Genomic DNA, 69,705 nt, shown 5'->3' on the forward strand with positions numbered 1-69,705 from the left:
GAGGCTTTAACCCACTGAGCCACCCAGGCACACCGATTCTTCCCGTATCTTAAAAGGCTTAGGAATGATAGTCAAGTAAAGTATTTGAGTATTACCCACTTGATACATTGAGGTCATTAAGAAAAACTCATATGAAATAGTAACTTGAGTAAATACTCTTTGATCTGAAGGAGCTTGTCCTGCGATTTGCTGTGATTTTGGGACACACTCTTCCCTTCTTGGGTAGTTGCCCTTAGTAGTTAGTGACAGGTTCTTTTATTTTTTATTTATTTATTTTTTTTTGACGGCTTAGGTTCAGCAGACTGTACAGGATCTCTTTGGCCGAGCCCCAAGCAAAGCTGTAAACCCTGATGAGGCTGTGGCCATCGGAGCTGCCATTCAGGGAGGTGTGTTAGCTGGTGATGTCACAGATGTGCTGCTCCTGGATGTCACTCCCCTGTCTCTGGGTATTGAGACTCTGGGAGGTGTTTTTACCAAACTTATCAACAGAAACACCACTATCCCAACCAAGAAAAGCCAGGTAAGGATCACCTACTCCTCCATTGTCCCAGAGATATGAGGGTCTGTGAGGGACGTGACTGCACCCCCCTTTTGTGAGCTTTTCCTAGAAAACTTCTTTTTGTCTTGGGAGTCCATACTAGTTGAATGTGGGTGCTAAGAATCTTGTGTTCTGTTCTCTTTTGTTGTTGTTCCTGAAAAAATTTTCTTTACGTGTCAGCCAGCACTGATTAGAGGGAGGGTATCAATCTTCTCCTTCAGGGGATTAAAGGACCTTTGCAAAAAGGAGCCTCATCATTTGGGACTAAATTCCCTGTACTCATCTGTTCTGAAAGGCAGTAAAAAGGAGGACATGGCCAAGATTAAGAGAATGTACTTGTTTTGTAGGTGAATGATGGGGTTCCTTAGATAGCAAGCAGGGCTACTTGGACAGTGCTCGCTCAATCTTAGATTAAGAATTATTTCCCGCCTTTCCCAGTTTTGATGTTTTTCTGAAAAGCTGTTAATACTAAATGGATATTGCTCTTTGTTCAGTGATGTATTGCCAACACATCACTGAAGAGAACTGTGGTGACATTGCGTGACTGAGCATAAATAAAATGTTTGTTACCTGTTTCTTCAGATGAGCATGTTTCAGCATCTCACTTGATTAGCTCCTTTTTAGGCCGTTTACTAATGCATCTTTGTATAGTGTATTTGCTTAGCTGAAACAATAGCTGTTGTACACTCTTTGTGCTACTCCTACTCCAGTTCCCTGCAAGACATAAGTCTTTATTCTGAACATTGTGTGGATTGGGATTCTGAAGTGTTGAGATGTGAATCTCTTTCTTTGGTTTGCACTTTATATAAGGGAAGCAACCCAATCAGATTGCCAACCCAGGGAGTTTCTTTCTTCCTAGGTGTTTTCTACAGCTGCTGATGGTCAGACTCAAGTGGAGATTAAAGTGTGTCAGGGTGAGAGAGAGATGGCTGGAGACAACAAACTTCTTGGACAGTTTACTTTGGTAGGTATCAGGAATCCTGGATACTGTACTCGTCATTCTTTTTCCATACAGTTAGACTACATTTTAATCCTTAATGATATCACAAAAAACGGCTAAAAACACATGGGGACCTAGTCTGTGTTACTTTGACTTCGATTTTTACCTGAAAGCCTTGCTTATCTGATGTCTTAGGAACTTCATTAAGAAATTGATGAACACAAGAGCCAGGAAAATATAACAAAGTTAGGAAAAATCTCCAATTACGATTTAAAGACCTTTGATATTGGCTCCGATTCAGCATTGTTATTGGTTCTTGGTGAGATGACCAGTGATGGAGATTTTTCCTCTCATTCACTGGTCCTCGGGTACATAAAGCCATGATGGCTACTTGCTGTCACGAAGCTATTTCAGGTAGCAATGAAATTACCACCCTTATTATAAATTTGTGTTTTTTATACATTATATTTGTTCTTCCTAGGAACAAGTTTACTTGTTTACCCAGAAGACTATATAGATTTGGAAATAGAACACTGGACTTCTCATGAAAGGAGCTTAACTCCGTATATTTATTTATTTTAGATTGGAATTCCCCCAGCCCCTCGTGGAGTCCCTCAGATTGAAGTTACATTTGACATTGATGCCAATGGGATTGTACATGTTTCAGCAAAAGATAAGGGTACAGGACGTGAGCAGCAGAGTAAGTGTTTTTATTTATCCAACTGTAAGAGTAAGGCAAGGGACCTTGAAGTTCCTTTGTTTGAGAAACAGATCTTCTACGTTGTACATAGCTTTACCCCCACCCTTAGTGGAGGATGAATCCTCTTTCTTCCTTTTCTCCTTGGTTGGCAGATTCACATTAAACAGGGGCGCCTGTTTAAAAGTAGGGGCGCCTGGGTGGCTCAGTAGGTTAAACAGGTATGGCGTTTATTACCCCAAATGGGCAAGCACTGGGCTTCTGGATCAGTGAAGTGTTGGGAGGCAGGCACGTCGGTTAATCTATGTATTTCCTTTTTTTTTTTTTTAAGATTTTATTTATTTATTTGACAGACAGAGATCACAAGTAGGCAGAGAGGCAGGCAGGCGGAGGGAGAAGCAGGCTCCCTGCTGAGCAGAGAGCCCAATGTGGGGGCTCGATCCCAGGACCCTGGGATCATGACCTGAGCCAAAGGCAGAGGCTTACCCCACTGAGCTACCCAGGTGCCCCTCCTTTTTATATTATAAGGACAGGTGTATTCTTTTTCTTAATAGAATAAGCAGCAGATATTTGTACCTAAATAATAGTAATAAGATGCCTTTTTTTCTCACTATAGTTGTGATCCAGTCTTCCGGTGGGTTAAGCAAAGATGATATTGAAAATATGGTTAAAAATGCAGAAAAGTATGCAGAAGAAGACCGGCGAAAGAAGGTAACTACTTTCTGCTCTTGCAGTTGGGAAGTGAAAGTGGGAATATGGATACATGAATCTATTTTTCCTCTCTCTTTGCTCATAACTTTTGTATAGAATCCCTTTCTTTTTTTTTTTTTTTTTTAAGATTTTTTTTTTTTTTCTTAATTTGACAGATCACAAGTAGGCAGAGAGGCAGGCAGAGAGAGAGAGGAGGAGAAGGAGGCAGGCTCCCTGCTGAGCAGAGAGTCCAATGTGAGGCTCAATCCCAGGATCCTGGGATCATGACCTGAGCCGAAGGCAAAGGCTTTAACCACTGAGCCACCCAGGCGCCCCGTAGAATCCCTTTCTTATGCTCAGTCTTTCGGTATCAGAATTCTTATGTTCTCCAATCCAGCTGTAATCACTTACAGACATCCTAGACTCTTTCAGACCACAATAACTTGGTTTTCTTTTTTTTACTCTGTAACTATATGCATCATTTAAGCATGTTGTCTAGCTTGGTGGGGACATTCAACCAACTCCTTGATTGGGAAGTCTTCATACTAAATTTGTGATTTTTCTTAGGAACGAGTTGAAGCTGTTAATATGGCTGAAGGAATTATTCATGACACAGAAACAAAAATGGAAGAATTCAAGGACCAATTGCCTGCTGATGAAGTGAGTCCTCTTTTAAAATAGTTAATGAAGTTAGGCATTGTCACCAATGGCGGTGAAGTGGGTTTTTTTGTTTTTTTAAGATTCTGTGTATTTGAGAGAGAGCAAACACAAGCAGGGGGTAAGAGCAGAGGGAAAGGGAGAAGCAGACTCCCTGCTGAGCAAGGAGCCCAATGTGTGGCTCATTCTGAGGACCGTGGGACTGTAACAGCCAAAGGCAGATGCTTAACCAAGCACCCTTTTAAGTTTTTCTCCGTGAGTTCTGATAGGAATTCAGTGGTATTTTTTGTTTCTCAAGCCTTTTTATTCCCATTTTTCACAAAAACTTTCATTTGGGACCATTTTATAAATAAGGAAATGGAGATACAATTCTAAAGATGAGTCCTCTATCGGTGATAGGAATTTCTTAATGTTTCTATTACTGCTACATAAAATGGGATAAGAAACCCAGAAAAAGAGTTTGGTTTTGTTTTTCAGTGCAATAAGCTAAAAGAAGAGATTTCCAAAATGAGGGAACTTCTGGCTCGGAAAGACAGCGAAACAGGAGAAAACATAAGGCAGGCGGCATCTTCCCTTCAGCAGGCATCACTGAAGCTCTTCGAAATGGCATACAAAAAGGTACAAGGGCTGAAGGGCACATCCCTAACTCGATCTTTTTTTTTTTTTTTTTAAGATTTTATTTATTTGACACACAGAGAGAGAAATCACAAGCAGGCAGAGAGAGAGAGAGAGGAGGAAACAGGCTCCCTGCTCAGCAGAGAGCCCGACGTGGGGCTCGATCCCAGGACCCCGAGATCATGACCTGAGCCGAAGGCAGAGGCTTTAACCCACTGAGCCACCCAGGCGCCCCCCTAACTCGATCTTAATAGAACTGTTGATTTCTGTTATCACTGACGGCAGTCTACATGGCCATTTATATAGAACTGGGAGTACTGGAGTTGGAAATACTCTTACTGCATTCTTGACTCTGCATTGGGAGGGAGGGTGATAGCAGTCAGAGGGAGGGCTGCACAGAAATCACCAATAATGTACAAGGAGGGAGGGAGAGTGGAACAGGCTAGATATGCCACCTCCATTTTTTTAGTTTATCAAAGTACAAACTGTCAGACTTAATACTGAATGAGTTGCTCTCACATATTTTAACAGATGGCATCTGAGCGAGAAGGCTCTGGAAGTTCTGGCACTGGGGAACAAAAGGAAGATCAAAAGGAGGAAAAACAGTAATAACTAAACTTCGGAGTCAAAATATGACGCTTGGGAGTGAAGGGATTTCCTGAGCAGAAATGGGCAAACTTCAGTCATTTACTGTGTTTTTGCAGTATTCTATATATAATTTCCTTAATATGTAAATTTAGTGAGAATTAGCTAATGATAATTAATGAGAATTTCAACCATATAAAGTTCATAGTACTCTCATTTTTCAGCAGCATGTAAAGGGTAGGGAGGGGGGACGATTTATGGATTATTGAAACAATGTTTTGTGCTTTAGTACCCATATTTTCAAGAGGTGAAACTACCTCAAAACATAATAATGAAGGTAGTCAGCCATAGACCTGGAATGAGATCATATGGGGATGGGATCCTTCTAGTTAACTGAGAACTACTATACCAGCCTGTTACGTACATACAAGGTATTTTTTAACTGAGGCCTTGCAAGGCAAGCCAGCTGTGTCACATTGGGAGGTAGGGCAGTAGCTAGATCAGTGGAAAAATAGCTGTAATACACAGCTTTAAAATAGGGCTCCCTAACTTCCCTAAGGCATATTTTTCTAGCTGTCTTCTGTTTGTGTCTGACACTTGTGTCCTTGTTGATTTTTTTTTTTTTTTTTTTGATCCATCCTGGGTTTCTTTTTTAAATAAATACAAAAAGCATCTTGATCTCTTGTTTTTGAGGAGTGATGCTCTTGAGATTTAGCTTCAGGAACAGGACATGAATCCTACTTCCCAATTTCCTGACCTAACAAGTCACTCAGGTTTCTAACACTGGCCAAAATTCAGGATTTGGAAGGGCTGGTATGATGAAATACTACTACCAAGGACAGTCCATCAGGATTTGACTCTTTCTACATTTCTTCTGTTTAATCCTGAATGAGTTGCCTTGTCCCATATTCTCTGATACAGTTCTAGTTAAATGCTGACACCTTCAGAAGCAGAAGGGTGACTATCTTTCCTGTATTAGTTAAGTGTGAAGAATTATTTACCAAAAGTTTTCCAACAGACTTCCCCCCCCCTCCTTTCATGAATTACTGTCATATACCATGCCCAAAGGAATCTGTCAGTCAAGAACATGGCCTTAGACCCCATCAGATGTAATCCCTTCTTTCATTCTGTGAGATCTGAAATTGATGTATAATTAAGTCAATATAGTGCTCTAATGTGAAGGAGATTGTTTATACAAGTATTACATTCCTGAAAAATTAAGTGTTCCTTAATACCCATGTAAACATTTCTGGAGATTCATATGAAAAATAAATTGTAGGCTCAAGTTTTCAGCTATGTGAACACTTGGGAACCTTGTGGGATGTGCAGTAATTCTTTGTGAAAGATTATCTTATGGCATGTTGGAAGATACTTATTTAGCATCTCTGGTCAGTGTTTGCCCACTGAATGTCTCTAGAGTTTCCCAATCTTTGTGATAATAAGACCCTCAAGGACTTCTAAAGCACCCCAGGTAAGAAATAGTAGTTTTTTATTAAAGGTCCATCTTTGGCATCAGGTAAAAGAGCTGCTTGGAAAGGCATTCAGAGATACTATCTCAAGCTACACCATGTGTAGCAAACAGAGCAGCATTTCAAGTACCTAACAGTAAAAATGCTAAATGGTACAAACAACCTTGAAAGGCAAAGGTCTTCTTTCCTGAGATAGTCTCCCTTTTGTGGTGACAACTGCCCTGACAGGGCCCAAAAGGAACTGATGGTTTCCCTTCCTAAGTAGTCTTTCCAGTTAGAATAAATATGCTTCTTAGACTTGCCTAAACAAAAAAAAGTCAATAAATTTTAGCCACTGTCAACGTATATCCAGAACTACCTTCTTCACTCCTACCAATGAGTATAATTTACTTGCGTTCTTCCAAGTAGTTTTCCCCCACTTAAAATCACACCCTTGCTACTCTGGTCATTTCCCATAATAGTCAGCAACCAGAAATCACAAGTGGCATTTCAGGGTGCCTGGGTGGCTCAGTTAAACATCTGACTCTTGATTTTAGGCTCAGGTCATGACCTCAAGAGTTGTGGGATTGAGGCCCACATCTGGCACGCTCTGCGCTAAGTGAGGAGTCTGCTTCAGATCTCTCCCTCTGCCTACCCACTCCCTGGTCTTAGGCATGCACATCCCCCCACCCCCTTCAAATCTTTGAAAACAATCACATGGGGGCATTTGTGTCCTTTTCAGTAAGAATGGTTCCTTTACGATTTTGTCAGAGAAAGCAAGCACAAGCGGGAGAAGCAGCAGGCAGAGGGTGAAGCAGGCTCCCCACTGAGCAGGGAGGCTTATGTGACCCTGGGATCATGACCTGAGCCAAGGCAGACACTTAGCCAAATGAGCTACCCAGGCATAGAATACTGACTTGAAGAGTACAGGCCATTTACTTTACAGAATGGCACTTGTCACCTGATGATTTCCTTGAGTTCAGAGTCCTGTACATAGGTGTTTTGTCAATCTATCAATTACCAGGAAGAATAAGATGCTCTGCTCCATATTTCATTTTGAAGATACTTTTAGTAAGTAATCTATCAAGGTGGCTTAATTTTAAGTATAACATTTACATTAGAAATGCTATAGCAATGGGGCGCCTGGGTGGCTCAGTGGGTTAAGCCGCTGCCTTCGGCTCAGGTCGTGATCTCAGAGTCCTGGGATCGAGCCCCGCATCGGGCTCTCTGCTCTCTAGGGGAGCCTGCTTCCTCCTCTCTCTCTGCCTGCTTGTGATCTCTCTGTCAAATAAATAAATAAAATCTTTAAAAAAAAAATGCTATAGCAAGAAGAAACAGTAAAGATAAAAGCAAATTCTTACAGAAGGTACATGAGATTAAAAGTGAGAGACAACCCAGACCTTGAAAATAAACTACTTCAAGCAAAGGCTGTTCACTATTTCAGATACCACTGTGACTCCATTTTGCAGTCCTAAGGCTGCTTTGTAAGAGCTGTCTCCTTTCCTCTAGTATCGGAACAATGAAATGGATGAAAGCTTTAAATAAAGGAACTAATAAGATGACCTACATTACTCAATCTGTACAGCATGGAGGCAATTTAGCAATTACAGAAAGAACCACTGAAACAGCCATTTCCACAGGTTAAAAACAATTATCAGCAATTTGATAATGCTTAAACCTAATACAATGCCTCATTATCAAACCCATTTCTGCTGCAGCAGGTCACAAAGCAGAAATTTGGGGGAGGGACACGGGGAAGGGGGGAGAATCTTAGCAGGTTCCACATCTAGCACAGAGCCTAACACTGGACTATATCTCACACTGAGATCATGACCTGAGCCACAATCAGTGTTACACTTCTAATGGACTAGGCCACTCAGGTGCCCCAGTAAGAAGATATCTTAACCCTAAAGAGAACACTGCAGCTGAATCAGCCTTTAATAACTATGAGTTTCAAGTCTAAGATAGGAAACAGGAAAGTAATACATTCTACGTAGGGACATCAGGCTGGTTCAGTGGTAAAACATACAACTCTCAATCTGGGGGTCATGAGTTTGGGCCCTAAAGTTTGACCTAAATCACAGGCTCTTAAACAGGTTCTTGCAACCCCTGACCTAGCAGGTAGAGATTTGGAGTTACGAGAACAAGGAGTCCACATGATTGACTTCAGAGGGTCCATAAAACACTAATGACATAATGTAAGACGGTATTAATTTTTCTGAAGAAACGGTCCACTGCTTTTATGAACTTCTTGAATCTGTGACCAAGAAAGGGTTGAAACCATAGCTTTCCTAAATGGAAACTCACTCTACTGGTATAGCTTACATTCAGTTCAAACCCTCCAGATCCCTGCCCCCTTGCCATGTGCCAGCTCGGTTTTACCTTTGTGTTTCCTAAGTATCCTTGGTTAACACTCTCCATGACACCTTAACTACACTGGCTGTTTCACTCATAATTTTACTCTAACATAAATTATTTTTAAAAGGATTATTCTATAAAATACAACGATCATGAACACATAAAAGACAAGAGCAACTCCTTAATAGCAAACAAATGTCCAAATTTACCCATTTCACAACTTTAAGATAGTATTTAAGTAATGTCTACATCCAATGTTGGGCTTGACCTTACACCCCCGAGATCCAGACTCAAAAACTCTACTGACTAAACCAACCAGGTACCTATTTCATAACTTTCTCAATTGTTAAAAGAGCCAGGAACCAAATAAAGTCCACATCCTATATTGCTTCATATGTTCACTAAGACTCTGCTTCCTTTTCCCCGCACTTTACTACCCATCTATCTATAAAGATATTATTTTAGAATGTTGGGGAGAGGGGCAGAAGGAGAGAGAATCTCAGGCATCCTTCCCCGCTGAGTGCAGTCTTAACATGGGGCTCAATCCCATGACCCCAAAATCATGACCTGAGCCAAAATCAAGAGTCAGACATGTAACCAACTGAGCCACCCAGGCACCCTGCAATTTGTTAAAGAAACTGGTCCACCAGTCCTATTATGTCCTACATACTACATTTCACTATGTTTCATAGGATTGCATTCCTGTGATGTCATTTAACATGTTCTTCCATCCCCAACTGAAGTTCAGTTTCTTGACAAGAATAGGTGGTGTATACTTCCATCAGAGGGTACATAATTCTGGTTGGCTCTTAGGTGATGTTAGCAGCTACTGATGATCATTACCTAAATCTCTGACTTCATTAAAAGTAGTACTATCCCAAAGCACCTATGTGGCCCAGTTGGTTAAGCGACTGACCAAGCCCTGCTTTGGGCTCCATGGTTAGCGAGAAGTGTGCTTGGGATTCTCTCCCCTTCTCTCTGCCTTTCCCCCTGCTCTAATGCTGGGGGAAAGGCACATAAATAAATAAAAACCAAAAAAAAAAAAAAAAAGGTGATACTATCCTATCTTTACTTTTTAGTTGGAATACCTCTGCAGTGAGAAACTTCCCCTCTTAAGTACCTAGTTAACCTGAGGTACAGTTCATACAGAAAAGGATTATGTACTGGTTTTAAGAATGAGTTGATTTTGTAGTAGTATTCAAAGGTGAGACTAATGAGGTTTCTCAGGTGTCACTGTGAGCTCAGAGATTTTAACTCATTTTATATGCTTCAATTCACTGTAGTTCTTAATGATGCTCAAAGTGTTGTATTTTTGGCCTGTGGAAACTCTTCCTATTGGCTCTTTAGTTGATAGTACCCCAAGAACAGTCTCTTCAATAAATGGTGTTGGGAAAACTGGACAGCCATATGCAAAAGAATGAAATTGTGCCACTCTCCTACACCATACACAAAATGGATGAAAAACTTTTAAAACTATAAAATTCCCCAAAGAAAATAAAGGCCGTAATTTCCTTGACATCAGTCTTGGTGATGATTTTTGGATCTGACACCAAAAAGAAAGTCAACAAAAGGAAAAAAAAAAAAAAGTGGGACTACATTAAACTGAAAAGCTTATGCACAGCGAAGGAAATAAATAAAATGAAAATACAAGATAGTGAATGATATAAAATATTTCTAAATAATATATCTGAAAAGGGTTTAATATTCAAAATGTATTAACTCATACAACTCAATAGCAAAAAAACCCGATCCAATCCAATAAAAAAATGGACAGAGGATCTGAATAGACACTTTTCCAATGACAAAGAGATGACCAACAGGTACATAAGAAGGTGTTCAGTATCACTCATCACCAGGGAAATGCAAATCAAAAACAATGGGCTATTAACCTCATACTTGTCAGAATGGCTAATACCAAAAGAACAGGAGGGCTGCCTAGGTGGCTCAGTCAGTTAATCATCTGACTCTGTTTCCACTCAGGTCATGATCTCAAGGTTGTGAGATGGAGCCCGGCATCAGGCTCCATAACAGGTGTGCAGCCTGCTTAAGTTTCTCCCTCTCGTAAAAAAAAAAAAAAAAAAAAAGACAAGATAATAGCAAGTGTTGGCAAAGATATGGAGAAATGCAAACATTTGTGCACTGTTGATGGGAATGTAAATTGGTGCAGCCACTATAGAAAACAGTATGGGGGGCTCCTCAATAAATTAAAAAACAAAACTATCATACAATCCAGCAATTCCACTTCTGCATATTTACCCAAAGAAAATGAAACCACTAATTCAAAAAGATAAATGCAGGAGAGCCTGGGTGGCTCAGTCACTTAGGCATCCAACTCTTGTTTCCCTCAGGTCATGAACTCAGGGTCATGAGCCTGAATTGGCTCTGCACTGGGTGTGAAGCCTGCTTAAGATTCTCTGGCCCCCTCTGCCCCACCCCCTACCCAGCATTTGCACACACACTCTCATTTAAAAACAAAAGGAATGTGAATCCCCATGTTCACTGCAGCATTAGCTACAATAGCCAAGATATGGAAACAATCTAGGCATCCAATGATGGATGAACAGATAAAGAAGTAAGTGATACATGAGCACGTGCGCGCGCACTCGTATATAACAGAACACTCTAGGGGCGCCTGGGTGGCTCAGTGGGTTAAAGCATCTGCCTTCAGCACAGGTCGTGATCCCAGGGTCCTGAGATTTAGTCCCACATTTTGTTCCCTATTCAGGGAGCCTGCTTCTCCCTCTTCCTCTGCTGCTACCCCTGCTTGTGCTCTGTCTCTCTCTCTGGCTCTTTCTCTCAAATAAATAACTTCTTTAAAAAAAATACTACTCTAAGGTCACAGAAAAGAATGAAATCTTGCCCTTTGTGATAACATGAATAGACCCTGAAGGCATATGCTATGGGAAATAAGTCAGAGAAAGGCAAATGCTATATGATCTCATTTAGACAGGGAATCTTTAAAAAAAAAAAAAAAAACCAACAGGGACACCTGTGTGGCTCAGGTCATGATCCCAAAGCCCCTCCAGGATCAAGTCCCATATTGGGCTCCTTGCTCAGCAGGAAGCCTGTTTCTCCCTCTGTCGGCTGCTCCCCCTGCTTGTGCTCTCTCTCTGACAAATAAAAAAAAACTTTTAAAAAACAACAACAACAACAAAAAATCCCAAACTTACACAGACAGAGGACAGACTGCTGGTTGCCAGAGGCAGGGGAGGAAATGGGGGGAATGGGAAGGTTGGGGGTGGGTGAAATAGGTGATGGAGGTCAAAAGTTATGAGCTTCCAATTATAAAGTATTAGGGATGAAATGTACAGCATGGTAACTCTAATTAATAATTATTGCATATCTGAAAGTTACTAAGAGTAAATCTTAAAGTGCTCATCACAAGAAAAAAAACTGGAAACTATATACATTGACAGATAATAACTAGACTTACTATGGTGATCATTTCACAATATATACAAATATTCAATCATTATATTGTTACATCTGGAAATAATATAATGTTATATGTCAATTACATCTCAATAAAGAAAAGTCTATTAGGCTGTTGTAAGTACTTCTACAAGGAAAAAAAAAGACCCCCGTAGTCTTTGTTAATTTCCTTTCTTATATAAAAAGGTGTTCCAGGTTCATCTTGTTCATATCTGCCTCAGTCCTATAAACAGCTACTTCTCTTTTCATATGGTTATCTAACATTCCTTTGTTCTTTTTTCCCTTAAAAAAGACTGCAAATTTAACAACTGCATCATATCTAAAGTGTTTCAGCACATATCTCAGTATTAGAGAGAAAACTGGCATCCAGTAAGTATTTATGAAATTGAACTAAAAAATTATACTCTGTCTCACTGTTCTAAAATTGTCTACTGAGTCAAAAAAAAGCACCACTGGAAACAAAAAGCACTTACTCCCCTCCCCAAATGATCCAAGGGCATGGGTCAGTCTCACCTTGCTAATTATTCTTTCATGTTATGGGAAGAGGTACATCAGCTGGTGAGTGCTCCTTGTAACAGGGATTCTAAAAAAAGAAAAAAAAAAATTCTAGAACAGAAAGAATGAGTGTTCTCTATGTGCATTTTTTTTTCTTATAGTTGGAAATCATTATAGGGTAAAGCATATAATGGTATCTGCTTAATTTAACAAGATTCCAAATTCATGTACAGATGTTAGATCATTTAGAGAAGAAACTGCTGTAATTCCTTATAGTTCCCCCTCCCACTAAAGGGTTATATTATACTCCCTGTGTCCACAGGGGAATAAATGGTACTTTACACTTTACCATTTCAAGTCACTTTCACACACTGTACTACAGTTAAGCAACCTTGTCTTATGTCAACTTACACAAATCTTTGAGTTTTACACTACACCACTATAGCTTAGGTCTTCTTCATTGGCTTTTACTGACTGTATGATTTCTTCATGTATTTAAGGATGGAATCTATGGAACTTCATTCTTCAAATTCATTATGCTTAAGTACATCCAGGAACTTGAGGGCAGACCAGACATTCCTTTACTGATCTTCACCTACTTCATGAAATGGTAAGCACTTCACAGTTTTTTTCTTACTTGGCGAAGGGTGGGGATAGAGAGGGAGGGAACGTGTGTGCAGGCAAATGGGGGAGGGAGGAGCAAAGGGAGAGGGACGAGCAGACTCCCCGCTAAGCGTGGAGCCCAACATGGGACTCTATCTCACAACCCTGAGATCATGACCTGAGCTGAAATTTAAAAAGTCAGATGCTTAACCCTGACTGAGCCACCTAGATGCCCCACTTCACAGATAGTCTAACCCACAGATTATTTGTAACTATTTTTAGGCACATTGGTTTTGTTTTTTGTTTTGTTTTGTTTTGTTTTAAATAAAATCTTATGGGGGGGGGCGCGTGTGGGTGGCTCAATGCTTAAGCGTTTGCTTTTGGCTCAGGTCGTGATCTCAGGGTCCTGGGATTGAACCCTGCATCCGGCTCCCTGCCCATCAGGAAGCCTCCTTCTCCCTCTCCCACTCCTCCTGCCTGTGTTCCCTCTCTCGCTATCTGTCAAATAAATAAATAAAATCTTTAAAAAAAAAAAAAAAAAGACACCATGAACATAGAACTGAGATCTCCAAATTCTAGTATTACACTTACAACACCAGTTAGAAGCTAATAAACATTAAGGATATCCCAAGGGGAATCTTACTGAAGTCCCAACCTTACCTGACCAGGATACCCACAAACACAGAAATGATGCCTGTGCTTTGCTTACCTAGGCAGTAGCAAAAAAGACCTTCTCCTTAAGCTATTAAGCATCATTAAGAGATTCCTGCTCTTCTATCTATAACCATGGGACCTTAGTATGTAAGAGACAACTCCAAGCTGGGCAAATTGACAAGAATGTTGAATGCTAACAGGGAGAAAGAACAAACATGGACGAGTATATCTAGTTGGACACCCTTATGATAGCTAATACAAATACACTGCCAAAGCTTCAAAACATTTAGTGCAGCCCAGGAATAGTTTCCATTTGGAAAAAAAAAAAAAAATCACATAAAAGTCCTGCCACAAAGCAACAAAACCCCTGTAACTGATCTCATGGCCACATTGACAGTAAAGGCAGGTATTATCAATGACTATTAGATACTGATCAGCCCAAGGCCCAATTTCTAGGTCTAAACCACAATTGCTTCTTGGCACCCACACAACCCTCCCCACATAAATACCCAATCTTTTAAACTCCAGCTGTGAAAAGTTCCAAATTTCTAACAATTATTAACACACCAGTCACTGAAACAGGGTAAAGATCCCACAGACCATTTTTCCGGTTCCCTCTTTCCACCAGGAAAAAAAAAAAAATCACCAGGAATTGTAATTTGGGTCTGCTCTAACTTTAGGCTCTCAACTTCAATTTTCTGCTAGAAGTAGTGTATCAGGTCAACAGATGGGTACTGAAAACAATGGAAGAGGACAGAACAAATCAGGAGAAACTAAAAACAGAACTAGCATTCACTATTGACACAGGTGCTGTAAATGGTACCAGACACTTTACACAACTTATTTAATCCAGTAGTCCCACAAAAAGGCAGTATCCCCATTTTATAGATAAACACAAATTCTGCAAGATTTAAGTGACTTGCCCAACATAAGGAGCAAAGTCAGGGTTCAACCCTAAGGCTGCCTAGCTCCAGAGATCTTTCCTTTAACAATCCCACTGACTTCCCTAAGAGTCATAGGTTACAGCCTAGGAAATCTTCCCACAACCATTTCTCCCCTGCTTTCTTCACCTTAGCTACTCTTAAAACTGGCCTGCACATTAGCAACCAATAATTTCATTCTGTACCTAACAACACTGTGTTCTCAAGTTGCTACTGGTACTTTCAACATCATCAAAACAATCCTCCTTCCCTTCCTCATCTCCACCCATAACTAGGAATGTTATCTACACCCCAGTATTTAACTTTATTATTTAACATTAGACCTAGAGAAGAAATTCTGAGGTCAAGTAACAAATCCTTCATTTTTCAGAAAAGGACAACCTGTGCCAAGAGAGGCTATATATTCTACCCTCATCATATGTCATTTTGAAAAAATCTGTATCAGTCTTATGTCACAAGAGGTTCTTCCTGAACACTGATGGTCATGGCTGCATTCATAAAGCCTCCTCCTTGCTGAAGGAAATAGCATCCCTGTTCTATTCCTTTCAAATCTCTTCTGCTAGAAATCAATGCCAGTATTTGCCACTAAGACACTGGTTTTCAATTCCAAATGCAGAGATGGTGAATTTACAGCAATGAAGCAAGTAAGTTTTCGGAGCTACATATAAACTATCTGGAATTAGAACATTCTAAGAAACAAGTTACATATCTCAGTAATTATGAAGTTTGAACAATTCAAACGCTGACAAACAGTAATTCTGACATGTCACCATCTTATTTCAGGATAATCACCTATAAAAGCAAGCCTGTGAGGTGGTCTAGAAAGCCTATAAAGCCATGAAACATTGACCTGAAGCAATGCTATAAACATAAAAATGAAGAGATGTAGATCAAGGGAACCAAGTGAAAAAAGTAGGAATTGGGGTAAGGGAAATGAAGTAGGGAAAAGCTTGGGACATGGTACACATCCAGTCAGTAACAGTGTTTATTATTATTTACTTTAGAAGGTGCATTACTAAGCACAGTGAATGACACACAGAAGTACAATAAATACTATGTAATGAATGAACATATGCCATGAATTACAAAATGGTACCTAAAGAAGAGATACTACCCTGGGAATTCATTTGCTGGGGGAGAAACATTTCCTGCAGGAAAAGTGTCCTCACCCTATGGCAACAGAGGTAATGTTGCTGCATGATAAAATGCACTGGGCACTGAACATGGAGTCTGGAAGTCATAAACTAGCTACGTGATTCTGAGCAAGTCCCTTCCGCCTTTCTTTGCCTCAGTTTCCCTATCTATGAAATGGGGATAATACCCCCATCTCAAAGGTGTGAGCAAAGTTGAGATAACATGAAAAAGGACTCAAAGCAAACATAAATGCAACTGCCTGACATCTCCACTTGCATGTCTCAAAACCTCGCCCAAGAGGAAATTTTCAATCATCTCTCAAAACCTGCTCTTCATATTTCCCAACTCAGTAAGTGTAACCATTTCCACACTCTGGGAACATTCTTCCTTTCTCCAGATCCAATCCATCATCCAGTCCTATCCATTCTAACCCCCTTTATATCCTGACTTCTATCTACACTATCATCACCCTAAGTCTAAGCTACAGTTATCTCTCACATGAATGACTGCAGCAGCCAAAACTATCTCTAAGCTTCTACTTCTGCTCTCACCAATCCACAGAACCATCTCCTTAAAAACATAACTGTCCATACATGTCATTTCCCTACCTCTATAAATCCTTTAAGATGTCCATTGTTCTTAAGAGAAGAGGCCAAACTCCTAAACCTGGCTTTGAAGACCCTACATTATCTGTCCTCTGTCTCCACCTCAAGCTACTTTACCCATTCCTGAACCTGTTCCAGCATACTGGCTTTTTAAGCACATACTTTTTTTTTTTTTTTTTTTTAATGTGTTATGCTTTCTGACAAACCCCTACTCATTCTTTGGGTCTCATTCCAAAATCATGCCCTTTTATTACACTCTCACAACATTTCCGGGTATTTATGCAATTATTTTATGATACAAAAGTATACAATCACAAATGGTTATAAACCCAACGAAACTGAAAGCTCCACTAAGGTAAGCACTGTTATATCTAGTACACCTCAGCATCCTCAGGAAAACTGACTCTAGCACAGTTTGGGCCCAAATATTTGAACAAATCCAACTGAGGTGAAGAGAGACACAGTCAACTAAAAATTATAACTCAAAAAGATAAACTTATAACTTATATAGCTGCCCATTTTGCTTCAAACTCTCCCCACCTCCACTCTCAAAACCTCACACCAAACGATTCGTGGCCTCAGATACTTCACGGTTTCCAATCTCCCGTATCCCCTGCTTTCCCCTCCCGTCCCCACAAAGTTCCAGGTTCAAAATGAACCCGTGTGAGCAGTAAGCGAGACGCAACGCGCCTCTTTTGCCTTTGCGGGTGGCGCGTCCCGGACCACCCGGGGAAAATTTCCTAATCCAGACACCCGGGCTGGGAGCCTAAACACTAACTCGTCCGCGCAACAGTGACGCAAGTCGGCCGAAGAGCACTTTGCCAGGTACGAAGCCACGAAGCTTGAGACGTTTCCTTAAGACTCCTCAGGCGTAATTCAAATCACGAGTCCCGGCCCGATCGTCTAGCCGCGCGTCGTAGATTTTCAGATGCCCATTCCATCCATCAAAGAGGGACGGAAAAGACGTTCTCCGTCTCGCCCTTTAGAAAACACCCCCATTGGAGGCTGGCGGGTCGCTAAATAAATCCTCGCGAGAGCCACCTGCTTCCGCCCGCTTCCTGCACCGGGCTAGCCGGACCGGAAGGAAGGCGGTACTTCCCCGCCCCGGGCTCTACCTCACAAGGCCGCGCGGCCCCAGCTGCGACCAATCAGCAAGCTCATTGTAGGCCGCGGCGCGGACAGCCAATGGCAAGTCGCGGCGCGCGCAGAGCTTCCTCTCTTCCGCACCGGCCCCCTCCCTTCCGCCCGCCGACTTCCACTCAGCCTCTGGCGGAGGAAGTGATGTCACAGGCCCCATGTGAGCGGATTGCAACACATGCAGCTGCCTGGAGAGAGGGAGCCGGTGTCCTACGTCAGAGCCGCCGCCGCGGAGCCGCCGCCGGGGAGGAGCAGCCGCTGCCGCCCAGGACTGGGCCCTTAGGTAAGCCGAGGGAGGGAGAGGCCAGCGACCGCCGCGGCTGGCCGCGCGAGGCGGGAAGAAGAGGGCCTCTTGGGGGTGGCTAGGAAGGGGGCCGCTCTGCCCCAGCGGCGGCGCTAACTCTGTGGTCTTGGTGTCTCCGGGCCCCGCCGGGCCGCTCTAGGGAGGAGGAGGCGAGAAGATGGCGGACGACCCCAGTGCTGCCGACAGGAACGTGGAGATCTGGAAGATCAAGAAGCTCATCAAGAGCTTGGAGGCGGCCCGCGGGTGAGCGCCGCGTCCGGCCCCCCCGTGCTCTCTTGGTTCCCGGACCCCTCAGGATGGCCGCCCCCGCGCCGCATGGCCGGATGAGGAGAACCAGGCACTAGTCAACTCCCGCCTTCTGGATCTCTGGGTAGTAGCCCCCGACTCAGGGGCAAGGGTCTTCGCGGTTGGCCGGGGAAGGGATCCTTCTGCTTCGGGGTAAGGGGCCCCGCTCCCGGGGTTCGGACCCCTTGACCCCCTCGTGGAAGGCCATTGCTACTTTTGAATCTCTCTCTGGCCCTTGAATCAAGCACCTCCGTGTTTGAGCTCCAGTTGCTGCCACCCTACTTGGGTGCTGTTGGGGGAAAGAGCTCGGCCTTCCTTTCTGAACGTCGTTCTCTGATTTCCTCTCTTCATGTTTCTCAGCCAGGTCTCATTAAAATGGCCTCCCCCTCCCGGTCTTCTGAACCGGGTCGGTGAAGTTTGGATGGGACGGGAAGGAGGAGAGGTGGCCAGAGACAACCTCTTTCTGACTTTACTTGATATCTCTGGGTTTTCCACCTCTTCCAAGATGACTTCCCCCAAGTCCTCCAATTACCCCGGAGGTTCCTGGTGTTAGCTGTTGAAGTACCCACCTATGAAATGAAAATGCCAACGTGTGGGGGGTGGAGTAGAGAGGAGATTTTGGTGGACGAATCCGCATCTGTATATACATGAGAAACAGGGTAATGGGGCCGTTAATGTGAACTGTTAAGTACGGGGTCCTTTTTGGCCTCTCTCTAGAACTTTCAGGGATAGAAGTGCCTAATGTACTAATGCTTGTTGAAGTTTAGAACTGAATTAGGTGGGCTTTGGGTCTCCTTTTGTAAATTTTGTGGGTGTGTACTATGGGAAGGTTAGATAGAAACTGGCTGTATATGCTTTTTTTTTTTTTTTTTTTTTAAGTTAAAATTACTCGTTTGGAGAAGGTGTGTCAAGTATTCCCATTTTCTTAGTTTGTTTATTTTGTTCTTTTCCCAGTTATAGGAACTTTTTGCTTACAGGAAGTGGCTCAAAAAAAAGCGTTTGGAACATTACATATTTGTATGTCTGAGCATTCTTAGAATAGCAGAGTGCCTTGCCCCAGGCCATGTTGAAAATTTGTTTTGAACACAGGAATTGAACATTCTGGTTTCCAGCCGAGGTTTGTCATCGATTGCTTGATTTGCAGTGATAGAATTAATCAAGCTTTTAATTGTTACTACATGAAATAAAGTGTGCTTAGATACATGGAGGGCCCAGAGTTGTTAGATTGGTTTTGCTGTTGTGTTTTCTTATTAAATTAGTGACAGTTCTGCTTGAAATGAAGCTTCTGAAAGTTTGGCTATCCATTCAGTTACTTGGGCTTTTGCTAACTCTTTACCTAATACAAATTGAAGGTGGCAGCTTATTTTTAATTTTTTTAAGTTTGTTTCTTTGAATGTAATAAAATAGATCTTTTTAATAATCTTACAGGAACTGGAACACAGATTTTTTTTTTTGCCTCATGGTAGAATGAATAATTATTCTCCCGAGTGTGAACATATTATACAGGAGAGATAGTACAGGTCATGATCCCTTATGTATGATGTACTATCAGGAATTAGATTAGTTTCACTAGGATCTTCTGTTGCATTACTTTTAATTGAGTATGGCTTTTATGGGTTTTTGTTGCAGTGTTTAAAGTTTGATGTGACCTGTAGATTTGTTCTCGTATGTCTTTACCTTGGGGGCAGTGTCACACATTAGAATCTGCATACATTACATTCTCTGAAAAACTCTAAAATGTGAATTTATGACTGTAATTTGACTGTTGTCTGAGTGTAGTAACATTAAAAATAAGGTTCTGTGTAGTAACAGCATTCCCTTCTAGTGCATGATGAAGGAAGCTTATTCTCTGATTTGATCATAGCCATGTTACCTAGCTACTTGAAACTCTTCAGCTACCCTTTAAAGCTTTTAGAGGCTTTATCTCTTTTATTAGCAAAGTTCAGTCAAGTATAAAGCACATCAAAAATGAGGTTCTCATGCACAACTTTACTTCTAAGTGATGGGGTTAGTTTGGACATTTTAGACTAGGATTAAGCTGTCTAAAATAGCTGGAAGTGGTCTTCATTTAAACAAATAATATGGTTGATAATCATGTCCTACTTTGCTTTTATTTAGGATTTGGTTGCTTGTTGATCCCATGAAAATTTTAAATCTTTTGCCATCTCTGGGTATCGGTAAGGAGCCACAACTGTATTCAGTTTGGCTCAGAAGTTTCCCTGTACATACCAATTTCTTTTAGGGAATAGGAGGATTCCTGTTCTTGGCTGAATTGTATTAAAGTCAGGCTCAGATTATTATAGTGTACGGTAAGAAATATTTTGCCTAATGCTAAAATATTTTAAGGAGAAATGTAATGATCTTTAAAGACAAACTGGATGACAGAATGAATCTTTGTGTGCTGGTGTTTGGGGGTAGTCTTTGGGTTTAAGGAGAAAACTGATGTGTTCAAGCATGGTTATTAGCACTAAGTGAAACTTAGTGGTGGATTAATAGAATAGTTTTTGGAATGTTTTTTTGTTTGGGTTGTTTTGATTTTTTTGTTTGGGGTTTTTCTTGTTTGGTTTGTTTTTTAACCCTCTTAGCATTGTAGAATTCTGGGCACGAAAATCATATTAGTTTGTTTTTAACAGTAACTGTAAGGTACGCTTATAGTTAACCAAAAGAGTAATTTTGAAATTGAGAGTCAGTTTATGATTATCTCTTGATAATATCACTTAAATGTAGCTTAAAAAGGGAACCATTGCAAAATGGACTCAGTAATTAAGTACATCTGAACAAAGTGAGGTTTCTAAGCACAATAATTATTGGGTGCTTAGTATGTTATAGACAGTGTGTTAAGTAATACACTATTTGATTTAATCCTCAAAACAAGTACTGCCACCTTTTGATAGCTAAGGCACCTGAGGTGAGAGGTTAAATAACTTGATATCTGAAGTGTAGCAGAGCCCAGGCCTTGAATCAATATGTTACGCTATGCAATGAATGTATATTATGTTTTCTGAAAATACAAGACCGGAATGACTCAGATTGTAATCTAAGCTACAACAAACAATTTTATTTTAAAAATTTTACTTATTTATTGAGAGAGAGAAGCAAACTCACCACTGTGCACAGAGCCCAATATGAGGCTCGGCTAAATCTCACAACCCTGAGATCATGACCTGAGCTGAAACCAAGAGTCACATGCTCAACCAACTGAGCTATGCAGGTGCCCCTATAACAGGCTATCTTAATGTTGTCATTTCTGTGGAAGAGCATTTGTAAGAGCCAAGATGGCTAAAAGAGGGAACTTGGTGTCTTTTTGTAGTCCACATCATACTTAATTTTCTTAGTTGAAAGAAGTGTTACACATAGATCTTAAATTTAAGTTTGTGGAATATACTTATTTAGTTTCATAAAAGTCCGGTTGAATGTTAGTTTCTTTGTGTGTTAATAAAATAACCTGCCATTTCTTTTGATATACTAAGTCCCACTTGAAGTTAGTGGAAATTCTTCCTGGTTTATGATTGCTCCTGGTACATTCTCCACCATTGGCTTACTGAGGACAAATGTGTACATAAGCCAGAACTGGAACTAGGGCCATGTGAATGGAACTGTGGTTGTGGATAGTTAGGATAAGGAACTAAAGCAGGTAAATATGTTTTACAAGAAAGGTGAGTGGGAAATTTTGGTTTTTCCTACTAATGTTTTCTGACCCAGCAAGAAGTAGCTCCAGATACAAGGCTGGAGGATTTATAGTTTTCAGGGAATAAAATCATTGCCAGAGCCTGTTCTGGCCAAGGACGGTAGTAAATGTGACAAACAGACCAGGATAATTTGGGTTAAGTTGCATCTGTGGGTGTTAGAATATTTTTCGACTTACCTTGACCAGGGAACATTGTATATTTCAAAAATAATGAAGGCTTAGTCAGATAACCCACCTTTGAAGATCTGCACAGTTTGTAAACTTTGAGTCTTATGGGCGTTTTGGGGCCATTTTTAAATCTTACTGTTTAGTTTAAAAGAACTTGTAGATATTTTGACTTTGAAGAAAATAGAAATATCCTAGTTAACATGATTGCCTTTCCCTCCCTGAAATATTCAGCTTCTTTTCTCCTCTACTCTAAGGAGTTCTGATACCTGATGGCAGGGGTGGTCCCCCACACCAAGCAGTTCTGTAGTTCTTAGCGGACAGCAGCTGTGGGTGTCCTACAATTTAATCTAATTCTGGCACTACATAAAGTTAGTATCTGATCCCATAAGTAAAGTGCTCAGTCCTACAATACTGTCCCCATTTGTGTTAAGTCTGGGCCTCTCCTATTTCTGACCTATAGCCTTTAAATTGTGGATTTAATAATTTGCTAGAATGGCCCACAGAACTTAGGGAAGCACTTCACTTATGTCCACTGTCCTTTTTTATAAGTATATATATAAATGAAGAGTACATAGGGTGAGGTCCAGAAGCATCTGAGTACAGGAGCTTCTGTTCCTGGGGGGTATTTCCTGGGCTTACCAACCCAGAGGTTCATTAAATCTTGTTCAAGGCTTTATAGAACTTAAACTGCAGACTCCTTTCACACCACAAACCTTTCCCAGAGGGCTGTGGATGGAGCTGAAAATTCCAACCCTTAGTTACCTCATCTTTCAGGTGACCCCAGTGGCCCTACCCTAAGTCACTTATTATAAACTGAGGTGTACTCCACAGAAATTCCTTAGGAATAACAAAACCCATCACCCAGGAAATTCTAAGGGCTTTAGAAGCTCTGTCAAAAGCCATGGACAATGACCAAATACATTTCTTATACCACATAACCATTTTTTAACATCTCCACTAAATTCCTCACATGTTGAATTAAAAGTAGTTTTGTGAGGGTTGCCTGGGTGGCTCAGTTGGTTAAGTGTCTGACTCTCGATCTCAGGGTTATGAACTGAAACCCTGTGTAGGGGGGCACCTGGGTGGCTCAGTGGGTTAAGCCTCTGCCTGTGGCTCGGGTCACGATCCCAGGGTCCTGGGATCAAGCCCCACATCTGGCTCTCTGCTCAGCGGGGAACCTGCTTCCTCCTTTCTCTCTGCCTACTTGTGATTTGTCTGTCAAATAAATAAATAAAATCTTAAAAAAAGAAAGAAAGAAAGAAACCCTGTGTAGGGCTCCATGCCCCAGTATGGAGCCTTCTTAAAAAGAAAAATAATTTTGTGAGATTGTAGACTAGGCTTTTTATAACCTTATAGACAAATAATATGGATAGACTGTTGATATAATTTGGATCAATTAAAGTATATCAAATGTGTTTGAATACCTTTCCCAAGTAAAAATTGTTGGTTAATAGAACATTTACCTAAATGATACATGGAATGTTCTCAAAGCCATGAGTTTTAGGTACTTTAATTTTTACTTAAGTTCTCCATACCTTAAAGGGCTGCTTATAACTAAAGTGATACCAGAATATTCAGGCTTTTAGAGAGGTTTGTTGTTGTTTTTTTTCCTCCCATTCTCTTCTGCGCAAAACCTACCACCCCCAAGAAAAGTCAAGAATAAGAATGTTTTTAATTTCTTGGGAAGAGATGAATGTAGACCAGAGTACAACTATAGACAGAGTTCTTGGTGGCCTCTCATGAAGAGGTCATGATACAGATGCCACTAACAGGTCTGAGCCATGAGAAGAAAAAGGGGGAAGAAGGAGAGAGTATATTTTATAGGGTATGGTAGTGTCCTTGAGGCAACTCCCGAGTGTCATAGGTTGCTTTCCTCAACCCAGAACTAGTTCTAACAGCCGTTGTATTCAGGAATAGTGTTCTGTGCACTGTGAACTTAATGAACAATTACTGTCTTTGAATTTCAACTCTTGACAGACTTCTCATTGTAATAGCAGATACCCTTCCAGGAAAGGAAGGCTTACAGTGGACATACTCCTAGGTAAGCACAGTACCTAATTAGAGTAACATTTAAGGCCAAATGCCCTTTGGGTTATAGGTGTGTCTGTCTTACCTCTCCTCCCCTGACCAGTTGGACCCTTTTAGCATTAGTAGAGGGCCCTTTTTCTTAGACCTAGGGTTAAGAGTGTGCCCATTATGGCCCCTTATGCTGGATGTTCTGTTGTGAGAAAACTTAAAATAAGTTTGGTGTCAGGGTTGAATGGTCTTAGATCCTACTTGAAGATTCAGAAGGAAAAATTCGTATCTTTTCCGTAGACCCACAGCTGGAACTGTCCCAACTGAGAACATGGAGAGCAGAAATTTCTTCAGAGTCCAGTGAATTTTCTAGGGATCTCAGAACAGAACCCTTTCATAAGATACATTCTATAGGTATTTCTTAATTCTTCAGCAGCCTCTTACCTTAATGAGAGCAAGAAGGGATTAGAGGGGTTCAGGGTTCTTCTTTCCAACATATTGGAAATTAGGTTTCTTGTGGGCACTTTCCTCAAAGAACATGAAGGCTCCCTTTGGTAACAACTTTATCTCAAGCCACCGGATGGACACAGTTTAAACCCTTTCCTGCTGTCTGTTAAGTTGGAAACTTCCTGGGTACCTGGGTGGCTCAGTCGTGTCTGCCTTTGGCTTGGGTCATGATCCCAGGGTCCTGGGATTGAGCCCCACATCAAGCTCCCTGCTCAGCAGGAAGCCTGCTTCTCCCTCTCCCACTCTTGCTGTCTCTCTCTGTCAAATAAATCAATAAAATCTTTTTTTTTTTAAAGTTCTAAAGATGGAAACTTCCCTTTTTTCTTACTTTTAAACCTTTTTTTCCTTTGAATATAAGTGAATGAAAATTAAGTAATTTTATTTTTTGCTTTTTTCTCACCTCCCCCTAAACATCATTAAGAGCCATAATTTCATTATCATTCATGATACAAAGATGAAAACAGATTTGACTCTTAAACATTATACATTGATCACATTTACTGTGATTTAATCCAGCCCTTTCTCTTTCATCTACTTAATTTGTTGTGGTTTTTTTTCATCTACTTAATTTGTATTCATGGGTGCATATAAGTATTCATGTGTTTGCTTTCTCTCTTTTTTTTTTTTTTAAGCCTCCCAAGTTTTTTATCTTTTTTTTTTTTTTTTTATTTAAGTTTTATTTTTTTAAAACATATAATATCTTTTTATCCCCAGGGGTACAGGTCTGTGAATCGCCAGGTTTACACCCAAGTTCTGTATCTTTAACAGCAATTTTCAGATCCAGAGTTTTCGTCCAGCCTATGCTTTGTCTCTTGTCACCATCCTTCCTGTCCATTTCAGAGGACTTGACATTTTCAGATACCTGACAAACTGCCTCTTGTCATGCAGATAACTTGGGGATATTGGGTCCATGCTCTTCTGTTTTCATATTTTCATTTGATCCTCTAAGGTCTCCTTTAAAAGAGTGATCCTAGTCAAAACAAAAGATTGTCTTTTCCCTACCATGTTTGGGGCCTTCAGATGAGATTTTCCCCCAAACTCACATCTAGGTATATGAAAAATGAAGCCCACAAATGCATTTTTACTACTAACCAGTCAACTTACAAGCTTCATCAAATATCTGCTGTAAGTTAGACACTGGACATTTGGAAGAAATGTGTAATACAATGGGAGCATGGTCTGACACACAACCGTGGACTGATGATATGAACCATTTCCAGAACTAGAGAATAACACAGTACATGTTGAAGCGGGCATAGTGTAAACAGGTGATTAGGGTCTTGAATGAGGTTTTGGACATTGTCAGAAACCAAAAGAGAGATTGTGTAACTGCTCCAGCAAATTTCCTAGGGGAGGCAATTGTCATAGAATGTTACCTAGGGCAGTAGTATTATTTGGCTGATACAGTATCTTTGATACAGTAGTGGAGTGGAGCTGTAACTGATCTGCAGCTTTGAAATTGTAATTGACATTCATTCCTGATTGAAAGCCAGTTAGTCTAAAATTAGATCCAAGAGCTTTGTGTTGGTTGATGGTTGGTGAGCTGTCAGGGTATTGAAATAGCACAGAGCATTTGTGCATGTGTGCCTTGTTCATAAAGTTGGCATGACAGAGCTGAAGACAGTCCCAACAGTTTGCCTTTCAACCTAAATAAACCTTAGTTTGCAAGTAGTGAAAATGTGCTGATCCCCAAACATGATTTCCTTAATACTTCTGGATATTTTTAGCTTTTTACTAAAAAACAGTTTTCTTCCTTTCTTGGCTACTCCCATTTTCTGGCATCTTCTGGCCTTCCACTTAAGCAAGGAGGAGCCTCAGGAAGGACAGGGTTAGAGGTTCATGACTGAGGTATGTTTTAGTAAAGTAATAAAACTAGTTTTCTGAAGATGAATTGAATAGCATACATTTTGACTCCTCACGACAGCTCTGTGAGGAAACTACTACAACCGTTTAAAGGATGAAGAAATTGAAACACAGAAAGGTTAGGTAGCTTGCATCTTACCACAACCTAGTAAGGGGCAGTACTAGATTTTCTGTTCCCACTTTTCTGGTTTCAGAGCCTGTGATCCTATTATACCACACTGCCTTGCTCTTTGATTGAAATTTCTTTTGCTAAGTAGAAACATCTTCCATTCCCTTTTGAAAGGACTCTTGTCCAAGGAGGTTTGCATTTTATGGAGGGAGCAGGTGTGCTGGATGTAGGAGCAAAGATAAAAGGAAAACAGGCATGCTTTTTTGCATATCTGCCCAAGGAAGAACTTGGGAACCAAACATACTTACTCTTAATGAGCATCGCTGGTGAGGGAAATAACTTGCTTTTAAATCCTTCCCCAGAAGTTCATTTTGTGTATTAGAACAATAACAGGAGGGCAGTGGCTTTTGTTTTATTTGAAAAATACTTGCATTGTGGTAAAGAAACATTAGGTGAACTGTCTCATTTATAGGATCCCGGGTAGAACACTGGCCCCTAAAGCTGGTTGCGATTGATAATCAAGGCTTTGCCTTGATGTATGAATACTAGAGAAAGTTTCCAGCTTCTGCTGGTCCTTGGTCGAACATTCTACTAGGTTAGCTTTTGTGAAGTTGTTAAATTTTTTTAAAAATATTTATTTATTTATTTTTTTAGAGCAGGGGTCAGAGGGAGAGAGAGAATCTTAGGCAGGCTCCACACCCACGATGGAGTCCAATGCAGGGCTTGATCTCACAATCCTGAGGTTATGATTTGAGCTGAAAACAAGAGTTGGACGCTGTACCAACTGAGCCACCCAGGCGCCACTATAATTTTTCTTTTCAAAACAAAATAAATGCCTGTAACTGTAGAAAAATACACCAGATACATGCATTTTTGTTTTGGATGACTAAGTAATAGTAGTGCTGTTAAGCATAAAATACTAAAATAGAACCTTCGTAAACTTTCTGCTGGAACAGGTGAGTTATTCTATTCTCTATGATAGAAGCTGCTTTAGTGTCTTGGTATGTTCAGATCTTGGGCTTTGTCCCCTCTGGTAATGGCATCTGACCCTGAGGTCAGTTGGATAAACCAATTTCAAGTAACTCTGTCTAGCCTTTTGAACAGTAACAGAATCCTCCCTCCTCCTTTGGTATTCTGCAAGCTCTTTAAAAAAGGCAGCCCCATCCGCCTCTAACCAGTATCAGAGATGATGGGGGCTGGGGAGGGGGGAGCAGCAGGGCGTCAAGTTGAGGATGAACAAAATTAAGGGTAGCAAAAGAAGACTCTTTGGAAGTATTGGTTTTATTTTATTAAAGACTATGATTTTGGGGTTTTAGCAAAGCTAAAGCTGGGTAGTCAGTCATTTCTATGCAAGTGTTAGCTCCTCTCCAAAACTAGCAAATTTTTCATTGGTATTTTGTATGGTAGTTTAGAATAAATCTCTGGTGTTGGTATAGAAGAGACTATATAGGGAAGATCTTATTTCTCACATTGGGAATTAACCGTTTGTTTATTTATCAAATTCATGTGCTGTAATGATTTGTGCCCTTAAGCTTATAGAGACAGTGTAAGCAGCATGTTATTTCAGTTTTCGATACTTGGTGGAAGAGAGAATGGGGTCAGATCTTTGAAGTGACTGATAACCAGACAGAAGTAGTGACTGACTATGGGTTATATCAAAATAATGTGAACCCATACCATAGCTGTAGGATGAAGCTATTTAAGCTTTTATATAATAAAATTTTTTAAAGTTTCAGAGGGTAATGGATTAATAAAGATTTTATTTCTTTGACAGACAGATCACAAGTGGACAGAGAGGCAGGCAGAGAGAGAGAAGGGGAAGGAGGCACCCCACTGAGCAGAGAGCCCAATGCAGGGCTTGATCCCAGGACCCTGAGATCATGACCTAAGCCAAAGGCAGAGACTTAACCCGCTGAGCCACTCAGGTGCCCCTGGACTTACTCGGATTCTAATAAGACTTACCACCTTCTAAATTGCTTCCCCTCTCCCTTTTAGCTGTGCTGTGATGTTTCTGAAGATACTATTAAAGAGCAGAGGGGTAGGGTACAACGAGGTAGAGTTCCATCTTGTTACCTTTTAGTGAGCCCTTAATATTTGCTATCCATGCTAGGCACGTGACATATATTACAGAATTCTCATGACCTTGTAAAGAAAGCAGAAACTGAGGCCCAAAGAGATTCATTTATGTAAGTTGCTGTAGGTTATACAGATAAGACATGACATAAACCCAAATCTCTTAAATAAATCTGTGCTCCTGGGGTGCCTAGATGGCTCAGTCAAAAGAGCATGTGACTCTTGATGTCAGGATCATGGGTTCAAGCCCCACGTTGGGCATAGAGATTACTTAAAAATAAAAAATCTTGGGGTGCCTGGGTGGCTCAGTGGGTTGAGCCTCTCTGTCCTCAGCTCAGGTCATGATCTTAGGGCCCTGGGATTGAGCCCCACAAAGGGCTCTCTGCTCGGCAGGGAGCCTGCTTCTCTCCTCTCTCTCTGCCTGCCTCTCTGCCTACTTGTGATCTCTGTCTGTCAAATAAGTAAATAAAATCTTTTAAAAAATTAAAATTAAATTTTAAAAATCTTATTTTAAAAAATAAAATTCTGTGCTCCTAACCAACCTCCTACACTGTTCCCATATTAAATCCATATCAGAAAGATTGCTGTAGTCTCAAACTTTAAACTTAGTTTTGCATGTTTGGTAAAAGAAAAATAGAAACCCCATTGTGAATAAAAAAGCATGACTTCTGCATGGGTCATGATCTCACGGCTCTATGCTCATCAGGGAGTCTACGTATTCCTCTTCTCTCCCTCTGCACCTCCCTCCCGCTCATGTGCTTGCACTCGCACTCTTTCCCTCTCCCTCTCTCATATAAATTAAAATCATAAAAAATGTACATGGACAAAAGCAGTAGAAATTGGTGAGGAACTCGTTAATTTACAGCTGGTGATCCATATAATGTGGCTAGCTTAGCAATTCCCAGAAATGTTTTGACTGAGATTTAAGTTGAAATTTTTGAGCTTGGAAAGGGGATGGTGGGAATCCTTGGCCACCCATATTCTAGGCACAACCCCAGTCGTCAAACATTGGGATGAAAGCTTGGGGAACATACCCTCTAAATCCCAACAAAGAGTGTAGTCGTCAGTCTACTTTCTCCTGGTCCTAAACTGAAAGTAATTCTGTTAAGTAGGGGTGATGAAATCTGTGGCAAGCATTTGGTGTGCCCTGGGTGTTCTGTCCTGGAAAAGTCGGACAATTCATTGTGGTTGTATTGCTGCTAGGGTAAATGACAGCAGCTTACCTACAGCAGGTGGGCTCGGTTTGTCTTCTGTGTGTTGGGATGAATTCATGGAATCTCTGGCTTCAGCTGGCCAAGAGATCCTGCTTAAAGTCACAGAAAGCAAGCCAGACCCAGTGATTCTCAGCCCTAGTTACACATCAGAATTGATAGACTTGTATTTGAATCAGTCTTTCTGAAAATTGAGGCTCCCTCTTCTAATCACCACTACCTTCACTGTCCCTATTCAAGAGCAATTGAATCAGAATAGAGGAAGGGGAGATCTTTTTGTATATGAGCATTTATTTTTTGTTTTGCTCTTTTAGAAAGTCCCTCAAGGATTCAGGGTTCTCACGCAAATAGTGGTTGTTAGTGGACAACCTTGTGTGGACCATATTGGTTTTTTCCAGCTACCTTTCTAAACTGTTCTTGAGCATTATTGATGATGAACCTTGATAAAATCTTTACAAGTCAAAGAGTGCCTAGATTTTCTTTCCTTGTTATTGGTCAGAAGGCACATTGAATCTAAAGGCTGCAACTATGTGAGACCTAAAGTTACACACACCCCATAGTCCAGGCTTTGCTCTGAATACCGTGCATTTTCTATCTTAAGGCATTTCAGTCCTGACACTTCAGGTGACCTTATACATCTTTCCCTGTCCATAATGCTCAGGGTACATGAAACCTTGGATGAATAACTGGTGGTACAGTCATAACCTCGCATGTTAGGTAGAGAAACTTTTCTTCAAAGTTTATTTGAGACTGAAGGAAGGAAAAGCTGTTAGCTCTTTATTTAAAATTCCCTTCCTTCCTGAATTTTGTCTAGTTTTATTTACTTTCCGCATTTAATCTATTTACAACTACTTCCTTCTGTCTCCTGCTGTTTTGTTGCTCAGAAGTTAGTTTCATCAGAAGTTTAATCAGAAGCATTGATGAACCTTGTTTGATAAGGGAAAGTACCCCAGATATGGTGATAACAAGAAGGAATCCAAGAGCAGAGGCCCTGGGAAGCCTTTTGTGCCACATTGTTGTATGCTTTGTCTGGCTTTGCCCAGTTTTTACAACCTGGTATGAATCATTGCTGTACCTCACAATTCACTGACTTTGAATGAGAGTCTTTCGATTTTAGAAAAAAGACATAGGGACAAAGCAGAACAGTAGATGAAAAATGTTAAATTTTAAAAAGAATGTAGTTTGCATATGTGTCAAGCAACTCCTTGGTGAAAGCTTTACTTCACTTCTTCCTGTGGGTTGTTTTGTTTACTTTCAAATGAAATACTCAGCTTCCTTGATTTTATTTTGGTGTTTACAAAAACTGGTCAAACAACTTTGATTGGCTTATCTTGGGGATAAATGAGCATTTATTTTGTTTGGAAACTTTCCTGGAAAAACTTTAATCTGGTACTATTAAACCCAACATACCCAAAAAAAAAAAAAAAAAAAAAAAAAAAATCGGGCGCCTAGGTAGCTCAGTGTGGTTAAAGCCTCTGCCTTCAGCTCAGGTCGAGCCCAGCATCTGGGCTCTCTGCTCTGCAGGGAGCCTGCTTCCCTTCCTCTCTGCCTGCCCCTCTCCCTACTTGATCTCTGTCAAATAAATAAATTTTTTTTTAAATCTTTAAAAATCAGGTATTATAAAATAGCCTTTAAATTTTTAAGGTGGAGGCCATCCACTTAATAACGATGAATTTAAAAACTTAAGGTTGTTTCCACCTCCACCATCCCACATGGAATAAAAAGAGGCATAAAGGCAAACTAGTGAAAGGTACTTTTTTAAGTATTAATCAAAATTCAGAAGGAGTAAGAGGCTAAAACTAGCTTTTCAGTAGTGTTTAGCAGTTTATCTACCACTTTTGGGGGGGGGGCAGGTCTACATTTCTGAATTGCTTAAGTAGAAACCTGTGGCAAGATATTATTCTCAGGTGTCTTTACTATGCACCGTCTAGAGTGTTACATGGATGAAAGTGTAGGGTTGATTGTCCCCCTTTGGTGCTATACAGCAAAGTTGCTTAATGAATACTTATCAGCTTAACCTATCTGCAGTGGAAATAAGTAGCTACTTATCTTAAGGTCATTGCTTTGTCCTCTGCATGATTATCTTGCTTTAAGGCTTTCCTTCAGGCATTTTGGGTTTACTGAGTGAATTTGTCCCAAAATCCTTGTTATCCTCAAACTTCCATCCTTTGGGGTTTGGTGTCTGTCTGCTTCCTGAGCTAAGTGTGCTTCACCCCTGCTATCCTTGGAGCCCCTTCTCATTCCATTCCCTAGTGATTGCCTCTTTGCTAGTTCCATCTCCTAGGAAACTACTCTGTAAATCAGGGCATGTCAGCTTTTAAAAACTGAACCCTTTTGAGAAATAATTCCTTTGGTCCCCAAAGATTCCAGGATCCCATAGGGTAGAGAAATGTGTTCTCTTGAGAACTGTTAATCTGAAAATAAGCACAAGATAGTAAAGTGGGTATTAAAATATATGTTGTCTTTTTTTCCCCATCTTCTGTATTTTCATATTGTGCATGTGCATAAATTGACAGCCCCTGTGTAGAGACAGGTAGGTGGCAGCTACAATAGTGTCCTGTTTGAAGTTAAAATGACTTGCCTAATGTTTCCAGTCCCTCCCACAGCAAACTCCTCTTCTCCTCCTTGACCTGTGGAGTTTGACATAACTGCATATAAAATTATCAGAATGGTTCTTTGGAAATTCCTTTTTAGGAGCCTAGCAAGATAAATTATTGGAAGAATAGCAGTTTGTTACAGTTGGTTGCATAAAAATAGGATCCAATGAACTCACTGACTGTAAAGAGCATTTTTCTTTTTTTGTAATAGAAGATAACAGTTTGTTTCATTTGGGAATTCTTTTTCCATCTAGTTCAGAAACTGGAACATGGCCACAGGTAGAATAGTATGTAGAATTTTGGATTTCTAGACACCTTGTCCTAATTTAGAAAAGTTCTTTTTGTAGTTACACTGAACATTAAAACGAAAAGCATTTTAGAGAGTGGTATGCCTGACTTAATGTGTGTTTGTGTGTGCATGAGCAAGGGATCGTTTTGAAGCAGCTTTGCTTCGTGGTCATTTTGATTGTGCTTGTAATGCCAACTGAAGCTGCTCTTAAGTCGGCTTGATTCTCTGGTTTGGCTAGAATACTTGTTCCCCTACTCGGGGTGGCAGCAGAGCACATAGTATCCATCCTTTACCATGTACTGTCTGTCACTGATCAACCTGTATTGAGTAGAGTATCACAAAAGTTATGAACTGGCCTTCTGTGTTTTTAATAGAAACCCCAACAGAAACAATGCCAGTTTCAGAGATAGAAAATAAGCCAATAACCTGAGAGTAAGTATTTTGATAATTGGAAGGGCTGAAAGAATATAGGCAGCTTGTCTGCTTATAGAGAAAACGTGTCTGACGAGAGAACCTGTGGGATTTACCACTAGGAGATAACTTTGAAAGGGCAGGGTCTTGTGTAAATGAGGTCCCTTTCTACCACTAATACTGCAGAAAAACAAATTTGTGAAATTAATATTACTATAAATGATAAATATATGATATGATATATTGGCTCCATTTATACAGAAGCTATTAGATTTGAGACTATTAATTTCCTATATATGTGTGTTTATAGATTTGAGTCTGTTCATATTGCCACTCATTCTCCTTATAAGGTGTTTTTTTTTTTTTTAGCATAAAATTAACAATTGTTAGAACATTTCTCAGAAAATACGTTTGGCTTTTCTAGTAAGCTATCAGGTTAAAAGACGAAGAGATTTTAAAAGGAGTATCATGGTGCTCGCTTCGGCAGCACATATACTAAAAGGAGTATCATGTTATGAGTCTTTTCCATAGACTTTTTTTTTAGTAATAGCTTTATAGATACACAGTTTTATATACTGTAAAATTATTCATTTTTGTTTTTTTAATAATTTTTTTTACTTTTTATAAACATATAATGTATTATTAGCCCCAGGGGTACAGGTCTGTGAATCGCCAGGTTTACACACTTTACAGCACTCACCATAGCACATACCCTCCCCAATGTCCATAACCCCACCACCCCATTTTTATTTATTTTTAAGATTTTATTTATTTAGAGGGGGGAAGGTTAGAGGGAGAAGCAGACTCCCTGCTGAGCAAGGAGCCCAATGTGGGCCTTGATCCCCAGACTCCAGGATCATGACTGACCTGAGCTATGAAGGCAGAGACTTAACCAACTTAGCCACCCAGGAGCCCCTCTTTATCTATTTTTCAAGTAAGCTCTATGCCCAACATGGAGCCCAGACTCAGAACTCTTGAGATCAAGAATCATATGATCCACCAACTGAGCCTAGCCAGGCACCCCCAATTATGCCCCCTCTCACTTGGGGGCAGGTTTGGGTTTTGCTGCTGCTGCTGTTTTGAAGAATTTATTTAAGTAATTTCTATACCCAACATGGGGCTTGAACCCACAACCCCAAGATTAAGAGTTGCATGCTCTCCTGAGCCAGCCAGTTACTCTCTTAATTGCCCCCTTTTTAAAGGACACAGAATACTGGTTTTTTGAGAGTTCAACAATCACCACTATAATTTTAGAACATTTTTATTAAACCAGAAAGACACTTCCCCCTTCCCTCCCCCATACGCATTACTAGTCACTCCCCATTCTACCTTGGCAGTCACTCTGCTTTTTCTGCCTCCAGGTTGCCTGTTCTGCACATTTCATATAAATGAAACTATAAAATATGTGGGTTTTGTGACTGCATTTACTTGGTATAGGGTAAAATATCCATACTCCATTCCTTTTTATTGCTGAATAATATTCTATTATATGAATATACCATGTTTTGTTACACGTTCAGTAGTTGGACATAGGGTTTTTTTTTCTTCTTGACTGCTGTTACTAATGCCTCGTAAACATGAGTTTTGTGTGTACATACCTTTTCATTTCTCTTGAGCATATGCCTAGAATGGTATGCTATGGATGGATTGGCCAGATCATGTGTTAACTGTTAGATGAATAGCAAATACTTTTGCCCTTTCTGTAAGTTGCCTTTTTACTTTCTTGATGGTGTCCTTTGAAGCACAAAAGTTTTTAATTTTGATGAACTCCATGTGATCTTATTATTTTAAAGATTTTATTTAATGTTATAGAGCGTACACAAGCAGGGGGAGCAGCAGGCAGAGGCAGAAGCAGGCCCCAACACACACACACACACACACACACCACCCTACCACCCCCCCCACCCCCAACAAGGCCAAGCAAGGAGCCTGATGTGGGACTCCATTGCAGGTCCCCAGGATCACACACAGCCTGAGCCGAAGGCAGACAGTTAACTCAGTCACCCAGGCATCCCAATAATCTAATATTTTAAATAGTAACTTTTCCATCCTGTTTGGGTATTGAGAGTTGATTATATTGGCATTTCCTAAACTTGAGAGATGAGAGTAGCATCTTAAGGAACTTACAGGAACCGTTTTTGAGAAGGGGCTACCTAGAGTGAACTCTCCCTCCCTTGATTTTAATACGTAGCCAGGTTGAGAACTGCTACGTCAAGGAGACAAATGTATGCTTTAAATTTTTTTTATCATAAATGAACTTTTTTTTTCAACTTTTGTATTGTGGCAGAGTACACAGTATAAAATTTAACCATCTTAGCCATTTTAAGCATACAGTTTAGTAGTGTCAAAAATACATTCACACTGTTATGCAGCCAGTCTCCAGAACTCTTTATCTTGTAAAACTGAAACCACACTAAACAACAGACACCCTATTTCCCCTTCCCCCAGCAACCACTGTTCTTTCTGTCTTTGTGAATTTGACTATTCTGGATACCTCATATAAGTGGAATTATATTGTATGATTTTGTATCTGGCTTATTTCCCTTAGCATAAATTGTTCAAGGCTAATACATATTGTAGCATGTATCAGAATTTCCTTTACGACTGAATGATATTCTGGGTGCTTGGATGGCTCAGTGGGTTAAGCCTCTGCCTTCGGCTCAGGTCATGATCTCAGGGTCCTGGGATCAAGGCTCGCATGGGGCTCTCTGCTCAGTGGAGAGCCCCCGCTCTGCCTGCCTCTCTGCCTACTTGTGATCTCTCTATGTCAAATAAATAAATAAAATCTTTAAAAAAAAAAAAAAGAATAATATTCCACTCTATCTCTGTGGCACTTTTTGTGTTACTCTTCGTGCAAAAGATGGATAGGTGTCTTTTGGTTGTTGTGAATGTTGCTGCTATAAGCATTAGTGCACAAGTATATCTTTGGTTCCCAGCTTTCACTCTTTGGAGGATAGACCCGTAAGTGGAATTGCTAGATCATATGGTGATTCTATGTTTAATTATGTGAACAACTGCCATGCTGTTATCCATAATGGCTATATGATTTAACATTACTACCAGCAAGGCATTGGGTTCTCATATCTCCACATCTTTGCCAACATGTTTTGTTTCTTGATAGTAACTATTTTAGTGGCTGTGAAGTGGTTTTGTGTTTTGATTTGCATTTTCCTAATGATTAGTGATGAGTTGATATGTTTTGGTAATGTAGTTTTGTGTGTGCTTCAGGTAGAACTAGAAATACTGAAATGAGATGTTGTTAATAAGTATGTTCAGATAATGTAGTTAAAAAGATGGTGTTGGCATCATAGATAGAGGTTGGTGGCTGCTCAAAAGAGCTTTCCCATATTGGCAAGGCCTTGGTAGTAGTGCCCTCCATAGTTCAGAATTTGGTCCTCGTTTTTTAGTTCTGGAAGCTGGAATTTGTTTGAGCACCCAGAATTAACCAGGTCCTCAGTGTATGCTGTGTGTGGTGTATAAATCCTCTCAAAATCAACAGTGATGAATATGTAAAGTACATTTAGGGATACACCTAGAGGGAGTGTGTGATTTCCTAACTGGGATATTTGTGTGAATTCCAAGACTCTCCTTTCCCATTATCACATTACTTAGGGTGCTAAATTAATGATTATAAATTTTCATGGTGAGCCTGGAATTTAAAGGGGGAAGGGGCAGACAGGATGATGTTCAGTTGTTATTTCATGTAGACTTTGTAAAGACTTGTTGCATCATCCTGTGACGGAATCTCCCACTGAAAGAACCATCAGATTCCAGGCCTTTGCCATGGACTCTGTCAAATTCCAGCCTGTTGTCAACCTCCTTACAAAAACTTCTCTCTTTGCCCTTGAAGAATGAGGAGTTCCTGAGCATCCCTTTAAAGTGCTGCCTTTTCTTTACATACCTAAGATTTATTCATATAATTGAGTACTGGAGCGCCTGGGTGGCTCAGTTGGTTAAGTGTCTGACGTCAGCTCAAGTCATGATCTCAGGGTCCTGGGATTGAATCCAGCATCAGGTTCCCCACTCACTGGGGCATCTGTTTATCTTTCTCCCCGTTTGTGCTCTCTCTCTCAAATAAATAAATAAAACCTTTAAATTAAAAACAAATAATTGGGGCACCTGAGTGGCTCAGTGGGTTAAGCCTCTGCCTTTGGCTCAGGTCATGATTTCAGGGTCCTGGGATCCAGCCCCACATGAGCTCTCTGCTCACCAGGGAGCCTGCTCCCCCCCCCCCCCCCCCCCGCCTGCCTATTTGCAGTCTCTTTCTCTGTCAAATAAAATCTTAAAAAAAAAACCCACAAAAATAAGAAATAAAAAATAAAAACAAATAATTGAGTACCTACCATACTCAGAACACTCTTCCTAACCTAGCATACTTTGATCACACTATAGTTCTGCCTTCCTGGTCACCTAGGGAGTGACTGGTTTCTATTTTAAGGGACTATCATTAGCTCACCGTACTAATGATAAGCATGAATTTAAACTCCTCACTCTTCACTTATGTGGTACTTGAACCTCTGATGTTTTTCTTTCTCCCACAGCAATGGCACAAGCATGATATCATTGATCATTCCTCCCAAAGACCAGATTTCACGAGTGGCAAAAATGTTAGCAGATGAGTTTGGAACTGCATCTAACATTAAGTCACGAGTAAACCGCCTTTCAGTCCTGGGAGCCATTACATCTGTACAACAAAGACTCAAACTTTATAACAAAGGTAATCTAGAGCTTGATCATTTTCCTCCTCTACTTTGTCTTGGTTATATTGTCAATTTGATCCCCTGATGCTCTTGGTCACTAATGGGTTTTTTCCAGATATCAGCAGTGTCCCTTTGGTTGGAATTTAAACCCTTTTTTTTTTTTTTTTTTTTTTTTTTTAAGTAACATTCTTTAAAGTAGTAGTTACTTAAAGACATAAATCCTCCCTTTTAAAACATCTCAATAATTTTTGAAATTATGGAGAGAACTCTCCAGGAGAGATTTACAAACATTTCTGCTTTATTTAAATTAAGATTTAAAGGAACCAGGGACATGGGGCACCTGGCTGGCTCAGCTGGTAGAGCATGTCACTGTTGATCTCCAGGTTGTACGTTTGAGCCCCATGCTGTGTATAGGGATTACTGAAAAATAAAATCTTTAAAAAAGAATTCAAAGTAAGGGAGCAGGGACAGTAGACTGTTGGAATATTTTCTATTACTTGAGGAAAATTAGCTGTGGATTTAAGTAGAGAAATTGTGTTTTTTGCAGTACCTCCAAATGGCCTGGTTGTTTACTGTGGTACAATTGTAACAGAAGAAGGAAAGGAAAAGAAAGTCAACATTGACTTTGAACCTTTCAAACCAATTAATACGTCATTGTATTTGTGTGACAACAAATTCCATACAGAGGTAAGAAGTTCAAGCACAGAATATTGTCATCATTCCAGAAAGAAACCGCATACCCATTAGCAGTTATTACTGATCCTTGCCTCATTCCCACCCCCGCAAGATCTCTCTGCTCTGGGCCATGACTGATCTTTACTGTCTTTCTAGATTTGCTTATGTTGGGCGTTTCGTATAGTGGGTGGCTTTTTGCAACTGGTTTCTTTAAGTACATCAGTACTTCATCCCTTTTGATCACCAAATGATACTTGGCCCCATTTTATTTTTCTGTTCATCAGTTGATGGGCATTTCTGTTTGGCTATTAGGAATAATGCTGCTCTGAACATACATGTATGGATTTTTGGATGACAAAATATTTTCATGGGGGAGAGGCGGCTATATGCTTAGGAATGGAATTTCTGGGTAATTTGGTAACTGTTTAACCTTTTGAAGAATTGCCAGACTGTTTGCTAGGTCATTGTATCACAAGGCCAGCTGTTTCAAAAAAATAAGACTTTACATTTATCATGACACAGTGACATAATCATTCAGCATGTTTGAGGAAAGTGCTAAACTGAGTTTAGAGAACTAGTTAGAGGTGAAGATATAATTGCCTAACCTGATCTCTGTCTCTTCCTATATACCCATGATACTTAGCACCCTTAGTTTTCAGCTCACAAATTACAAATCTTGAGGCCTGTAAGAGCTTTTTTCACCCCCATGAAACTTTTGAGTGACAGAGCTGCCATAAGATAAAATTAAAGGGTGGAAAGGAAGCCTCATTAGAGTGACCTAAATCAGTCAACAGTAGAACAATCAGGAATTCACAGCTGGCTCCTAGTTCAGTCTTTTGCTTTTCATCGACCTAGGGAAAAACCTCTACAGTGGAATTAGAACTGACATTTGTCAACACAGTTTACAGTGGATGATTTTTGCTAACTTGACAGGAAGTCCAATTCCAGTTGGATCTTGGTTTGTTGCATTGATGGTTGAGACTTTCTCTGGGCTGTCTTGCCAACCTCCTCTGGCAAAAGCTTCATTGGGAAGGTCTTACCCGGTCCTACTTACCTGTATCTAGTAAACTCTCTAGATTCTGAGTCTTGTTAATTTAAATAGCACCTGCTACTCGTGTTACCTAGCTTTAAACTTACTTATTAAGCTAGCTTCGTTGGTATTTCTAAAGCTTAACTCTTCCAAGGTACTGTTTAATCTTGCTAGCTTTGTTTATTTTGGCTTTTAATCGATACATTGATAACTAGATATTAATGTGATATATTGCACCACACAATTTATGTCCTGTTTAATCAGGATAATTACACATTCTTACAAAGGACAAGTATTCCCTGATGAGCAGAATTACTGAAAACCTAAACTCAATCAAGCTACTTAACAGATTGTGATGTAATGTGCGTAACATTCATGTCTTAATGCTAATTATCAGACATGGTATGGTTAAAGATTGATTCTTAATGATTAATCTGCTTTCTGGTCAATTCTTAAAAGAAATTTTCTTCCCTAGTTAAAATGGAATGGGTATTTCTTAGCTCCAAAAAAGCCTGGCCCCTAGCAGTTAGTCATTTAGCAGGTGCACAGACTCTCATCATGAAAACTTGCCCATCCATATGGGTTCCCAGGACTGTTTAAATATTTGCTCTTTCAGGAGGCAGAACTACAGGGATGTAATTACATGCTAACCCAGAAGGAGGGGTTTCCCCCACAAAGACCAAATCATTTAGCTATATAAATACCTTTAAAATAAGATTTTTATATCCTGATATCATTAAGGATGCTCAAGACATAGGAGTTAAGTGAAACATCTCAAAACTAGATCTTTTTATAGACTTTTTTCCTGGTATTTTTTTACTCCTGGAGCCCTACTCTGTAGAGTTGATTTATAGGATACTCTTTGCTATAATGAATACTGCCTGTTGATGCTGGGGTTGTACAGAAAGTAGCTTTTGGAGGTTGGTTTTTTTTTGTTGTTGTTGGTTTGGTTTTTTGAGGTTAGACTTTAAATTTGAACGTGATGTTCCATGGATTGCCATCACTCTAAATCAAATCAAGGACTAGAATAAAAACCCTAGATCTCTGTTGCTTTTTTTCCTGCATCTGGTTAAAAATTGTACGTATGGGTTAGTTATAACTGAAGTCTAACTTATTCCATAAAATGGCTTTTCTAAGTATTCATACCATCTTGGATGGGGTGAAAGTGCTTGCATATGTCCTTTTAGACTTTGTCTTGACCCTAGAAAAGCTTTGGGATTTATTGTATGGTACTTACGTTTGCTTTCCAGGCTCTTACAGCACTACTTTCAGATGACAGCAAGTTTGGCTTCATTGTAATAGATGGTAGTGGTGCACTTTTTGGCACACTCCAAGGAAACACAAGAGAAGTCCTGCACAAATTCACTGTGGATCTCCCAAAGAAACATGGTAACACAGGAAGAGAACATGAGCCCACTTTCCTTGTGTCTAGCAATAAGGAAACGAATACTACAGTTGACCCTTTAAAAGTGTGGGGGTTAACAGCACCAACCCAGCTGCACATAACTTTTATTGAATATATGCATATTTAACTTTTGCCTCCCCCAAAACTTACCTACTAATAACCTGTTCCTGGGAAGCCTTAGCATTAATGTAAACAGTCGATTAACATGTTAGTATGTTATGTTGTATTTTGTACTGTATTCTTAAAGTTAGAGAAAAGAAAATGTTACTAAAATCATATGGAAGAGAAAATACATAATACAGAACTATTTGGTATTTATCCAAAAAAAAATCATGTATAAGTGGACCCACACAATTCAAACCTTTATTATTTAAGGGTCAACTGTCGGGGGCTGGTGACTGGCTCATTTGGCGGAGCATGCAACTCTTGATCTCTGGGTTATAAGTTCAAGGCCCACCTTTGGGAGTAGAGATTGCTTTAAAAAATAAAACGTTTTTCTTTTAAAGAGGGGTCGACTGTATAATGGAGGGGAATAAATCCAGAGGATGGGAGAAGCATCATGAAATGACTCATGACTCCTTGGTGCCTTTGGCTTCTCTTTTGATAAAATAATTAGTAGTTACTCTCTAAAAATGTCAGTTTATGCCAAACATTTAGTTAAGGAAGTAGTGATTTTTGTTTGTCCTTTTGTTGGGTAATGACATGATTATTTAGTTTTTAATTAGCAAATTATTTTGTACTTTTTTAATGATGGCCCCTTTCCCCCCCACTTTTTATGTCAAAGGTAGAGGAGGTCAATCAGCCTTGCGTTTTGCTCGTTTAAGAATGGAAAAGCGACATAACTATGTTCGGAAAGTAGCTGAGACTGCTGTACAGCTGTTTATTTCTGGGGACAAAGTGAATGTGGCTGGTCTTGTTTTAGCTGGATCAGCTGACTTTAAAACTGAACTAAGTCAATCTGATATGTTTGATCAGGTAAGTGAGAAGTTGATGCTCTGTCAGTTATGTTGTTGGGTCGGAATAAGTGTGTCCATTGAGTACTGGGATGTGCACATCTGTTTTGGTTTTCAAGTGATGTATTTCATGTTTAAAAACCTAGCTCTAAAGGGGTGCCTGGGTGGCTCCGTGGGTTGAGCCTCTGCATTCGGCTCAGGTCATGATCTCAGGGTCCTGGGATTGAGCCCTGCATTGGCCTCTCTGCTTGGTGGGGAGTCTGCTTCCCCCCTCTCTGCCTGCCTCTCTGCCTACTTGTGATCTTTCTCTCTGCCAAATAAGTAAAGTCTTTAAAAAAAAAAAAAACAAACCTAGCTCTAAAAAACAAATAGAAAATAACCTACCTCAGAACAGGCAGAATTCCAGGTGTTTAAAAAACATTCCCCCAGGGGTACCTGGGTGGCTTAGTGGGTTAAGTGTCTGCCTTCAACTCAGTTCATGATCCTGGAGTTCTTTTTTTTTTTTAAAGATTTTGTTTATTTATTTGTCAGAGAGAGAGAGAGGGAGAGAGAGCAGGCAGACAGAATGGCAGGCAGAGGCAGAGGGAGAAGCAGGCTCCCTGCTGAGCAAGGAGCCTGATGTGGGACTCGATCCCAGGACACTGGGATCATGACCTGAGCCGAAGGCAGCTGCTTAACCAACTGAGCCACCCAGGCGTCCTTTTTTTTTTTTTTTTAAAGAAAGAAAGATTCCCCCATACTTTCCTGGGTCTTTTCTATCTTTCAAAACCAACCATTTTTATTTCTTTTTTTTTTTTTTTAAGGATTTTATTTATTTATTTGAGAGCAAGCACAAGAGCAGGGTGAGGTTCAGAGGGAGAAGCAGACTCCCCACCAAGCAGGGAGCCTCATGCAAGGCTCAGTTCTGGGACCCCAGGATCATGCCCTGAGCTGAAGGCAGACTCTTAACCAACGAAGATGTGCCCCAAACCAATCATTTTTATATAGAGTCATTCTGGTCCTATGCCAGCTCCTAGTTTAGTGGATTGCCATAATTGGCTTCCAAATGGAGTGTGATGTCAAAGAAACTAGGGGATAAAAGTTTTTCTGCTCTTTTTCTGATTTATGCCTGGAGGTAAATAAAGCAGTGAAACCCAGCAGTGTGACAGAGCTGATTAGCCTGAAGCATTTAATCCAGAAAGATCTTTTGGTTTATAACTTGGCCCTGACATAACACTATTCCCAAGGTGCTCTACTGGAGAGGGAGTAGCATTACGGTAGAAGTCTCAACCAAAGAAGTGGTATTGTACTCTACAAATTTAGTATGGCAGGGACTAATAGTCCCCCGTTTCCTTCTTATTGGTGATTAATGAGTTGGCCTCTTAAGGTCTAATTGAATGGTGATATAATTAGCTGGGGAAGTTAACCTTGACAGTGTTGCTCACTGAGACCTGCTTGTGAATAAATTGGGTTCTTTCCCTGTGTTCTTCCCCCTTAGACTTCAGTGTTCATAATGCTGAGCTTTGCATGCCATTAAGAAGTAGTGGTCTCAGTAAAGGTGTTTTCAAACTAACGATTTTTTTTTAAATGTGTGTGTGTATGTCAGAGGTTGCAATCAAAAGTTTTAAAATTAGTTGATATTTCCTATGGTGGCGAAAATGGATTCAACCAAGCTATTGAGTTATCTACTGAAGTCCTCTCCAACGTGAAATTCATTCAAGAGAAGAAATTAATAGGTATCAGTGAAATGCAATTTATTTACTTACTTTCTGAAATGTTTTTGTGTGTGTGTTTGTATGTACATGATATATGTATGTAACAAGATGCTGAGAAGGTAAAAGAGGAAGATTTAGCAGTTGTATTAAAAAACTTCCTCGTGTAATCATTAATCTTCCTTTAGTTGTTAATTCTTTTTTTTTTTTTTTTTAGTTGTGAATTCTAATAAATGTGCTTTATATGTCCTTTTTTTTTACCCTTTGGCAATTGGAGCCAAACTTCAGTCTTATTTTGCATATTTTCCTTTGTAATAGAGTGATGAATAGAGAGCCCAAATAGAGATTAATCTGGCCATTATTTGGCTTTGTTTCTGATTTAACGGAGCACACATACTTTTCCAAATGGCTGTGTATTTGGCCCAGCCCTTAACCTCTTGAGTGGAATTCTGGAGCCTCAACTAGAGTGGTAATCATTTTTCACTGACTTCTGGCACGTAACTCATTTTTGAGTTGATTTTTTTTTTTTCTCTCGGATTTTGAGCAAGAAAGTCTATCTACAAAGGAAATTTTAATATATGTACTTACTGACCTGTTCCTAATCACAGGACGATACTTTGATGAAATCAGCCAGGACACGGGCAAGTACTGTTTTGGAGTTGAAGATACACTAAAGGCTTTAGAAATGGGAGCTGTAGAGATTCTAATAGTCTATGAAAATCTGGATATCATGAGATACGTTCTTCATTGCCAAGGCACAGAAGGTATGAGAATTAGAAAATAAAGTAAGATTGCTTTTTGTTAGTGAGCTCTTTGTTCTGGAACTTGAGGTGGAGATTTGGGGAAGGTGGCTTTAGTCTTCATAAATTGTTTTGCTTTAACTGATAAATGTCTGCTTAAGACTGTTACATTTCCTGAGGAAAAGAACTGCATCTTGAAGTCTTTGGTGTTTATGTATGGTAAGAGCATTGTACCTGGTAGACACACAGTACATGCAGACTAGTATGTTTATGAAAAGAAGGTTGATAGGAGTTCAGAAACCCTTTTATCTAGCTTCACTTACCTCATGAGACTTACATCTGTTAGTATATGAAAACCAGGTTAACACATTTTTTCCTAATACTGCAGAGGAGAAAATTCTCTATCTAACTCCAGAACAAGAGAAGGATAAATCTCATTTCACAGACAAAGAGGTATGTGGTTGTTTTCCTAGTTTGCTGGTACATGCAGGGAAACATAAATCCATGTTAGAGCACTGGCAACATAAGAGCATCCACCTTGGGAAACCAAATTCCATGCTATTGGCACTTGGGGGTTGGGGGCAGCAGGAGGTGATCACCTCTTAACTGTTCCACACCACTCTGACTCCCAAGGAAGGAGGCCATGGCATGGTTATGGTGGTTCATTATTTTTAGAGTAGTTAAGCATTCTCATTCTTGAAAGAGTAGAGAAGATTTGACCGACTAGTGCCTCTTCTGCACTGTGAATCTGTATTGCTTTCTTCACTTACTTGCTCAGCTCTTACACTGAAATACCTTCTGCAGGTTTAGTCTAAATGCATCACTGTAGTAAAGTCTCCCCCGCCTGGCACAGATCCCTTAAGGATAGTAGCTTCCTCAAATTGGGAGTTAAAGGACTTTGTTTTTTAACAAGGCTACTCCTAAACCAGTTCTGTTGCATCTCTTCTTGGTTGTTAAATGAGTGCTACCTGGAGACACTTTACGACAGCCTGACTTTAGAAATAACAACAGGAACCACCAGAAGTGTGTGTTGACATTTCATCAGTGAAACAGAGCCTGAGGAGGAATGTTATTTAAAATAGAACTTCTGTGCTATTAGAATTATGTCAGTAGAAACCACAGTTCAGAGAGAGAGGGAGTTGTATACCCACTTAATGAGAGGAAGAATGATAATAATGATGGATGGGGAGGATAGGGCCGCTAAGTCTTGGTATAGCCTGATCCATTTTTTTGGTATCTCATGGTCGCCCTTATAGACAGGACAAGAACATGAGCTGATTGAGAGCATGCCCCTGCTGGAATGGTTTGCTAACAACTATAAAAAATTTGGAGCTACGTTGGAAATTGTCACAGATAAGTCACAAGAAGGATCCCAGTTTGTGAAAGGATTTGGTGGAATTGGAGGTGAGTAGCAACTAAGGAAAATAAACTTAAGGCCAGGGTCTCAAGCCAAAGCTTTCCTGGTTATCGAAAAGTCAAGTTACTTCAGGCAGAGTGGCTTATCATTGACCATGGCAGGAGATTGAGGCAACACATGGTTGCACGTTCCTTGGTTGGGACCCTTTTTTAAAGATTTGAGAGAGAGGAGAGTATATGTGCATGGTGAGGAGGGACGGGGAAATGGAGACACAAACCCAAGCAGACTCTGTGCTGAGCGCGAGCCTGACATAGGGCTTGATCCACCACCTGGACATCACAACCTGACCCGAGCCTAAACCAAGAGTCAAAACACCCAACCAACAGTGCCACCACCCAGGCACCCCATGGTTAGGACCATTTTTTATTATCATCTGTTTACTATAATTCTACAAATTCCTTTTTTTTTTTTTTTTTTTTTTTTTTTTTAAGATTTTATTTATTTGAGAGGGAGAGAAAGAGAGAGAGCACAAGAGGGGGTAAAGTCAGAGGGAGAAGCAGACTCCTGGGACTCCAGGATCATGACCAGAGCCAAAGGCTGTCACTTAACCAACTGAGCCACCTAGGTGCCCCTACAAATTGCTTATTGAAGTGAACCTTCACCATCCTGTAAACATAGGTGATTTACTCTTTGATTTGCTTCCCCAGGTATCTTGCGGTACCGAGTAGATTTCCAGGGAATGGAATACCAAGGAGGAGATGATGAATTTTTTGACCTTGATGACTACTAGGTAGTCGACATGGGTCCGGCAAAACGTGCCTCACCCTCCAGCATCCAACCCAAGGAGCATACCCGTGGTGGAATCCAAACAGATCCCTGCCTTACAATTGGAACATTTCCAGAACTTAATCCATGAGCATTGGATATTGAAAAGAAAACCGAAACAAAACCAGACCCAACCCTACACTTTGGTTTGTCATGGTGTCAGCGCAGCAGCCTACAACTAAGTTCCTAAAATGCCACTTTGGACTAATTTAAAAAATCCCAGTTTTTACTTTTACTCGATGGTGAAATTGGTTGCTCTTGTATTTTATGAAAAAAAAAAAAAATGATTTTTTTAACCTTCATACATAGAATCAAAATACTTTAACTGCTGTAAACCTTCAAAAGTTAATAGAAATGAGATCATACTGGTTTGTTTCTTATTTTGATTGGAGAAAAATTAAATTGCTGCATTTCGCAGTGACCCATTTACATGGCATTCTCAGCTTAGACTGCATAAGAAGAAATACACGCGGTGAAATGTTGGAACCATACTCTCTTGGTCTCTGTTTAATGTTGAAAGGGTGAGCTAATAGGAGGCAATTTGAACTTCACTCCCTCACACTACTCTTCCCCCTCCAGACTGTCAGTTTCAAGGATGCAAACTGCATTGCAAAGTCAAACTGACATATATGAAGCATTTGGGCCAAGTGCACTGTTTCCTTCCACCTGTTTTGCAGGCGCATTTGTGCCTGGGGTTTGGGAACCCTTAGCATCAGTTGCATTGACAAGGGTTCCCATAATAGCCTACTAGAAACCAATTTCGGATGGGTATGATGGGGCTTCTGTGCTATTGCTGGGATTGGGAGAAATAAAACATGCAATTTAAGTGGACGCAAAGAAATTTAAAGAATATTTTATTTTGCTTGGGTCTGTCCTTGGTAAAAGGGAGGTGGTCGTGTTTTCCTTGTGTTGGATGGCATGAGATTATGTGAATGTTTTGATTTTTTACAAATGAACTGCAAGGTTTTTCACAGGAACGACTGACAAGACATGTATGACTGTGCATGTAATTATAAACCCCTGACCTCCTGGTGGGGTTGGAGCATCTGTTTCAAATATGGGACTTAACAGGCACCTCTCATAAGAGAAATTATGGGAGGGGGTGGGGAGGGCAGGGGTGGGACGGGATGGGACACAGCTTCTGGCACCAAGGACTTAACTATGGTGGATCTAAAAGTGGGCCTAAAAACCTGAAGCTTATGCTTCACAGCTGGGCTCTAAGTGGGACTTGACCTCAGCTGACATGCAAGGTCATGGCGTGCCCGAGGTGGTGACAGTGAATAAAGTGTATAGGATGTGCCCAGTGGTAGCAATGAAAAAAAGCATACCAAATGGACTTTGAAGGACCAAAGGTTTTAAAAGTCAATTGGTATCATTCCCACACTGATAGGGTAGTGGGGTGCATTTGGTTTTCAAATTGGGTACTTTTAACACTTTAGTGCCTGACTGCTGTTCTTCACTGACTTGACTCAGTCACTCGTAGCTTTATTGGTCTGAACCAGCTCCTTGTTCCCAGGTTGCAGACCTGCCTATCGTTCCAATAATCCTGTTTCACTTGAATGAAGGGAGTATGTCTTAACTGTAAAGCTTCTGGTTCTCACACTGTACTCTGAGGTCCAAATGACTGTCTTTCAATGTATAACCTGATGTCTCAACCCCCAGTGAGAAGAGTCAATTCTTTGGTATTCACCAACGTGGGAGGCTTCACCGGAACAGGCTTTTGCTTTGGGCTCTGCTGTTTGTTTGCAGAACACCCAAGAGCGAGCAAACATGCTCTCTTCACAGCAGTACCGTAGGGTTTTGCCATTGTAAATGGGTCTAATGTGATATGACAAGACCAGAGAAATTGGATGTAAATTTACATTTTTGAATATGCTTGTTGTTTCACGATACATTTAGGGTATGCAGCTCCTTTTGTAGTTTTTATTTTTACTATTTAAGTTTGGAAATGATGCCAAATTTTTGTATTTCTTTAATCAATGTGTTCTCTTTGGTGATATATATTGCATTATATATTGATGTGTGTATCAATATATACTGATATGTATTACACTTACACATACAAACACGTAAATAAGAGGGGGTGAAAACCGTAGCCTTTGCATTCTCTATAGCCTCTACAGAGAGATCCTAAGCAGCGAAATCTTGGTGTTGTGATGTACAGAAATGGAGAAGAGTATTAAACCATATTTAAGAATACACTTTGTGTGCCTGAGATTCTTTAGGATTGTTCCCTGGCAAGGTCTGAGCCACAGAGATATATTATGAGTGAGCTCTCCAAGGCGTAATAATAGCTAATAACTTTTCAAGCCTTAGATTTTAGTTTTCTTTGTTACGTTTGCCTATGGAAAGGTATATACAAAAGATGCCTGGGGTCATGATCCCAAAGTTAACATCAGAAGGAGGTGCTGGGGCAAATCTAGTTTGTAGCTTCCCTGATTCATATGTGCACCAAAGGAAAACCTGCCTCTTCTTTAAAAAGCTCTTTCAAGTATGTTATCCCATGTAACTTGAGATTTCATGGAGGTAGATGGTGTGCCCATTCTACAACTGATGAAACAGGCCTGCAGTGGTGAAGCCAGATTTTACCCCAGGCCTAATTCCAAAGTTACTCCTTTTTCTACATCTGGTTACCTTGGGATGGTCCAGACTTGAACAGCAGAAGCTAAGTAAGCTTTGTTCTCCCAGACCTGGTGTACTAGGTAGGAGAGTAATAACCTCATGCAAGAGCAAGCCTTCCAAGTTGGGTCAAGAGAAGAGAATTTCATTTGCAGATTTTCATTTGCTTTTCCCAAAGATGGAAGTGCTTAGGGTTCCTATTTGGTGTTTCAGGGAGCCTAGTTAAAAAACCAAGCCTAGTGGTGCAGCATTTCCTTTCTCCCTATTTAAGGAAATACATTTCACAAATTGACCAGTAGTGCTGCCAGATTTAGATGATAGCCTTGATGAAACCTAGTTACACTCTGATAAGGGGTAGACTTGCTTGTGCATGGTGGAGGTATATAATTTTCCTCCTAATGGCATCCCTAGGTGCTGTTTGAAGTCAAAAGTTGGAAGGCAGCACACTAGTGCTGGGTACGTGGGCTGTTGTATTTGCCTGTCTGGGCCTGTAGCGTTTGCCATCTTTTGTTCTCTGGCTCCGGTTCTCATGCTGTGACGCTCCCAGACAGGCACACTCGATTCAGGGCTGAGTGCCAAGGTGGAATTTAAGCCTCATGCCAGCTTATCCCTTGTTGCCAATTTGAGCGAGCGCCTGCTGGGACTCCCACCTGCCAAGTCCCACCCTGGTGGGACTCTGCCTCCAGGGACATAGGAAATGACCAGCCAAAGGGTATGGAAGCACTGGATGCCAAAGTTGCTGAGGACGTGGCTGAATAACAGAAACTAGAGGTACACATGGAAACAATTCACCTCCAGGGTTCTTTGATAATCAGCTCTAAACCCTGTCTGGGAATGCCGTTTCAGGTATAATCTGAAATTGCTTGGTAGGCTCATCATGGGGCTTAGTTAAGAGTCCAGGTCAGACAGTCACCTCTTAGGACAAACACCTTTAGTTCTGGCTCTGCATAAGTTGGCCTTGTGATTTCAGCTAAGTCCCTATTCCTTAGTTTCCCCACCAGGGTAAGGAAGTCTGTGATTCTAAAGAGCCTTAAAAGCCTTAATGCTATCAAGGGTAGCATCATGGTGAGCAAATCTGACAGTGACACTTTGGCTAATTATTTTAATGTCTCTGAACAGCAATTTCCCTACCTGTAATAATGCCTATTCCATAAGGACTGTCAAGGATTAAATGCAGTAAGCATGTGAAATGCATAGTACGGTGCCTGGCATTTTGCAAGCGTTCAGATGGGAGCTGTCTCCAATGGTCCTATACTATCAACCTTGGTCCTCTGGAAGTAGCCAGGGTGAGTCTGCACTGGCAACCACGAGGTGGTGCTAGAGTTAAGGATACCGGCTGTGGAATGAATTTGTTGCTTCTGGTGGGGAGATTTCTGACCGGCATTAAGAGGTACCTGGGACAGCTTGTTTACCTTAAATTTTTGAGAAATGTAGAGGGCAAACTACTAAAGGATGTAGGGATGACCAAACATCAGGGAGAACCCAGGAGTCTCAATCTGGGCTTTGAGCTACCCATTTGTAAAATAACTACAATCACCAACATTGGTTGAACTGTTACCGGACACAAGTACTGTGTCACGAGCATCATCTCATTTAATCCTTAGAAAAGCAATGAGGTGGATATTGTTTTATATCTGCCCATCCAAGTTCATAAGCTACTAAGTGACAAAATCTGGAACTCAAAGACAAGTCTATGTGGTTACAAAGCCAATGTAAATGCAGATCATTCCTCACTCAAGAAGGGAGAGAACAGTCGGCTGGTACTGCTAAGAAGATATGTGGACTCATTTCACCAGCCCTTGTGCTTTCAGGGACAACCAACAGCTCAGATTCATCTGGAAGGTACCCATCTAGCAATTCTATCCTTCCCTCAACACATACAAGTTTTGACTGGTCAACCCAGCACCACAGTTGATGGATAAAAGGAGCTTCCTTGGACTCTCTAAAAGATCCCTGTAATTGATTCAACATCTTCAGAGAAGAATGTACACACAAAATGGAATTTCTCAGAGACTAGGGCATCTGCCCCTGCTCTTAATATGTCATCAGCAGGACAATTAAAGAAATTGGAATGTGGACTCTAGACAAAAAGTACTGTATCAATGTTAAATCTCCTGAATTTGATAACTCTACTGTGGTTATGTAAGAGAATACCCTTTTTCTTAGAAAATACACATTGAAGTATCAAGGGTTTATAATAGAAAAATTGTGAAATTTCAGAAATATAGAGGTGAAAAAGCATTATTTAACTATCTTTAACAGTTTAGAATCATCATGAACATCCATTATAAAACAGTGTGATGATGAGTATTTAGATTCAAACTGGTTCACAAGGTATTTAAAACACAACTTTGGTTTAGTTCTTCATTCAAGTTTGGTTTTCACTCAGGATTTGGGTTTGACTCAGATGTCATCATTTAGAAGCTAGTTCTGCCATAGGGTTTACAGCCCAGGAGAAATCCTTATCCAGTCTTTGCCACCTGGCCCAGGTTACAAAGGAGAGCAGAGGCAGGACCATGAGAGGAGCTGCTGTCACATGCCTCAGAGATAAAATCACTCTGGGGTTGGGGGCACCTGACTGGCTCAGTCAGTAGAGCATGTGACTCTTGATCTCTGGGTTGAGTGCAAGCCCCACAATAGGTACAATCTCTACAGATTACTTAAAAAATATATTAAAAGATGGGGCGCCTGGGTGGCTCAGTGGGTTAAAGCCTCTGCCTTCAGCTCGGGTCATGGTCCCGGGGTCCTGGGATCGAGCCCCGCATCGGGCTCTCTGCTCAGCGGGGAGCCTGCTTCCTCCTTTCTCTCTGCCTGCCTCTCTGCCTACTTGTGATCTCTGTCAAATAAATAAAATCTTTTTTAAAAAATTATTTAAAATATATATATATTAAAAGAAAATCACTTTGGGGTTGGTCTGATGCTAGATGGATGAGATAAGGCCATGTAAAGTACAGGGCTTCTTGGGGGCCCTTGACCCCTAGCTTAGTGAACAACCCTAGGGATGATGGGAAGGAGGCAGAGCTGTACCTCAGACCCTAGAGCCCATTCTCAGGACAACAGTGTCATTAGATATTCTAGTCCTTTGTCTACTGTCACACCCTTATACAACTCTTCTGTTGCCCCATACTTTCACTTCTTAAAGAATCAAAATTTTAGTATTTGAAGGGGACCTTGCTACTTCAATCCCCTCATTAAAAAGAGAAGAAAGCTGGGGCACCTGGGTGGCTCAGTGGGTTAAAGCCTCTGCCTTTGGCTCAGGTCATAATCCCAGGGTCCTGGGATCAAGCCCCACATCGGGCTCCCTGCTCAGCGGAGAGCCTGCTTCTCCCTCTCCCTCTGCCTGCCGCTCTTCCTACTTGTGCTATCTCTCTGTCAAATAAATTAAGAAGAGAGAAAGAGAGAAGAAAGCTGAACCCCAGAGACAACATAATGACCTGTCATGCTTGTGCAGCAAATGAGCAAAGCCAACATGAACACCTGATGTTATAGCTCCAAATTCTTTGCTATTAACATATGGATGATCTTGTTATTCTTCATCAAAATTCCATTCTCCCCCTTGTCAGGGATGAGAACAGGGAAGATCAGAGAGTAAATGGCTTGATGCCAAAGACAGAGCTGGGAGGGGAAATGTGGCCAACATCCAGGTGGGGTTATGAAAGCTGTTTTGAAGTCACTTCCCTGTGAGTCAGGATTGGCTTGAGTGGGTAGATTAACTTGCTTCTCCAGCCCCCAGGGTTCCAGATTAGCCCAATCTAGGTTTCCCTGTCAGACTTCCAGCTTTTCCACTCTGCTGAGATACCCTGGCTTCAGCCCCTTCTGCTCAGTTCTCCATCCCCAAACAAAGGAAACCTGGAGGGCAAGCCCATTTCCCAGGGGAGGCTGCAGACCAAGAAAGGAGGGTGGAAACCTCAGACAGAGGCTCTCCAAGGAATGTCAAGGATCTTCTAAGGTAAAGGCAACGAAGCAGGGACAATCTGCCACATGGGGGGAAGGTAGGTGGGAGATCGGAGCAGGATTAAGAAGGAGGAATAACCAGTGTGATGTGGGGACACCTGCCCCACGTTACATGGCCATCCAGAGCCGCATACATTCTCTGCCTAGGCTGTCCAAGGGATGGGATGGACCAACCATCTCATGATACAATCCCCACTGAAAGGCCTCCAGAAAAGGACTCTATCAGTAATAGGGCAGGATGTCATCTAGGGAAGAGGAGGTGAAGTTCCTTTAGATAATGTTGCATTTCTGTACTCAGGGCTGGAGGCCCCCCCTTACACCCCTATCAAACTCTAATTCTGAAGATAGGTAGCACAGAAGGAAGGGGTTTGCCCTTCCCTTGGCAACTGAGCAAAGGCCCTCAAAAACCCAATCTCCTCAGCTTTCTGACTCCACAGACACAGTCCACTGCCACACCATTCCTTAAATTAGATTTAGGTTAACCTGGTCTTATTCTTTCATTTAAGCATTTAGAGACCTATCTTGTGTGATGGGCCTGTGCAAGATGCTGGGATACAGTGGTGAACAACGCAGGCATTATCCCTGTCCTTCAGGAGCAGAGGTAGGTAGCAAGGAATGACAGAGTGAGGAGTGTTAGAAGAGAAGGGATAGGCAGAATGGCTCCCACTTCATCTGGGACTACCTGACCTGCCTGGTAAGCAGGGGGGGGAGCCTGGAGAGATAAGTAGGTTTGGAGAGGCAGAGGGGTTGGTCCTGTCTTGATCCAAAGACCAGGATGCCGCTCAGATTTCAGGACACTGATTATTTTCACCCAGCTATCATTTTTTGTTATTGTTTATTTACAGCTTTATTGAGGTATAATTTAAAAACCTTAAAGTTCACCCACTGTAAATATAGTTTAGTGATTCTTTGGAATAAATCTGTACAATTGCACAAACACAATCCAGCGTCCATTGCCCCAAAAGGGTTTTGTGCCCTTCTGCAGTCAATCCTGCTCCCACTCCCAGCCCTACCCAACCACTGATCTGTTTGCCTTTCCTAGAAACTCTGTATTACTAGACAAGTACAACATGTAGTCTTTTACATGGTTACACTTATTTGGTTTAGCTCCTTTTAAATGAACTTTTTAGAAACATCCATGTTATTACATGTTTACTCCTTTTTATTGTTGAGGAGTGTGATACATTAAGAAATATATATTTGGTCTCTTTCCCCAGGTACTGGCACATAGCTCCTAAAACCCTTGAAATCTCCATAGTGATGAGTGCATTTCATATGCTAATGAGATGACTGGTGGCAGGGTCCCCCTAGATAGCTTCAGGATGGAGCCAGGTTGCCAGAAAGGCCTAATCAGGTTTTGGAATGTTCAGCCCCACTAGGCAAGAAGGGAGGTCTGGAGGTTAAGTTAATCACCAATGGTCAATGATTTAATCAATAATGTCTGTGTAATGGTGTTTCCATTAAAACCCTTTCTAAATTATGGGGTTCAAAGATCTTCCAGGTTGGTAAACACACTGAGGCATTGGGAGGTCTCCTTGTAATTCCATTATGAATTTGAGGATCAGCTTTTTCATTTCTCCAAGAAAGACCACTGGAATTTTGACACAGATTGTACTGACTCTGTAGATTGTTTTGGGTAGTATTGCCGTATTAAAGATATTAAGTCTTCCAATCCACAAATATGGTATGTCTTTCCATTTATTTAGGTCTTTAGTTTCCTTCAACTATGTACAAATCTTTCACTTCCTTGGTTAAGTTTATTCCTGGGTATTTTATTCTTCTGAATGCTACCATAAATAGAACTGTTTTCTTGATTTCCTTTTTAGATTGTTCATTGCTGGTGTCATTCTGGTTTTCATTTGCATTTCCCTGATGACTAATGATGTTGAGCATCTCTTCATGTGATTAGCCACTCCTACAGCTCTTTTGATAGAATGTAATCTTTCATTCTTTTTTTTCCTCTAGACTTGTTTATTCTATTCTAATGTTTCATTTTAACTGAAACATAGTTGACACAATGTCACATTAGCTTCAGATGTACAACACAGTGATTGGACAATTCTATAATTATACTATGCTCACTACAAGCACAGCTAGCATCATAACCTTTCATTCTTTTTCCAAAGAGAGAGAAGGGGAGGGTGTGGAGAGAGGGTGTGAGGGAGAGAAAGAATCTTAAGCAGACCTCATGCTGAGCATAGAGCCTCATGCAGGGCTCAATCTCACCACCCTAAAACTATGACCTGAGCTGAAATCAAGAATTGAATGCTTAACCCACTGAGCCACACAAACTCCCCTAATCTTTCATTCTTAATCTCCAACTCTGCCATTTCCATGAGTGGAGACAGAAGGAGTCCCGTTGTTTCTCAGATACCCTTCTTCTTCCCTTCTTCCATTCTCTTTATTTTCAAAAAGTACTTAACAGGTAGAGAGGCAGCACAGGTCAGGGAGTTAAGAACACATGGACTGGAACCAGACAACTATGTCCCAACTCTGCCACTTACTAACTACGTGATAATTTAAATTTACTCAACTTCTCTTTTGCCTCCTTCAAATTTAACATAAGAGTGTTTTGTTAAATAAATTGTTTCTTCCGTTTGTTACATAAAATAAGTGACTACCCCCAGCCAAGCATTGTCCTAGACCCTACAATACAGTAAGGAGCAAAAGACCACAACTGCCTTCCCAGTGGGCTTTCAGGCTAGTGGATCAGTCCAAGCAATGTGAAATTCCTATTACAATGAACACATATGAAGTCTGTTGCACAGGACTCTGACCCAGCCAGAGAGCCCAGAGAAAGCTTTTCTAAGAACAATGACGCTTGGGGTGCCTGGGTGGCTCAGTGGGTTGGGCCTCTGCCTTTGGCTCGGGTCATGATCTCGGGGTCCTGGGATCGGGCCCCACGTCGGGCTCTCTCCTCGGGGGGGAGCCTGCTTCCCCCTCTCTCTGCCTGCCTCTCTGCCTACTTATTATTTCTTTCTGTCAAATAAATAAATAAAATCTCTTAAAAAAAATTTTTTTAATTTAAAAAAAGAACAATGACTCTTGAACTAAGCACAAAGGTGTTAACTAGGCAAAGATGAGGAACATCCCAACACTTGGGAAGGAGGGGGAGAGTACAGTTGAGGAGGTAGGTGAAGACCAGTGTGGAGGAAGCTCAGAGAATGAAGGAGGAGTGCAACAGAAGATGAAACTAGAAGAGAGGCCAGCAAGCACAGAACAGGCTAGCTCCAAGGCCTTGCTGAGAACTTGAAACTTTATTCTGAAGATTATGAAAAGTCATTCAGGTGTTTTAGGCAGGAGGATGACAATGCAGATTTTTGAAATTTGTTTCATATTTTGAGAAGACAGTGTGGAGCTGAGTCTTGAAGTACTGGAACACTTAACATCCAAGTAGAACACTGTTTATCAAGCCATGAAAAAGAGGGCTTCAGGAAGAGATGATCACATACAAGTCAAATGCTGCTGAAAATTACTGAAGTAAGATGAGGACTAAAAAAATCCACTGGATTCAGAAATAAGAGGTCCCTGGTAATATCTGAGGAGTCCCCAAACACCACTGCTCAGCCTCCAGAACCCGTCTGTCATCTCCAGCCCCCATGGCCACTGCCTCAGGACTTACCCTCTAGCAGATCAGAGGTCTGTCTCATTAAGTTTCTTAGGAGGATTCCCTGGCAGCTCTCCTGGCTGGCTACACTAGCTGTGTCATGGGGTGAGGCCAGTTCAAACATGTCTGTCCACCTCATCTAACCATCTCCTCCATCTTGCTGTTTGGGAGCCAGATGTTCCTGCTGGGTACCACCATAAGGGCAGCCTCTTACAATAGTTAAGCACTACGATGAAGTAAGATACCAATTCCTATCACAGTTCTAACTCTATCAAGATCTTGGTGAAAGACAGTTACATGGCTGGAGCTGTTTTCCAACCTGTAAAACACTGTGATTAAAGGTGAGAGTGAAGCATGTACCAAGTACTCCACAAACAATATTGGCTATCATAAGCTCATATTCATTCATTTATATTCATCCAATAATTGTTTATGATGACAGGCAATGGGTGCTATTTTAGTCAACAACAGAGACACAATCCATGTCAGCAAGGAATGCCCAATCTAGTGAGGAATCCAGTCAAGTAAAACTTTGATGAGAAAGGCACAGGGCACTGGAAGGATTGGGCAGTAGGGGGACTAAAAATCGCATCCAACCCAGTCTTGGTAAGGGAGGGTTTGGTTTTGCTTTTGGCAAGATCACCTGTAACTGAATGAAGAGGGGACTGGTGCCAAGAAAAGGTTTAGTTCCTGTGCTTAAAGATAATATAACTTAGTTGAGAAAGCAAGCAGAGGAAAACAATAACAAAAATGCATAGAAATACCAGGCAACCATTATACTGGGTGTCACACTGGCTTTTTCTGCAAAAAGTCTCACCTTATCAATTCTCAGGTTCCAAATACTCCCACCTTAGAGAGGCCCAAAAGCCAGGTCCAAGGGCCACCGTAGTAATCTACTTCTCTCAAAGCAGGGAGCAGCGGAGGACCCCTACTGCTTCATAGGACTTTCTGAGGCTCAAAGCTCTTTCACCCAGAATAGAACACAAGGCCTGCCCAGCAGAGGCCTGGGGTTCCTGCAAATTCTGTAGCTAGAGAGAAGGCTGCTGGAGCTCCCTGGCTTCTCTCAGGCCTTCCCCCTCTGCTAGGCTCAGCTATAAATAGATTGCTGGTTTCCAGCAGGGGATCTCCCAGCCTTGCAAGGAGAAAGCTCCGCCTTCTCACCCTGTGCTGCCCTCAGCCTGGAGCAGAAGGGGGTGGTGGCTGGCAAGGGGAAGGAGAGGAGGGGAGGGCAGGAACCAGCACCACAGAGAGGCTGGCCTCTGGACTACATTACCCACAATCCTAGACAGTGGCTGGGAAGAGGAGGCTGCTGGGGGCCTGCAGCCTCAGATGGAAAAACAAGGCCAGAGGCATCAAAGGCCCTGGGTATGCAGCCCAGGCCCTGAAACCCAGTTTGTTGTTTTGGGGTATTTCCCCCCACAAAATCTAAGCCCTAAACCCTCAGTCCTAAACCTTAGAGTTCATCTCCTCTCCATTCAATTCACAGGCACTCAGACTACCTGGAGTCAGGGAGACCAACAAAGCTCATTATCCTTCAACCTTATACAGTGTGTGTGTGTGTGTGTGTGTGTGCGCGCGCGCGCGCACGCGCGCGAGTGTGAGCAAGCATAAGCAAGTGTGTAAGGGCAAGTGTGCACACGCTCATATACACAAATGTGCACAACCAAGAAAGTGGAAGCCTGTGAGCAATCAAGCCCAAAGGCTGCTTGGCACAAGAAGCCCTTTCCGGGGCATATTCCCTGCCTGACTCAACCCCAAGCTGAGCTTTTCTTTCCCTGCCTCACCTGAGGCACAACAATCAGGCGCTCACCGGTCCAGCAGAAAGCCTGCATGCTGATGACGTGTTGCACTTCTGGAAGAGCTGGGGGGTAGGGGTTCAGGAGAGGCTGCTGGTTTGGTCTGCTGAGGTCTGGTCCCTCTCTGTGACCTTTGCTCATCTCCAGGCAGACAGATCAGGGTAACCACGTGGCAGGGCCAGGTTTAAGTCCCTGGAGGTGCTGCAGGGAAGGCCTGTAAGGACTTGCTGCTGGTTCCTGCAGTGGATAAACCAGAGTTGTCAGGCTGAATAACCGGGGGCCTTCCAGAGTGGTGGGGGCAGCCGGTGTGCACTGCTCCAGACCTCAGACCCACAGAAGATGTACACCTGCCCCCTCTGGCTCCCCCACATCATCCCTCCAACCTTCCCTACAGAGTCAAACTATTTATGCAGAGTTCTGGGGCTGAAGAAACCACAGGGAGCACAGGGTGGTAGGGGCCAGATCTAAAGTCAGGTACCCCTGTCCATGGTGAAACGGCACTGGGGTCTAAAGAGAGTCTTTTCCCTCTTTCTCCTCACCCAGATAAAACAAAACTCTCACTGAGCTAGGCATCAGGAATGCAATGATGAGTGAGATCAAATAGCAGCCTCAATAAACAAACGGTGTACAATACTGTTATTACACATAACATGCCTAGGAGTTGGGGATGGGAAGGATTTCCAGATGGCCAACATGTCTCAACCAAGTAAAGGATGAGTAGCAGTTCTCCCAGAATGGTGTGAGAAGGGCATTCCTGACAGAGCCGACAGTTCTAGTAAAGGCGGGAAGACTCGCAAGAAACAGCAAGGAGGGCGAAAAGGACAAACACCAAACAGCCACTTGCAACAAGAGGAGCAGCAAGGGAGGAGCGGCAGGCCCTCACGCCAGTTGGTTGTTTGGGCTTCTGGCCCTAGGCTGGGAGCCGCGGAGGGTTCTGCAGCAAAGTGTGCTGTGCTCAGAAATGGAGGAGGGCAGGGGGGCAAAAAAATGAAACCTGTGGGGCTGGTGGGAACCTGAGCCCTTCTGGGGACGAAAGAAAGCACGTTGCCTGCACGTAGACTCCCAAGTCCGCCTGTTCGCGTTTACCTCAGCCAGGACCGGCCGCGAGGAGGCCAAGCCGCGCGTTCCCAGCGCCGCCGGCCGCCCCCTCCTTGGCAGCGTGTCTCCCGACCGCTGGCTCCCGCCCACAGCCGCCCGCGGGCCGTCTGCCAGACGCGCCGGGAAGGAAACGCCTTGTATGGTCCTCGGACACGGAGGAAGCGCCTTGTAGGGCCCGGGGAGGAAGCGCCAAACATGGCGAGGGGCGGGAGGGGGTGGGCCGGGGGCGGGCCGTGCGCCCGGAATGGAGGCCGCTTCCGGCGCCGAGCCGCGCCGCGCCGCGGCACCACCACCACCGAACGCTGAGCAGCCGGGCCCCTTCCTGGCCGCGGCCGGCGCCCCCCAGCGGTCCCCTCCTCTTCCACCCTTTCCTCGGGCGGGGGCCACAGGAATGGGGGGGCAGCAGGGAGCTCTCGGGGGCCGGCGCGGCGGGGAATCCAGCCCGGCTTAGACGCCTGGCCTGGCGGAGTTGGATTTCCAGCTCCTCCAGGCACTCGCTCTGTGACCTTGGGTACGGCGGCTTCGCCTCTGAGCCTCAGTTTCCTCTTCGAAAATGAGAGGCTTCCCGTTAAGCATGTCCTCGAGCGAGTAAGGCCCTCCTTGGCGGTTCTGTCACCCTAACAATTGAAAGGGGCGGGGGAGGTGGGCCGGTTTTTCCAGTCACCTGATGCCTGTGTCCCTTAAGCCTCTCCCCGGGCAACTCCTGGGAACCTGGATGAAGGGCTGTATGGGAGGCGACGGGTTCAGAAGAGATCTTTCCCGAAGAAAATAGGGCAACTTTAAGGTCTAGTTTTCCTTTCGAGTCTGTGAGATTCACATAGAGAAGGTTCCAATTCCAGCTTCTCCCCATATCAACTGGTTGATGCTGGGAAGGTACTTACCTTCCCTGAATCTCAATTTCCTCATAAGTGAAATTGAGATAATAATTCCTGATTCGTGAGGTTGTAGTGATAAGCAAATGCAATGGAATGTGTGTGTGTGTGTGTGTGTGTGTATCTATGTGTGTGTGTAAAGTGCCTGACAGGGAGTTGATGCTTAATTGACTTTCTCTGTGCACTTTCCCAGCAGGGAGGTGGGAGAAGAAAATAGGAAGGGTTTGAGTAGCTGGCTGTTCTTCTGGTCCTTTCTTTGGCTTCTCTGGGGCCTTACTGCCAAGATTTGATACCTTTACCAGAGGAGTGTGTGTGTGTGTGTGTGTGTGTGTGTGTGTGTGTGTCCCTAATACTCCCTTTTCTTAGTTCCACTACCATCCAGGTGACCTGTCTTACCTGCTGCTGCTCTACTCTACCTACCCTGGAGCATAGGTGACCTGGACCGTCCAGCAAGGGCAAAAAGAACGTATAGGAAGTTGAAGTTCTCATCACAGCCAGAATCTGGTATCTAGGACACCATCCCCTCCTACACCTGCTGTCAGTACCACACCCACACATTTCAACAAGAGATGGGTATCAATCTCAGAAATATATTTCCCAATCTTCCCTTGTTGTTCCTGCCCTGCCGTTGTCAGTTCTGCCTTTCCTGGAGTCCCACTTAATATCTAACCTGAATCTTCCTGCCTTTCAGTCCAAGCCCCATGCTGCTGAGCTGCAGTTAGCAGCCCCTAAGAGGTTCCAGGCAAGTTTGTGGACACACACAATAGATGTGTGTCACCTACGGCCTTGTTTCCTTTCATCCTTGTTGGCCAAGGAGGCTGTTGTTGGCATGGTAACCTTTCCTATAAAAGTTGCAGCCCTCAAGGATGTTTTTCAGTTCCAGCAGGGACATAGCTCCTTCCCTGCACTGTCGATCATTGGGTAACATGTAGCTGTGTCATTCTGGCTTCCCCCAGAATGGGAACATGGTGCTGGTGGTGCAAAAGAGGGTCTGGTTCATGGAGGGCAGCAAAGGGCTTAAGGGAGATGCTGATTGGATCTCTGAGGAACAGGTTCCTTCTGCCCTACATGTTGATCCTCCACCACCCAGAGAAACCAGTTCTGAGGCCCAGAATATTTAGGGAGCCTCTCCAGATCTCGTGGTGAATGATAAACACATATCTTCACTAAAACCAGGCACCCAACAAATGGCATGATGCCCAGTGCTTAATTCTGTAGAATAAGCTGATAAACCATAAAGCCTCCAGAAGCCAGTGATTTCCTTTCTCCTCAGTCCCTCTGTGGAATACATGAATATTTATTAACCATATCCTGTTTTGTAGTTTCCCATACATTATTTCAACTGATTCTTCCCAAGTCCCTATGACAAAGGTATTAGGACACTCATTTTACACATGGGAAAACTAAAATTTGGGCAAAGATCTTATGCAGATTGACCAAAAATCACATGGTCATGAAGTGGTAGCATTGGGACCTGAACTCAGAGTCTCCAGATTCCCAGTGGGAGAGAGAGAACCAGGCTTCCCGCTGAGCAGGGAACCCAATGTGGGGCTTGATGTAGGGCTCGATCCCAGGACCCTGGGATAATGACCTGACCCTGAAGGCAGATGCTCAATGACGGAGCCACCCAGGCACCCCCCAGTCTCATATTCTTTATACTAGGTCTTGTGTTTCTTTATATTTGTTACCTTGCTACTGAAAAAGAATTCCTTCCCCACCTGGGTCCCAAGCTACTGCCCTTCTAGGAGGTGCTCAAGAACAAAATGGGCATTGGCATCAGTCTCCATGGCCGCAGGGTCCTGTATGGCTATATGTGGCAATGCAGCAGCAGCAGCGTCCTCAAACTTGAGGCAACCCCTGCCAGCTGCCTTGTCTCTGTCATGGAGTTTCCCCGGCAGAGGGCAAGCTGAGGGAAAGTGGTTCCCAGCTGCCAGCTTCGTCTAGGCAAAATTGCATGAGAGCCAGCCCCGGCTTCCCTCAGTCCCTCCAGAGTGAGCACATTCAGCTCCCCCGCGAAAAGGAGGGGGGGAGAGACACTGAGAAAAAAAGGAAACTTCCATTTCTTTCCCCAGCTGGGAAGCACTGGGCTTTAAGCTGTCACTCATCTTGTAGGTGGGAAGATTAATACTGATCCTCTTGAGATTATAGAAGTCTCTAAAATGAACCCCTGGGCAAGAGCTTTGCCCAGGAGAGACATTAGTAGTAAAGCCCTGGATTTGACTGTGATGGGAGGGGAGGAGAGGCAGTTCTCAGGAAGGAGAAAGACTCCTGGATCATTTTTCTTTCTGCAAGTCTTCTGTCCAAAAAAATGAGAAGACTCCTGGCAACCAGAACAGGGTGAGGAAGAAAACAATAGGAGAAGGGCACTATCAAGTAGTGACCTCAAGCAAAACAAAGGAAGTATTAATAGTATTAATGGTTAATATTTATGTATAAATATTGTGTCAGCCATGCTACATTTATTATCTTATCAAATCTCTGCCTTCAGGTAGATCCTACTGTTATCCCTGTTTTAGAGATAAGGAAGCTCAAGTTTGTGGGCTCCTCAATAATACGAGCTCCCAATTAATGGGAGTGGGCCAGGCACTCTGTAGACATTATCTTATATAATCCTCACCAGCAACGAATGAGATGGAACCATTATGTCCATTTTCTACAGGTAAAAACTGAGGCTCACAAAGTAGGGAATTTGTGATCACTAAGTAATGTGAACAACAGACTGAAGGATTAGAACTTGACTCTGTGGCTCCAGAGTACCTGGGCGTGACCACTTGGCCTTGCTGCCACCAAGGCTTCTCCATGTCCTCAGGAGCTCCTGCTCACATAGGCTGAGACCACAAAAATCTGACCACACCTACATTTCTGTAGTGCTTGCCACACAAGCGAGAACCTGGCCAGGAGTGTCCCCTTGTTTTAGTTCAGACTTGCCACCAGACTATTTCTAGGGTTTCGACGGATAGGCCTGGGTCACATGGGCCCTGTGTCTTGGGGCTCTGGTCATCTCCAATCCAGATTCCCAAGGCAAGAGGAAACCTTGAGAGGGCTTCAGTACCCACTACCCACCCCACCCCATGCTTTGACATTTCCCTAAGAGATGCAAAAACATATAAACGCAACAGCCTTTAGGAGGTCTCCTGAATGCCCAACAGGGGTCCTTTTTGGAGAATAGGCTGGAGAACACAGTGATCAATCAGGGAGACCACAGAGTGGCAGCCCCTCCCCTGGGCAGGTTCCCAGTGGCCTCTCCCAGAGGCTCCTGTACCTTGCTACAGGAGCAGACTCCACTGCTCCCACCCCTGCTGCAGGGCTGTGGGGGTGGGAAACACTTGGAATCCTGAGTCAGAGGAAAGGTTCCACTTCACTTTCCCTGGAATAGCAAGTCAAGGATGCAGCAGTCTATGTAGAGAGAAAAGGGAACTGGGAAGTGAAAGAGTGTAGTGCTCCTTTCTTTCTTTCCCTACCATCCCTTTGATGTTTAAAAACATTTTATTTGGGGCACCTGGGTGGTTCAGTGGGTTAAAGCCTCTGCACTCAGCTCAGGTAATGATCCCAGGACCTTGAGATGGAGCCCCACCCCCCACCCCCACATCCCATCAGGCTCTCTGCACGGCAGGGAGCCTGCTTCCCTGCCTCCCCCTCTGCCTGCCTCTCTGCCTACTTGTGATCTCTGTCAAATAAATAAATAAAATCTTTTTTAAAAATTTTTAAAACATTTTATTTATGTATTTTCTATTCCATTCATGTATTTTTTATGCATGTTCATTGCAGAAAGTACATATGATGGTAAGATTTATTAGTGTGAATATCCCTCCATTTTTTCTCTCCTTTTACTTATCCATCAAAAGTTTTCCAGCTTAGCGACGCCTGGGTGGCTCAGTGGGTTGGGCCGCTGCCTTCGGCTCAGGTCGTGATCCCAGGGTCCTGGGATCGAGTCCCTCGTTGGGCTCCTTGCTCAGTAGGGAACCTGCTTCTCTCGCTGCCTCTGCCTGCCTCTCTGCCTGCCTCTCTGCCTGCTTGTTTGTACTCGCTTGCTCTCTCTCTCTCCCTGGCAAATGAATAAAATCTTTGAAAAAAAAAAAAAGTTTTCCAGCTTAGGGACACCTGGATGGCTCAGTCAGTTAAGCCACTGCCTTCAGCTCAGATCTAATGATCTAATTCAGATAATTAGATCTAATTCAGATAATTAGATCTAATGAATGATCCCAGGGTCCAGGATCGAGGCTCCTGCGCCCATGCGCTCCCTCACACGCTCTCTCTCTCTCTCTGACAAATAAATAAATAAATAAATAAAATCTTTTTTTAAAAAGTTTTCCAGCTTAGAATCCAATCCCACTTTCTAGTAAGAGTCTCATGCTCTACCGACTGAGCTAGCCAGGTGCTCCCATTTTCTAGTATAAAGAGTTTGGTCTTGGATGCCTGGGTGGCTCAGTGGGTTAAGCCTCCACTTTCTGCTCAGGCTATGATCTCAGGGTCCTGGGATGGAGTACCGGATCGAGCCCGGGATTGAGCCCCAGATCGGACTCTCTGCTCGATGGGCCCCCACTTTCTGCTCAGGCTATGATCTCAGGGTCCTGGGATGGAGTACCGGATCGAGCCCGGGATTGAGCCCCAGATCGGACTCTCTGCTCGATGGGAAGCCTGCTTCCCCCTCTCTGCCTGACTCTCTGCTTACTTGTGATTTCTCTCTCTGTCCAATGAATAAATAAAATCTTTAAAGAAAAAAAAAAAGAGTTTGGTCTTTGCCACCCCAGTTCCTGGATCTTTTTAAATGTAGAATCAGAAATGCTGGGGAAGAAGGAGAGGGGTGCTGCTGGTTAGGGAGAGAGAATGAAATGTAGAGCCTGAGAGGCTGGGAGAGGGAAAAATTGGGGCAGAGAGGCTAAATTGATCTATATAGGAGAGAACCAGGAAGGGGATGGAGAAGTGGAAGAGATGGGCTGGAAAGGGAGAAGTAGGAGGAATTTTATGAACTATCACTATGAGGCATTGAATGGATCCCCTATAATTCCTCAAGTAGAGATTGGAATAAAATTTTTATTTTCTGGCTCCAGGATTATAATTCTCTATTTGTAACTCCACCTAGAGCCTTGACCATGTAGGGACCCAGAATTTATTAGGGTTCTATATAGGAAAGTTCAAAATATCATTATTTGATAAAAGAAAGAAAACAGTCAAGTATTTATCCTGCCCTTTGTTTTTGAACAAGTATGATTTTTTTTTCTTATTATTAAGTAAACTCTACCCCTAACGTGGGGCTTGAACTCATATAACCCTGAGATCAAGAGTCATAAGCTCTATTGACTGAGCCAGCCAGACACCCCTTAACAAACGTCATTTAGTCTAAATTCTTTATTGTTAGATTCTGGCTAATAAATGAAATGGAATGAAATGGAAAATCGCCATTCTGTAACCTCTGTGAGATAATGGATTTAGATAAGGATCACCAGTCATCAGGGATTCTATTGAGTGAAAGACTAAAGGAACTTTCTAATCCCATTAATACTTGAACCCACCAATTAATTTTAACATCATAAAAAGAGACCACCCATGAGAAGTGAAAACATGTCCACATAGAAATCTCTACACAATGTTCATAGCAGCAGCATTATTTGTAATAGCCAAAAGGGGAACAATCCAAATGTCCACCAACTGATGAATGGGTAAACAAAAAAGTGGTATATCCATACAATGGAATATTATTCAGCCTCAAAATAGAATGAGGTATTGAAGCATACGGGAACATGGATCAACCTTACAAACATTATGCTAAGTGAATAGAGCCAGATAGAAAAGGCTACTTATTGTATGATTCCATTTATATGAAATCCCCAGAACAGGCAAATCCACAGAAAAATAGAGTAGTGGTTTCCTGGTGGGGGTGGGGGGTGGATGTGGAATGGGGAGTGACTGCTAATAGTTATGAGATTTCTTTTAGGGGTGCTGGTAATGTTCTGGAATTAGAGATGCAACATTGCGGTACAACATAGTGTACCACAACATTGTGAATATATTAAAACACACTGAATTGTACACTTTAAAATGAGGAATTTTACATTATATGTATTTCAATTTTTAAAATATATCTAGAAAATTAGACAATCAAAAAATATGTGCCTTTGGATATGTTACAACAGCAAATAAATAGTATCTTTTTTCTTTTTAAAGATTTTATTTATTTATTTGACAGAGAGAGATCACAAGCAGGCAGAGAGAGGGGGGGAAGCAGGCTCCCTGCCAAGCAGAGAGCCCGATGCGGGGCTCGATCCCAGGACCCTGGGATCATGACCTGAGCTGAAGGCAGAGGCTTTAACCCACTGAGCCACCCAGGCGCCCCTAAATAGTATCTTTTAAAAAGTGAACCTGAATGCCTGGTGGCTCAGTGAAGTGTCTATCTGCTTTTGGTTCAGGTCATGATCCCATAGTCCTGGGATCAAGTCCCCTGCTGAGCAGGGAGCCTGCTTCTCTCTCTCTCTCTGCGGCCACTCTGCCTGTTTGTTCTCTCTCTCTGTGTCAAATAAATAAATGAAATATTAAAAAAAAAAAGAAAGTGAACTTGAATCTAATCAACACTCTAGGTATAAACAACTAGTTTATAGGAACTTCATGGGATAGAAGGACATATTAAAAAACCTTACAGGGGGAAAAAAACAGTGCAGTTTGTCAAAGTCCAAAAGTAGAGAATTCTTCAGGACAAATAACCTGATTTCTTCAGTAAATAAAGGCCAGAGAGAACTATTACAGAGGAAAAGAACCTTAAGAGATGTATAAACCCAATGCAAAGCGTGGTCTATCTAAGGCCCTGATTTAACCAAAGACCTTAAAAAATACTTCATAGGGGCGCCTGGGTGGCTCAGTGGGTTAAAGCCTCTGCCTTCGGCTCAGGTCATGATCCCAGGGTCCTGGGATCGAGCCCCACATCGGGCTCTCTGCTGAGCAGGGAGCCTGCTTCCCTCTCTCTCTCTCTGCCTGCCTCTCTGCCTACTTGTGATCTGTCTGTCAAATAAATAAATAAATAAATAAATCTTAAAAAAATACTTCATAAAGATATATACTGAAGTATTTACACAGAAAATTATATAATGTCTGGGATTTCTTCAAAATAATCCAATGTGTGGTGGCAGTGAAGGGCAGTATAGACAAAACTAGATAGCCGTGAACTGGCAGTTGTTGAACGCTTGATAGATACAGAGAGGTTTATTACACTATTCTCTCCTCCTTTTGTGAATGTTTAAAAACTTAAACAGAAAATATGAGGCTTGGGGCACCTGGGGTGGCTCAGTGGGTTAAAGCCTCTGCCTTCGGCTCAAGTCATGATCCCAGAGTCCTGGGATTGAGCCCCGCATCGGGCTCTCTGCTCCACAGAAAGCCTGCTTCCTCCTCTCTCTCTGCCTGCCTCCCTGCCTACTTGTGATCTCTGTCTGTCAAATAAATAAATAGAATCTTTTAAAAAGAAATATATGAGGCTTGTGGGCCACTTGGCTGGCTCAGTTGGGAGAGCATGTGCCTCTTGAACTTGGGGTCATGAGTTTAAGCCCCACACTGGGTACAGAAGTTACTTAAAAAAAATAAAACCTTGGGGTGCCTGGGTGGCTCAGTCGTTAGGTGTCTGCCTTTAGCTTGGGTCATGTTCCCAGGGTCCTGGGATCGAGTCTCACATTAGGCTCCCTGCTCAGTGGGGAGCCTGCTTCTCCCTCTCCCACTCCCCCTGCTTGTATTCCCTCTCTCGCTGTCTCTCTCTGTCAAATAAATAAATAAAATCTTTTTAAAAAGGAAAAAAAAAATAAAACCTTAAAAAATATATATGAGACATTGATTACCCATTAAATTGGAGCATATTTACACGTTCTAAATTGCTTGAAGGAAAATGGGCTGAAACGAATAGCTGGGCTTGAGTGACTCATACTTTATTACAAGTTGAAATTAAAGAGCATGTGTAGAATCTCAAATGACCAGCCCAAATTATTGTTATCATTACTGTCACTATTGCAATAACTAAATTACAAGTGGAACAAGGGCACCAGGACCCTCCCAGGGAGGCAGGAAGTAGTGTGGCCTTTCAAAGCACCCCAGAAACACTGTCATACTAAGATGTTGGTCTTCTCTCTCACAACACTTGAGTCCTTGTTGCCTCTAGGAAAAGCGCAGGCTTCCAAATCTGGCCCTGACCTGCCTTTCCAGCCGTGTTCCCTGCCCCTCCTCTCCTTGCTTCCTGGCCACACTACCATTAATTCATTGGTTTCTGAACGCTGACCTCCTTGCCTTTAAATCCTTGCTGCAAATCCTTCTGTGAACTCCCAGTCTCTCTCCCACACCCTTTTCCTACATCTGCTTCTCCTTGACAGAATTAGTCATTCCCTGTTCCATACACACCTCTAATATTTTACACTATAAGGTACTTATTTATGTCCAAATCTCCCCTACACCCAACTCTGTGCTGCCCCAGATTCTATCGCATTTATCTCTGCATGCTCAAGGTCTAACATGAAGTAGGTATTTTATAAATGCTTTTTGGATAACAGACTGGGGCTAAAGGAACAGCACAGACTTTGGATGGCCCAGTGCTGAGTGAAAGTTACCCTTACCCAGACTTGTGTTCTTTCTTTTATTGCCTAATAAGTGGGAACCCTGCAAAGAAGACAATCTGATCCAAGAATAACCAACAAGACCACCTGGTTAACATCAACTCATCAATAAACAAAAGAAAGAAATTGAAGAGAAAGGCTTGGAGCCTAGTGGCATGCATGAATTGTATATTGGAAATGGGGACAGAGATAATTCAAAGATGGGTCAAGATCTCAAGAGTTCTCTAAGACGTAGTTGAGGGAGCTCAGCAAGTTAATAAAATAAGTCCTTCCTGATTTTTAGAAAACCCTACAGCCCTCAAATTTAGAAGCCAGCAGCAACTCTTGGGTGCTTTTATTCTGCGAGCCCCCATCAAATGACCCACCTACAAGGAAACAGGCAATTTGTATCCACACAGCAAAGAACCTAGAACGCTGAGTCTCTAGAAATCTTTTCTTAAGCACTCGTCTTTAACACCTTACAACTGAAGCAGCAAATCCCTGCAGGGGAAGAGGATATGCTATCAGGGGACCTTCATGAAGACCCCCGCATCAAGCCAGATTCTAGAAAATAATTATTTGCTTAGTCTTATTTTTTCTTTTACTTTCATAAATAGAAAGGTTTTCTTTTTCTTTTTTTTTTTACTTTTTTTAAGGATTTTATTTATTTTTTATTTTTTTAAAGATTTTATTTATTTATTTGACAGACAGAGATCACAAGTAGGCAGAGAGGCAGGCAGAGAGAGAGAGGGAGAAGCAGACTCCCCGCCGA

The 69,705-nt window shown here is 42.0% G+C and overlaps 2 protein-coding genes across 2 annotated transcripts in view; both read left to right on the top strand.

Annotated features, from left to right (window-relative positions):
- The window catches only part of LOC111140888 (heat shock protein family A (Hsp70) member 9), a 19,112-nt gene extending 13,060 nt beyond the window's left edge, over positions 1-6,052 (top strand). Inside the window, exons 11-17 of the mRNA XM_022493137.1 lie at positions 293-520; positions 1,398-1,502; positions 2,061-2,178; positions 2,792-2,886; positions 3,433-3,525; positions 4,000-4,140; positions 4,669-6,052. Of these exons, the coding sequence (XP_022348845.1) occupies positions 293-520; positions 1,398-1,502; positions 2,061-2,178; positions 2,792-2,886; positions 3,433-3,525; positions 4,000-4,140; positions 4,669-4,746 (858 nt within the window). The 3' untranslated portion in view covers positions 4,747-6,052. The remainder of the gene's footprint in view (positions 1-292; positions 521-1,397; positions 1,503-2,060; positions 2,179-2,791; positions 2,887-3,432; positions 3,526-3,999; positions 4,141-4,668) is intronic.
- Positions 6,053-17,724: 11,672 nt separating this feature from the next.
- Positions 17,725-48,625, top strand: LOC111140989 (eukaryotic translation termination factor 1). The gene is made up of 11 exons (XM_022493282.1): positions 17,725-17,812; positions 17,973-18,076; positions 37,592-37,767; positions 38,298-38,437; positions 40,706-40,844; positions 41,645-41,835; positions 43,399-43,528; positions 44,113-44,268; positions 44,633-44,697; positions 45,501-45,648; positions 46,309-48,625. Exons 2-11 carry the CDS (start codon positions 17,991-17,993, stop codon positions 46,389-46,391), a joined length of 1,314 nt encoding a protein of 437 aa, XP_022348990.1. The 5' UTR covers positions 17,725-17,812; positions 17,973-17,990; the 3' UTR covers positions 46,392-48,625.
- The last annotated feature ends 21,080 nt before the right edge of the window (positions 48,626-69,705 follow it).

Source organism: Enhydra lutris, unplaced genomic scaffold (genome assembly GCF_002288905.1).
Source record: "Enhydra lutris kenyoni isolate GAN:26980312 unplaced genomic scaffold, ASM228890v2 scaffoldscaffold5, whole genome shotgun sequence".
Taxonomy (NCBI): Eukaryota; Metazoa; Chordata; class Mammalia; order Carnivora; family Mustelidae; genus Enhydra; species Enhydra lutris.

Coding starts and splice junctions, on each gene's coding strand:
- LOC111140989 (XM_022493282.1), top strand. CDS start 17,991: ATGGCGGACGACCCCAGTGCTGCCGACAGGAACGTGGAGATCTGGAAG. Junction 18,077..37,591: donor AGCTTGGAGGCGGCCCGCGG/GTGAGCGCCGCG, acceptor TTTCTCCCACAG/CAATGGCACAAGCATGATAT. Junction 38,438..40,705: donor ACAACAAATTCCATACAGAG/GTAAGAAGTTCA, acceptor TTTGCTTTCCAG/GCTCTTACAGCACTACTTTC.